Raw genomic sequence first — 69254 nt, forward strand, 5'->3', positions numbered from 1 at the left:
CAAATGACCACCAAGAAGTATTGGATTCAGCCCACCATTTTCCCAGGTACAAGTGTCCACCATATAACATGATTTTCTAGCATAAGGTTTTTCACTTGAACTGATTATTTTGATAACTGGGGTGTCTAAGCCATTTTACGCATAGGTCACTAATCCCAGAGCCTTAAGTTGAGGACCAAGAATCAAAATATTATGAACTGTTGAAAGCCATCAGGCAAATGATTCGAGAGTATCGATCAAATTAACATAGAAGCACGTGTTTTTTCAACGCGTGTCTTTTGTATGTAATGCAGCATGTGAAACTACTTTCACATACAATGACTCACTCTGACTTCATCCGAAGCAGATTATATTGTACCTCCAAATGATTACCAGAATGTGTTTCTTAACAAAAGTGATAAGTGACAGACGACCAGATTTTGTACAAAGATTGCAAAAGATTTTAACAGTTTGGAATTGGAAAGGCCCATATCAAATCAAACACCATTTGGACAATTGCAGAAGAAGATAATAGCAACACAGATTTGCAAATTTTATACACTGAAAGCAACCTAAAAACTACAAGTAGGATCTCTGCACCAAGTTAAGCAGCAACATATACAATAGAGTAGAAGTTAAACGCTATTTCCGAATGGCTTTGAAATCAAAATCCGTGTCCTTGCTCACATTATCAAAGCTTACGTTTCCCCATCTGAATGGTAGCAGAATCATCACTTTCAGGAGTCTTCCACAACTGACTGCTCCTGCACAACCAGGCCACGGTTTCGGGACAGTTTCCTTATAGGAGAAGTAGGTCCCGTAGCTTGAGATTTTTCCAGGATTTTATCTGTTCGAGAATAATAGTCTCTGGTGTTGCCTTGATTCCTGTGTGGCATCAGCTCCTCTCCAATTCCAACAGAATCCATCATCAACTGTGAAGTCAATTTGGAACAAATTTTGATAATATATGATGCAATGATAAAACCAACAGCCAACAATGAGCTAGATCTTATTTTGGACAGACTCAGGAAATTGCATCAAATCCATAATCTCACTAGTGTCTTGTGTAGATGTGAGTAACAACGCAACATATTATCAGGATGGGTTCTTCTCCCTTTAAAATCCAGACCTACAAATTGGGTCCACCCTTCGTAAATCTGTATTACGTTGGTGTGGCACCTAACATTTTATTCGGGAAGGTAAAGTTTCATATGCCAAAGTTTATAAGATTTGTTAGTTTCTGTACCAGTTGCCTATATGTAAAGAACACATACAGTAATTCCTTTAGTGGCTCAGTACCATATAATTTTGGGCCAGTAACTACTAGGAAAACAAGGACATTGCGGTCATCTATAACATTGTTTCCTTTTGTATGCAGCATTCAAAAAGGACCTAGCTACTTCTCATATGGCACAGGCACAGCATAGGATTAGAGTGTCAGAGAAAGCTTTCTAGATGTGGTTTAGAATCCAGACACAATAGTTTTGCAGCACGATGCAGATCCCATGAACCAAATTGTATTACTACAGAACCCAAGATATAAGCCTGAAACTTATATGCAGAATGCTCACAGTTAAAAGTTTCATTTGAGGAACGTCAAAAACAAAAATACTTGAGAAAAGACTTGTAAAAAAACTAGAACTAATCACGTTAAGGTTTTTACACTCAGATACCTTCCAATCCCTGAAGTCAAATCTGAAGACAAAGTGGCAGTAAGAAACCTCCCCAGAGGCAACTGCATTTGCTGCAGGAGCATTCCTTGGTGCTGAAATAGAATAAAAGGAAGTGCTTCATTTATCCCAAACATATGCAGAAGCAACTGGAAAAAATGAAGATAACATAAAAATGGTTTTGCACAAGAACTTACATATGATGTGCCAGCCTTTCTCATTCACAGTTATTTCTACCCGCCCATCTTTTACTAGAAAGGATAGAGTGAATACATTCTCAATTGTCTGTGCAAAGGATTTTCTGTTCAACACTACATTTTCAAGCCTGGCCCTTCTATTCTTCCTCAACATAGCAAACATGGTTGCCATATTCTTATCAGTGTCTGTTTTCTCTTCTGTAACAGCATCATCAAGCTGCACATGCCCACAACATAAGTGTTTATATAAAAAAACACAATAAGCAAAAATAATTATTCAAACCCTATTGCACAGGCAACATTTGTCCCAAAATATGGATTCAAGAATTTCACGTCATCTTTTTAAGTGGAACCTGATAACACCAACTTGAACAACCTAAAACAGCTAATACTACTAACTACTCATTTAGTGTCTTGTCTCCCTTTTTGAAATTCCTTTTAGAACAATACCAATTATCAACTGCCGTTTTTCCTTTAACATTTCATACCACCATATTTTGTGGTCCGTCATCATATTGTTAATATCAAACCAACTAGAGTCCAAGTATGCATTACTGAAATATGGTCTCAGCAAAATGTCACTTTTACACGTTTTACGATATAAAGTCACTAGAATGAAAATAAAATGACCATATCCATTGACTAGTATTTTTTGGTTGCAACTCCAATCATTCATTGCCAGAAATTGCATACTTCAGATTTAGCCAGTAGTCACCCCCTTTGTTTCCTACAGTTGCAGTGAAGTAACAAGTCCTCTCACATACGATCCACCACCTCACAAATTCTTAATTTACAAGGACAAGTTGCTTTATATAGCATCTTGTACAAAATACATCTTCCTCTTCAAGAGAATGAAATACAAATTGAAGCTTGATTGGAGCCCGCTTACCTGTTCTGGCTGTCTGGCACTTTCCGTTGGTCTCGCACGTTTTCTACGTACAACAGCCTTCTGCTGCTTTGGTTCAGTATTCATAGGTCCCAGCCTGCATAAAACATGGGGAGCAAAACAGCGACATTCAAGTTTATGAGTCACCATGAAGATCAACGGAAACTACAATGAAGTCACTGTATACCTACATGGTGCAGCATCCAGGAACAGTCCTAATAACATGAGAAACTGCTCTACCAATATCTTTCCAAGATATAGAGTTCCTGCCATGATCAGATCTACTACTTGGATGCCCTTGCTGCCCAAAATTTCTAAGCAGACAGTTTACAAAGTCTGATGGAGTTATTCCTTCATTACTGTGTGCTTTAACGAATGTCATCAATGTGTTTGTGATGTCCAACAAAGCCTCGGCATCTGCAACTTGTTCTCTAGGTTTCTGCACTGTAAACCAAGTTTCGGAAAACAAGATTTAGATCAAACATTTCCACACCTCTGTAACCGGTAAATGGCTTGAGTATAGATATAGGGATTGGGATGACCCAATGAGAATCGACCTCATTGAAGGACAATGCAACTAGCATTCCTCTACAATCCCATGTAACAAGGTTTTGACACCCGTAAAATTTCTAATTACCTTCTCCCAACTAATAGGTAAACAAACTTGTATCTTCACCACAAGAAACTAAAACAGAAAATGCTCAGCTTAGTGGCTTTAGAAAATGCAGGAAGCGAGCACATCCAATTGTTTAATTTTTCAGTTAGTTTAGTCCCCGGTTTACAAAAATCACTAATAAGAACAAACGAATTTGCATTCAATCTTGCATTTTTATTTCCTAATTTTCAGTTTTTGCAGTAACGAACAGATGGAACCAAACACAACTTGCTCAACTAAACATCCTAATTAGGATTAGCATGTTCAACCTGGTTGAAGAACAACACAACTAGCATTCCTCTCATCAATGCCACAGAAAAACTTATACATTGCCACAAATTGTATACTAACTTTTCTCAAATGATACGTAAACAAACTGGTATCTCCATTGGAAAAATCTTACTCTAATTTTGGTGGCCCTAGACAAAGTACGACACAAACACATCAAAAGGTTTGGTAGAACTATCCATTTAAGAAAATATAGTTGAGTTTTACTTTCTGAAAGCAACCAATAAAAAGTATACAATCCATATTCACTTATCCAACTATTTTTTCCCTCAGTAACCAAAAAGATGGAATCGAACCCAACTGACTGAATAACTACAAACAAAAGATCTATTACTTCAATGCATATCTAAAGTGATTTTATCGTAGATGTGGCAGTTAATAATGTAAACTAAGCAGAATTCTCATAAATACCTAGCTGATGCAAACTTTCCACTTCATTGATGATTGCATTGAACTTGTCAGATTCCACCTTTGATAAATCATCTCTCTCATCTGCAACAACCAACTCACAGAACAAACTAATCAATGATCTCTATTTCATCATTCACACCTATACATACATATGTATGCATGCATGGATTTATGGATGTAAATTATACATGCACTTATATACGTACGTAATGGGTGTGTGTTTTGTGGAGCCTGGTTAGCAAGCAGACCACCAGAAAATTTTGGGAGCAAATATTTGGGTTACCAGAAAATACATAACTAATCAAAAACTGTGTAACTACTTCAGAGTTTACCATGAACCCTAATCCATAATTTCACCCAAAAACAATGTGTAACTCGTACCATGAGAATATGCAACTATTGAGCCAAACAACACGTGTACCATACACTAAAAAGTATGTGCACCATTTTCCAAAACTATGTATACCATATACTTTCAAGGTACGCTCAGTGGCGTAGCCAAAAACCTGTACCAATGGGGGCACAATCCATACACACAACTTCAATGCGAAAAAAATTTACCCATCTCTTTTTTAATAATAATCCCTGGGAGTATAATAATTCAATTTTAGTTCTAAACGAGTCATCTTCGACACAAAAGAGTAGGAGTTGTTGATAGATTTAACTAGAGAGAGAGAGAGAGAAATAAGGGAGAAGATGAAAGGAGTCACACTTGACTTGCATTTTTTGATAAGATAGTAAACACATTGTGATAGTTTTCTTTAAGATAGTTTTTTTTTTTTTTTTTTGGAGGCAAAAGTTAAGTGAATGGCAGTTTGCTTGTGAATAATTATTTATTAAGTGGTCGTGGGCATTTTAGACAATACCCCGAACACCCTTCTCCACCATATATATTCATGTTAAACAAATATCACCTATTGAGTCCTATCATGTGACTGAGAAATGCGTTGGAACATCAAATGGTGACGCCCCAAGAGCATTCAATAATTTTACTTGTTTGAATAACTTTTTTACAAAAAAAAATAAAAATGGAGTCCCGTGCCCCCATTGGTCGTTGCGTACCATGCAAAAATACTGAGTGACATTTCTATGATGCCAATGTGCCATAGCTTTCTCCATTTACACATGTATTACACTTTTTAATGTTTGCATGTTAGCTTTGGAGCCCAATTAGCAATAGAACTCTAGAAACCTCACAGAAAAAAGTAACCAAAATCAATGAAAAAACATATTCTCAACGAGTAAAACAGGGCAAGTTACCGCAAATTAGAGACTTCACAGCGAGATACCGAGACCGAAGAGCTCTGCGATCAGTCGTAGGTTTAGGTGAGGAATCATTCGCAACTGCTTCGACGATGTTCTCTCCTCCGTTCATTCTTCTTCTTCTTTTGCTTCTGCCACTGTAACTACCTGGCTCGCCTTTCACTAGTGTTGTAGCCATCGTGTTGTGTTGTTTCGACAGGAGAAATCAAATTCCCAAACCCTAGAATTTCAAAACTACGAATAGATGGGGGAAGACAAAAAGATGGCGAGAGATGGCGATAGAAGAATTCGAAGGGAGATTTAATTTAAATACCCCTCGAAATCGAAAAGAAATTGGAGCCAAAATCGTACGAACTGCTGAAAATTTGAAAAGAACGAAAATCCAATTTGAGCGCGCTCCGCTGTCCTCTTTTTGAATTTTCTACCATTCGAATTCTCTCCTTCTTCTTTTTTTTTAGTGAATTGGAAAAGAAATTGATTTTCGCACTCCATCTTTAATTATTGGCATTTTATTTTTTATTTTTTTCTTATTTAGAATTACGACAGTATCTTTTAAAGTGGATGGACACTAATAAAATAAAGGATAATTTGGCAAAGAATAAAGACAAAAAGTGGAGTACCAATAGTTAAATATGGAGTGCCGAAATCACTTTCCAATTAGAAATTGTCTCCAAAGTAAGGAAAATGATTTTCACACCTTTTTTTTTTATTATGGCACTTCTTTTCTTGTTTTTTAGTAGTAACAAAAATGCACACAAAAAAGTTCACTTAAATACGACAAATGGAGTGTCATAATAAAAAATAGAGTGTGAAAATCACTTTCTTAAAAGAAACCATTTACTAAATCAATTGTAATGGTTGTAACTTGTTTGTCCTACTTTGGAAGATATAGTAAGGGTGGTTTTGGATTAAAAAGTTAAGAGTGACTTTTTTATTTTTGTCTTTATTTGATTTTTTTTGTATTTATTAATTTTGCCTCAATTTTTTTGTGGCTTGTTGATTCTTCTCAACGAGAGAAATTGAAAAAGTATAATTTTTTTATCAAAATTCACAATTTTTAAAAAATTACAAAAAAAAGAGTCATTTTTTACTCTCTTTTTCTGTTTTCTTTAAAAAATTATGAGTTTCGATAAAAGATTTTTTAGTTTTTCGATATGTCTCAGCAAGATGAATCCATAAGTTACAAAAAAATCTACGTAAAACTTTAAAATGCAGAAAAAATTTAATAAATAAATAAATAAAAACACTAAACTTTTTTATCTGAAACTGCCCTAAATTTTTTCAAAAATTCTAATAGCAGAGACGATTTGCAAAGAACCACGCAGAGAAAAACGCGTTTGGCCCCATTTCGGCTCCCGAAAAAATCTAGAAAAATATCCATAAATTTCTTCGCCCCTACGAATCCAAAAGTAATACTTACCGATATTCGCTGGAGCTGATTTTTTACAGGGCCACATAAAATAATATTCAAAAATTTATAGATATTTTCCTAAATTTTTTCGGGACCCGAAATGAGGGCCAAACGCGTGATTCTCTGCGAATAGCAGGGCTGAAATTTTGTAGTGGTTGGGAACGTTGGATTTACCATGCGTGCCGTTGCACCGAACCGCGCTTGGCGTGGCAGTTGATTCATGAGATTTGGAAACTATTGTTTTATGGAAAAGAATATAATTAGTTAATTTTTTTATCTCGTGATAATATTAGTAATTAGTAATAATGTTTATGCACCAATCCGAAGGGTCACCACAATGGCTGTTTAAACAACCCCTCAACATTACTCCAACTACACTTCGGAAAATTCCTATCCGCTTTCATATTGCTCTGCATTAATTTTCCTTTCAAGAGAGAATCCAATACGCAATTTGGTTCGACAGATTTGTAGATTGTAATGCTGCTTCTGCAAGGCGTGATCGTTGGATCATGGAAGATAGGCGTTGTTAAAACTCGTAGCACCGTAGCTAGGATGTATTTTGTCATAAGGAAATTGTGTCCAACATAAGTCTCGATTAGATTCTTCCAACTTTTAGTTTCGAGTATCAATTTCGTTCATTCAACTAACTTTTTAGTTTCAAGTTTCAATTTCGTTCATTCAACTTTAGAAAACGTCAGTAGCGTGGATTCTCCAACCTGTGAGTTTAATTAACTTTTTCGTTTAATTATTTTGGGCATAGTTCTATACGGATTGGCTGACAATAGGTTCAGTTACAAAACAAACCAAGTTACAAGTAAAACTCCAGCTTAGCTCGTTTACTAAACTAGATTAAAACTTGAGCATGGACCCTACTTATTTACTTTAGTAGCATAATGAGTAGAGTCGAGCCCATAACAAGTTAAGCTGTGTAGGGCCCTAAGCTCGGTAATAGTAATTGGGAAATTTCTTGTCGTTCCTATTTTTTTGATTGGATTCCATGCAAACCCCCTTTTGGATTGGGTTCCATGGAGACCCTATTTTGTAAATGCTATCCAATCCAAACTCTTTTTAAAGGTGCTTTTACAGTTTTGACCTTTTACAAACTTTTTATGGAATTCTTCGAGGTGTGAATTATTGGGATTTAGGGAGCATGCTGCACAGCTACGTACTGTGCAGCGTGCTGCGCGGCCTCCGGAGCCGTCTTGCCGGCATCGACCTGATGATCAGAGATGTCCACTGCATAGAGCTCGTCAAGTACTACAAGCATATCAAAAATCAACCCGATCAAATATCGTTAACTACTTCATCGGAATATATATAATTTGGAAAAAAATGAATCCTAATGGATACGAAACACTGGATCAAAACCATTGAATCCATTCTTTTCGAATTATATGTGTTCCGATGAGGCACTTAACGATATTTGATCGGGTTGATTTTTGGTACACTTGTAGTACTCGACGAGCTCTACGCAGTGGACTTCTCCGATCGTCGAGCCGATGCCGGCAAGGCGGCTCCGGAGGCCGCGCAGCACACTGCACAGCACGTAGCTGTGCAGCACGCTCCCTGAATCCGAATTATTGGGATGTAAATTCTTGAATTCTGAAGTTCACACTCTTTTCCAGAATTCACACCCCTTTTCATAATTCACTTTTTTAAAATTTTGATCATGTACTTAATGATATCCAATTAAGTTGATTTTTTGCATAGTTGTTCTACTCGACGAGCTCTACAAAGTGAACGATTCAGATCATCGGAGCGAGATCGGAGTTGGCCCCAAAATTGGGACGGCAGCCCCCCGCGTCCCTCTTTCTGGGAGTATAAAGGTGGGGTATTTTGGGTTCTTCACTCAAAACGGGACTTAGGTGGGTAGGATTTGACAAGGGTGGGCCTACACGGGTAAAGGGAAACAAAATTGGGGCGGCTTGTAAGATGCCCAATAGTAATACTCCAGTGGAAAATCGTTTGCACAGCCTTAAATGAGAAGGATAAGGAGTGGAAATAGCCGAGGCTTGTCTCCAAAAAGGGTTGGCACTTGGCAGTACAAGCTTTCATTTCTAGGCTTCTAGCCCGACAGCGAGCGAGAGGGAGAGACATGGAGGATTTAAAGAAGAGGAAGCTGGACGAAGCTGGGAATGCTCAATTTTCTTCGTCAGAAGAACAGTTGCGCCCGTTGCTTGAACCCCTCGCCAAAACCCAGTTGGTCGATCTCCTAGCAAAGTTGTACGTTTCCATTATTTCTTCCTTTTCTTCTTTTCAATCCTTTGTTCTTTCGTTTTCGCTTCTGTTATGGTTCTAGCCTTCTAGGGTTGGTTTCAATTGTCCACGTAACATCATATATGTTGTAAGTACTTACAAACATACGTCGATGTGCGAAATTTCTCGTTGTTATTTCGTCGAACAGATGGTAGTCACTAGTTGAAACTTCGCTTATTCAATCTGCTGATCACTTATTGGGTTGCTTAGAAGATTCGTTACGAACTTTTTCGTAACCAAAATAAAAAATAGAATGAGATGATAGAAGAGTCCCGCTTCGAGGGGAAGACCTCCGATTGGCTATTGAGGAGAACCGGATCTCTGCCTTTCACAAGTGAAGACTTTTAATAACATTCAACTCCCTTTCGTTGATACCCAAATGCAATATTTATATACAACCAAGATAACATTCCACTAACCCACTACCCTATAAAGTAAGCAAACCTATAACTCCTACCACTACTTTATTTCTAATTTCTAATAAACTAGATACAAAATGATTTAAAGAAAATAGGTACGTAACAATTTGCTACTTTGTGTGTGTAGATTCTGCTACGGTAGTTGGACCATTTTAATTAGTCAGACCATTTTTTTCCAATTCTTTGATAAGTGAATTTCAAATCACCACAATTATAAGCAAGAAGATGAAATATCTTGCCTTACTTCCATGTATGTGATAGCTTGCCCCAACGAAAGTCAGCATTCTAAAAGTCGGTCTAGGCGGCCGACTAGGCTTAGGCGATTGGCAGGGGTCCAACGCCTAGATTAAAATTGGCCTAGGCGCTATGTGCCCCTCTTCTGCTCAACTAGCGCCTAGGGTTTTTAGAACACTGATGAAATTTATGCTTCTATCAATCAATGTTGTTGGTGATATATATTTATTCAGGCTGCTATCCCGAAGGCAAAGAATCCTTCGGTTTCGTAATTTCAGTAGTTTAAAAACTCTGCAAACTCATTTTTGGAATCACCCTTGCTGGATGCTCAATACAATGGCTATTTAAGAATTTAATGAAATTCAGTTGATAACAGAAGGTGATACAGTTGATTAGGGACTGATTTGGTAGGGTTTTGGCATTGAAATTGGGGCTGCACTTAGGCTCTATATGATGTCGGATTACAGGTTTAACGTTGTTGTTTGAAGTTCAATTGATAGCTGAAGGATATAGAGTCTGGGCCTAACATGCGACAGCATTTAGTTTGTGAACAATAGCTTCAGTATTTTTGCTAAGACGAAGACAAGAATAAATTTCCCACAAAGGACTCCACATTGAGAAGATACACTACCCATCAAATGCATGGTTAAATGTTTCCATTATAGTGCATGTTCAAATAAATGCTACTTCTGTTACTACTTCTTTAATACTTGAATCAACTGATTGGAGGATGAATCAATTGATTTTAGAATTTGGATTGGCAGCCTACGCAAAGTTGAAAATCAAGTGATTTCACTCCACATTGGTGGCTTTGGTATTTAGATTATGATGTAAACAAACTTGAGTCCATATTGGTTTTTTTCCCTGTCTACTGTATGTGAAATAAAGAAGCCTAGATGCTTTTAGGTTCCATTACATGACCTATTGTTGGAGGTCGCACTTTGGGGTAACGGTGTTTATAACAAGAAGTTTATAATTCTCTTGGGTGAAGTGTTGTCTCAGACAATAAGCTTCAAAACATTAGTCTTATGACTTGTCTGCAGGTTCTGCATATAGCAAGCTTCAGGCTTGTGGAGTATGAAGAATTCAAATTGCAAGTCAGGGGACCTGTTATGGTTCTGTAACTTTGTTTTCCTTTAGCCTTTTTTCAAGATATAAGTCTCATGCATTTCTAAATACTCAAAGTGATGTATAGTATCTTCCGGTGGGTACGTGCAGCATGAATGTCTCTATGGATGTGCTTTTGCTTCACTGTGTGTTTGCCTGAAATATTAATATTTAGGGTTTTTACTAGCATGTGTACATATTTGTCTGTATGCATATTTACATGTCTACACTACACTTGTGTTTGTGGGTCAAAATGGATTTGGTCTATATTACATAGCACACTTTTGTGCATGGTCAAGTGAAAGGGCGCCATATGCTGTTGCTCCCTACATGTATGCTGTGTGAATTGATGTTGTGCATGTGTGCTTGTTTGCATGTTGTGGCATAAAGTGGGTCTCAATATTCTTCTATTGCTGAAGAAATTAGAAGTGTCGCAAGCTCTGACCCTGTCCACCGAAAGCTTTTTGTTCGTGGTTTGGCCTGGAATACAACATCAGAAACCTTGTGTGCTGTGAGTGTTCTGCTGACTGCTGATTGTGGTTTGTGGTTTGTATGGTATCGATCGATGATTAGCCTGTATAGTATGTGTTTTGGCCATTTTAACTCACAGGAGTAACATTGTTTTCACGTGTTCCCTTTTGATGCTATATTGTCTACAAATCTAGACTCATATACTCACAGAGAAGAGCATTATATACTGAACTATGCACTCGATTTTTTCATCTAGGAATTTCAAGTGCATGGAGAAATCGAAGAAGGGGCTGTGATTGTTGACAAAGCAACAGGAACGTCACGTGGTTATGGTTTCATAACGTACAGAGATATGGAGTCAGCTCAGGCTGCATTGAAAGCACCTAGCAAATTGATTGATGTAAGCTTCTTTATTGAGTAAGTGTTGTGCATAAGGTTGCCTGCACAATTCTATGGTCTTTCCCTCTTTACTTTTGATGGAAGTGTTCAATTTAAAAGGGAAAACAAAGAGTATAAGAAAATGAAAGAAGATTAATTATGAAGTGTAAGCAATAACACCTTGGAAGTTGAACGTTACATTACAATGATTAGAGGTGAAGTGTTCTGATCTTCTAACTATAATTACTGGTTTTTTCAGGATTTTTTTATTTTTGTCAAAGGATCTTTTCTACAACTTTTAATGTAGTTCTTTCCTCTTGCTGACACGTGTTGCTTCAGGGTCGCCTGGCAGTTTGTAATCTGGCTTGTGAAGGCTTAAGCAGCTTAAGTGTTCCACCTGATCAAGCCCAGAGGAAGCTTTATATTGGTGGCTTGTCGCCCGAGACAACCACTGAGATGATGCTCTTTTTCTTTGGAAGGCATGGTGAGATAGAAGAAGGTTCAGTTGCCTATGACAAAGACTCCAACAAATCACGGTGCGGAGTTATTCACTTAGTTTCTTAAGGAAGTGGTATAATATCATGATTACTGCAATTGTTTGTTGCGACTGCTGTTTCTGCAACAGCTGCTACTGCTTTTATTACACTATGGTTTATTTGATTGTACTACCACATCTAAAAATTTGGTGTCTTTTGCATAATTAATTTGCAGTTGTTTCGGCTTTGTCACATACAAGACAGTAGAGGCAGCAAAGAAGGCTATAGATGATCCGCAAAAGACTCTTGGGGTAAGGAAATGAAATGTCTTGTGTTCCCTATAAGCACATGAACTTTTATCTAGTTAATTGTGTATTTATATTTTGGGTGGAGGGAGGAGACTCAGAGGGAGTGAGTTGAGCTTCTATTTTGGAGTGTATGGTATGTGTCATTTGCTTGGTTTTTCCATTGGCAAAACCAGATTCCTATCTGTTATTGAGTTGAAGATATATACTTGTTGAGTCAACAGTATTGAACTCAAATTTGTTATTATTGCTATTCCCATTGTTCTAGAAGACATTTACCACAGTTAGATTAATTGATATGCATAATGGCCATAAAATAAACTACAAATGGATGCATAATCATGTCACATTGTCGTTTGACGGAAATGTTATTTTTTTGTTTGGCTGATGGGGAGGTTTGTAGTATTCATAGAACGTAGACGTGAAATTCTGTGTATGTTAGTTGAATAGGTAATGGAATATTTGGTAATATATAGAATGAAACAGCAGAAAATATATCGTTATGGATATAATGGAGCTTGTCGAATAAAATCACTCTTTCCATCCACGAGGGTGTGTTGCAGTTAAAGTAGAATTAACCTCTGTTTAGTGAAGTATGAAGTCATTTTAAGTGATGTGACAGAAAATCTTCAAACTTGGATTTATATCATGCTTAGGGGATCAAGTCATTATGCTGAATTTGGCATGCAATTTTAGCGGTGGGTTCAATTAATTGCATGCAATGCGATATACTCACTCACTTGTTTTTCTTCATTGCATATGCGCTTTACTTGTAGTTTGGTTTATGGGTGAGATGACCCGAACTCCCGAATGGCCTTACTGTAGTTTTAAATGTTGGACCAGTTTGATTTTGTCCATTTGAAAAAGACCTCCAGCACAGACTACATATAGGAGTTCAGATGACTCACTTCTTCCAAAATGTACAAGTAAATACCTAACCCGGAAGTAAATATAGTAGACAATGTTTCGATCATAGATTTTTTAGGGCTTACCAAGGAAATACATTTAGCCTTTTCATTTCCTTATCTTGAATATTTTCCTTTTATCTTCTCTTTTCCTTCCAAAAATCCATCACCCAAACACAGCCCAAGGGAGGAATAAATGCAAATTAAGCATCGATGATGAGTTGATGAGTTCATTTGTTTTCAGGGGAGAAACATCACTGTGAAACTTGCCGATAATCACAAGAGCAGAACTGTGCAACCACAGCTACAGGCAGCTATGGCTCCAGTACAAATTCCTTCGGCATCTGGATATCTGCAATCAGGAAAAACCTGTTCTAGCACTGCCCCATTTGGCTACACGTACCCTCATCCTGTGGCAGCATATGATAGTACTGCTTATCCGAGTCCTTCAGCAGCAACAGCTCCATATCCAACCCAATCTCAGGTTTTATATTCTCAGTTTGCTATTCCAAAAGACCCGCATGGACTTCCTACACCATCACCTTCAGGAATGAGCGGATACCCATATTACATTGCCAAGCAATGAGCAGAGAGCTCGATCAACGCATAGTGGTAATCGAGTTCATTTTTCTTTTTTGTATCACAAGAAAACCCACCTCGACTATCTGTTATCATACATCTGTTTTGATTTCTAATTTATGTTATTGGGATATACTTTTGCAGGAACGTATTATTTGGAAATGGAGGAGCTAAATCATTGTGGGAACAACTGAAAGCTAACTGCAGTGATAGTGTTAAGAGTTTCTTGCAAAGGCAGAGGCATAGTTTTGGTAGTTGGATACATATTTCAGGGTTTCTGTTGCCTCGCCCGAACGACAACCGATGTCTTGTTCGTGTGTGAAATTAGTTTCCTCATTTTCATTTTTCCTTACGAATTTCGGACGTATTCCTCCTTGATTGTCTAAATTTTGAAGATAAAGGAAGACATCTATTTATGTTAATTGGCAACTGATATTTTTGTTCCAGTATCATTTCCTCCAGGGCCTGTTTGCACATGCCTGATTAGATATGCAATTCTATCGTTAAATGCACCAATTGGTGAAGAGATCTCATGTCTGTGAAACAGTTAATTAATACTCAGAAAATTGTGGAATGAACAATACTTTCTTTGAAGAGATGTGACATTATTGGTAGCATCCTCCTTATTAGTGTGCGGGATCACTCACCATATGGGATTGTTTATTCTCGCATTAGTATATGATCAATCGAGCATAACTATTATTTACCGCCGATCTGTCACTGGAGCTTTGTCGGAGCAACCCAAACCTTTTTCGAACTGCCGTCCGAGTTTGCCGGAGCTGCTGAGCTTCATCGGAGTTCATTGGGGCTGATCGTCTCCTCTCTCTTATTTACCTATATGCCATTGGATATTTTAAAAATAATAAATTTAGGTGAAAATAGTATTTTGCCATTGGAGATACTCCTATCCAAAATGAGTTTTTTTTCAAAATTTGAAATTTGACCAAATTTGGGGAAGAGAAAGAGTAAAGACGGAAGATGCTCTCTTAATCATGGATTTGGAGCTCTGGTCTTTTAGCCCTTGGATTGCCCTGATGCCGTTCTGCTCCAAGATCGTCGCCGACGCCGTTCTCTATTGAGGACCCCTATTTTTATAAAAAATGAGAGAGAGCGCGAGAAAGAGAGGGATCTAACAGTTGTGAGAAATTAGGTTATATAGGAAAATGTGGTTTGTTTAAATAAGGGTACTGTTGGGTTTTTATAACTTTCAGGATGAGCAGCATAAATATTCAAACTACTATGAGTGGACTTTGCTACGCTGTTCCTATTTAAGTTATCCAAAAAAAAGACAGAATTGAACAAGGTACATTTAATGGGATTTTTTTTTTTGGAGAAACAGATAGAAATTCATTGATGAATATGATGATTATAACTTATCGTGTTCAATTAATACAATTGTTATAAAGATCTGTCACATACAACATGACAAATAACACACCTAATTCAAATAAATTCAAATAAATGATTCGAGTCCAGAGATAAGTTGATCAGATGGAGTCCAAGCTACGCATGGTTTCTGTCACGGTAGTTACACAATTGACGATGTTTTCAACAGAAACCGACCGATGCCAACCTAGTGCGATTGATTTCAACATAGTGATGATAAAAAAAAAAAAAAAAATGTCAACATAGTGTTTTTTTTTTTTTTTTTACATTTAACGGGATTAATTTGAATCTTCCATAAAAAATAAAAACAAAAAACGTGAGTGATTTGAGACAAGAACCTCCGCAAGGATCAAATTCTAGGTTTTTTTTTTGTAGTCTGTCGCCACAAATAGATCTCCACATTACTACCCGATTAGGTAGAACCAGCCCGAAAATCGAGCAGGTACCCTTCTCTCTCTTTCTCTCTCTCGCTCGCTCGCTCGCTCGCCGTCTACATCTCTGTTTGCTTCATATGCTTAAACACATCATGTTTTGGTTCCTAGTAAATAATCACTTCTTGAATGAGTATTAGGATCTCTGATTTACGATTTAACGCAGCTGCAGTTGTAACCATTCTTTTTGGTGGCCTGAAGCATTTTCTCTCTAGGCTTCGACCCAGGGCCGGCCCCGATACTGTGTCCATTTCCAAAATGGTCACGACCCATTTACATAGAGTTAGAATACAGTCTGTTCTCAAATGGGTTTCTTTGGGTTTCCCTGAAAGCAACGTTAGATCATCAAGAACCAGTTTTTGGCCAACAGGGTACCACATTGTTCACTGCCTTAGGTCTTATGGAAGGAAAAAATTGTCTCCACCTGAAAAAGGTCCAGAATTTGGTGGATGTGAGAGGGAAAATGCTGCTCAACTTTCCCCCTCTGCGTGGAAAGAAGCCCAGGCTGCTTTACAAGAATACTTGCATTCCACCAGGAGCTTGCAGTTTGTTGAGGCGGAGTACATCAGTTGTAATTCACCGTGTTTTCTTGAGAAGTTGTTGAAAAAGGTCAAGAATGAGGCGGAAATTGGACGGTCTGTGACCAGGTTTTTGCGGTATCACCCCATCAATGAGTTTGAACCTTTCTTTGAGAGCATTGGTTTGAAACCCGCTGAATACGCTCCGCTTCTTCCTCGCGAATTGATGTATCTGACTGACGATGCCATGCTGTTAGAGAATTACCAAGTCTTGTGTAGCTACGGTATAGGTAGGAATAATTTAGGAAGGATATACAAGGAAGCACCTGAAGCTTTCAAATTGGATAATGGAGTCTTATACTCAAAGCTTCGAGCCTTGGAGGAAATTGGGTTGAGCCAGTCTACTGTAATCAAGTTTGTTTCTTCAAGTCCGAGTCTTTTGATTGGAGACAGAAGTAGGGAACTCCGTAAGGTGTTAGATAGATTCAAGAGCTTTGGGATTGAACATGGTTGGATTCAGAAGCATTTATTAGAGGGGAATTCTTATGAATTTACTCATATGCTTCAGCTATTGTGCTTATTGGGCAACATGGGTTGCAGTGAAGAGAAACTTCAAAAAATAATTTTTCAGCATCCGGGGCTTCTATTTGAGGATTCGGGAAAGACAGCGATTTCATTAATTGGCTTCTTGTTAAAATTTGGATCCACCAAAAAAGAGATTTATTCTGTGTTAAAGAGATTTCCTCGAGTCAAGGTCGGAAATTTTGTTTCCAATTTGAGGAAATGCTACAATTTTCTTGTTGAGATTGAGATTGAGGTACAAGATATTGGGAGGATTGTACATTCACACCCCTTGCTGCTTGGTTTGTGTTGTTTAAAGAAACTTGACATCTTACTTGCAGATCTGAATACTGAGAAGGAGCAGCTTTGTGATGCTGTCCTGGAGGACCCACGCGTGTTGAAGGGTTGGGTTATTGAATCAAGGGTCAAACAGGTATCAAATCTAGGGGTCAAACAGGTATCAAATCTAGGGGCAGAGGAGCTAAGATCAAGGATGATGAAGATGAAGTTCCTTATGGACTTAGGTTTTGTTGAAAACTCAAATGAAATGACGAAAGCTCTTAAGGTGTTTAGAGGCAAAAGAGAAGAACTTCAGGAAAGATTTGATTGTTTCGTGAAGGCCGGTTTGGATAGGAAAGATGTCTCAGAGATGATCAAAGTAGCTCCTCAAGTTCTTAACCAATCAGAGGAGGTGATTAAAAGGAAGATGGATTTTCTTGTTAATGGTTTGGGCTATCCTGTTTCATCTCTAGTGGCCTTCCCAGCTTTTGTTTCGTACACTATTCAGAGGGTTAAGCTTAGGTTATCAATGTATGATTGGCTTAAAGAGCAAAAGATAGTGCGGCCCAACTTGTCGTTTAGCACTATCGTTGGATGCTCTGATGAACTATTCATAAAGCAGTATGTAAATAAACACCCTAGAGGCCCCAAAATTTGGGAGAAGCTCAAGAAAAAGATTTATCCCAATTGAAAACTGCCTAGTACTTTTGACTTGTACCATCTATTTAGTGCAAATCAAGTGAAGGGTTTGCATGGAGAGGCTTTTCTAGCAGAAATCTGTGACCGTGAAAATTCTTCAGCATGATTCAGACATACTATAATGTACGTTTGAAGGGAATCCCCTCAATCCAACCTGCATTACACCAAACAAACTTGATCTAGGCACAGGTAATTGTGTTTTGAGTTTTAGTGGGCTATTTTCCGTAAGTTTTTTTTTGCAGAGGATAGGTTTTCTATGAGAAACTTCATTCAGTCAACTGAAACGTGTTCACTTGTGTTTTGATGGCATTTGGACATGTTTACGTATTAACTTTTCTTTGTATCCTTTTCTTTTCCATACCATTGTTGTTGTTTAGAAAAAAGAGGAGCATGCCGTAGGTTTGAGTAGTTAATGACTAACTTATGATGCTGATTAAGGCAGCGAGTCCATTGCAAAACTGTAACTGATGTCTGCAAAGGCTACGAGCCTATGAGAATTGAGAAGTGACCACATCACAGGTTGATGATTTCTATGTGACATATCAGTACCCCAACACCGGTTCATTGATTATATTTTGGTTAAACTAGGTTTGTTCTCTTCTTATGTGTTGCCTTACTTTTTGGGGCGACTTCTCCAGTTAAAACCGAATAGCGACAATAACCTAAAATTTTTATGACCGGTGATTGTGATTTGCCAGGATATCTTGGTCCTGTCTTTCTTTTATGGTTGGGGATTGAGATTATATCTCTTGGTGCCTTTGTTTTTGCCTGTGGGATTTCTGTCTCTAATTTACTGCAATAGGACTTGCAAGAAGGTAATCTGATATGGTTTAATGGTGAAGTAAAAAAAAAGACAAACATTTTATAACAGAAAATAAATTGTGTTAGAGAAAATCTCTACATAAGCTCTGGAGCTGACTGATTCTTTTTTCCCTCCCTAATATGGTTTAGAGATACCTTACAGTATATCAACCCAACCTAGATATTTAGCTTTGCCATAACATTTGTCCTATGGTTTGAGGTTTTTTTCACGTTGAAAAATTTCTGTTACTTTGTGAAGCCAGCTAAATAGCTAAAACCCTAAGCTCTGTAGTTTTAGCTTTCCCTGCTTGGACCATTGGTCTACGACTATATGTCCGAAGCATGAAGTTTTGGAAATGTATTTTGCGAATCTGGTGCTCGGTGTATTATGTTTGACCTCTCCAAAATTCTCCATATACAAAGTGTCGTGTGGTTTATGCTTGTTGGAGAACTCTCGATGCTAATTATTCGTAGGACATGCCCTATTTAAGCAGCGATTGACCGGTAATTTTACTGGTGCTTCAGTGATTTTTCATAAAGCTTATATTCAAAGCTTCAGCCCCTTTGGATGGAGACGTTTCATGAGAAGAGAAAGGAAAAGGATATGGTTTCTTGTGAAATCACTCATTTGGATTCAGCATTTTGGTGAGAAAAGGAGAAAAAGTACAAAAAAGAAATTTTTTGGTTTGCCCTTCCCCTTTCTCGCCCAATCTCACCAAAAATGGTGAGATTTGGTGAGAAAGGGTTCGGTTTATTTTTTATCTCATCGTTACATGTACTGCTGTGTTTCTGGTGTGACATTTCCAATGCAGAACTGTGCATTTCTAACCTTCTCCATTCAATAAGGAAACTTTATTACTTAAAGCAATCAAGTTGCATCGAGGAATGTTCAGTGCAGTAGAGACCAATGCACCTGAAGAGTGTGTTATAAGTTTTCCTACCAGATTGGTAGTAAATCTTCCTGGTATGAGTTCATTTTTTATGTCTTACCATTTTGAGGAATTTTTTTCCTACGATATCATGGTAATGTGCACATAAATTGATTTGGGTCTCTAGGCCTGTTCTCTCTGATGTCAGTTGGCTTTGATTTGAGGGCATGGTTTTACAACAAAACGTCCTTGTAGCTCCTCGGTTTTTGGAGGTTGAGGGGGGCCACTGTTTTAGTGGTATTTTGAGAGCAGCCACTTTGTGCATATATTGCCAAAGGTTAGTGTAGGGGTTCGATTTAGGAGGGACCTTGACCTGAGTTAGTATTCCTCTTCCGCTGCTCTGTTCCTCCGCCTCTGAACCTGCAACAAGTCACTAAGGCTGGAATAGCCTAGTGACCCTCCGACGATCAAGTTAGATGTAAGGAGAGATGTTTTAGGTCTAGGGCTAGGGAAAGATGGCATACCTCTCAAAGATGAATATCCCTTTGTATTTATAGACCTAGGTTTACTTGGCCTCCAAGCTAGCGCGTGGAGGTCACGCTTAGGTAACTGCCTCGGATGACATCATAGATGACGCACTGGATAAGACGGTTACGAAGCACATGGCCAGACCTGGCCCTCATGATCCTTTCCGCCACGCGTCGCTCTTGGTCCCCTCTTGCTATGCAACATTCTTCCAAGAGGTTTTAACGGAATGCACACTTCGGTGTTTAACCGAAGCGTAAACAGGAGACTTGATACCAACCGAGTAATGAAGAAAGATATACACAGGCCCGTGCTGATATGAGGCCTCGGTTAATGATGGTCCGGTTAGATTACCGAGGCCATGACCGAAGCCTCCACAATTAGGTTTGTCTCCAATCATTCCCGCCCATACCCCCAGTGATTGGGGACTAGATGGGTTATGTTATGTTGTTGTTGTTGTATTCATGATATCATAGGAATTGTTGATGGATTTATTTTTAAGAGCACAGTTCGTCACTTCATAATCGTGGACTAGGATTAATCTTCCAGCATCGACTAGTGATTCGTGAATGTATAATGTTTCTTTATCGTTTGATAAAATTAAGAGATCGTAGTATAGGACTAGGTGGGAAGATTTCCCTAGTTGAAATGCACTCTCCAGTTTATGTCGTTCTTTTCTTTTTCTTTTGACGTTTATAGAAGACTTTCATAGTTCTAATGTTCTCTCCTGTTTCGTTTTTTCTTTTCTTCATATTTAGGTTCGTTAGCCCTGTCAAGTAAAATTGATTTGGTCGCCAAACGAAGTTACTTTTGTAACAAAACCAGACTAATCACACCTTCTTCCAGATCAAAAGAAAAGATTAGACACCGGCTTCTTATGTTTGCCAGATGATTTTCATATTTCAGTCCTGCGCTTAGATGAACCAATAATTGATGTATGATTATAGTTGAGCCCATAGACATAATTCCTCTTGCTCTTAGGTACCAATTGCTTTGACATCATTTGTTGATCATTCCCCCTGCCTTTATGGCTACATGGGTGCAAAGGGAGATGAGCTCCTTATGAAGTTACCTTCAGTCTCTTGTTTCGTTGAGCATGGAACGAGGATATTGTTCCCACGTTTATCGATGCACACATCGTAACAGCCGTTCGAGATTCGAATCATCAACATCCACCTAACTCTCTATTTTAATGGAGACTGAATCACAGGCGGCCGGCTCAACCCATTGGCCGCTTAGTCCATCAAGACCGTTTTTCCTACCAAAGACCCGAATTGTCCGATGACATAATATTGTATTAATAGCTAGGTCCCGATTTGATGTTCATCTTGCGGCTTAGGAAAAACTTGGAAATTCTACTCCCAGGAGTCTATAACTAGATTAGAGTACTTGAAATCCAGAAAAGCTATGAGTACCGACCATGGGGAGGGAAACCGTACAGACGGCCGTCGGCGGGCCGTCTCCGGCCATCGGATACACGAAAAATGGGTGATTGGATCAAGCACCCTACACACCTCGGATGCCGTTGATTCCCGCGCAAGCCCCATCGGTTTTTTTTTTTAGAATTTTTGGACGGCTCGAATCTGCCGTCCGGTGGCCGGAGACGGCCCGCCGACGGCCGTCGGTACGGTTTCCCTCCCCATGGTCGGTACATATAGCAACTCTCCTTGAAATCTAAGCATTCGACTTCGAGTAGTTTATGATGATGAGTTAAGCGCGAAAATGGGGACAGTTGTTTTGTGCTCTTGTTTTTGAATGGACTACTAACCTACTAGTCAAAGTAAGGGACTAAGAGAGTGTTCATGATTGGAAGTGGTTGGACCTAAATAGAATTTAAACCAAGAAGTTACTACAAAGTGAGTTAAGTTCATCTTGTTATCTTGAATGTTTGGATTATTAGGTTTCCACTAAATTAGTTCTCTTCTGGACCTCTTTTTGTTTTTTGAACATAGGTCGAGATTTGGGGGGCGGAAAACTTTAATTAGGCACTTGCTGACTAGAGAAGTTCGCCCTTGGCCTTTTATATTCATACACATACACTCAAACTTTTTGATGTGTGAAGTAGTCAGCCCCGCGTCGCAAGCCCAAGAGCCTCACTGACCAGAAGAGGATGGGCATCATGATGTGTCATTGGAAGGCCCTCGTATGGCGCTTCGAGCTTATTGGTCTTTTTTGAACACAAGATAGGATCCATAAGAAAATTACATTCAGGCAATGGCTGACTAGAGAGGTTCTTTATGACCAGAAAGCCCATCTGGACCTCGTTTGGCAACGGCTTTTGAGCTATTTTTCTTTAAAAAAAATTAAGCACATTTTTTTAATGTCTTTACCTATGTTGTTCCGGACAATCAATTTTTGTCTAACTTTTTTATGTGATTGGGAAAATGCAGATGAAGTAAAACTGATCGGAAGATGAGGATAATGGCACCAATGCCTGAAGGCTTTAGGTTTAGTTATGGGCTCGTTCCGCTAAGAAAAATATAAGTACTCTTATATTTCAAATAAGTACTTTTTATTTGTATTAAAGATGTTGTATTGTGAGATAATGATATGTCTTGTAAAGCTAGAAATAAGTATTTAAAAAATAAAAATCTTAGCGAAACGGACCTGAGTAGACCATGATTCCAGTCTAGGCCGCCATGCCATTTGCTATGGAAATTTTTTTTTTTTGAGCCTATTACTCTCAGATTTTATAAATAAAAAAAAACACACAATTCCTATTACTCGGGAAAATTTCAGTGGGAGACTCCAATATTCGAGAAACCCAACGAAAACTAGAAATATATTTTCTGGCTCTACTTTTATGTGAAAACTACTTTACTTCTATCTATCTTATGTAAAATTGCCAAATAAATCTTTCATTTAGAGCATCCACACCGGACTCTATATTTTTTGGACCAATTTACACCTCAAAGAGCTACTTTATTACTTTAGTTATCCATTTTTAAAATATCTACTGCATCAGACTCTTTACTCCCATTATCTTTTCAATTAAAATATTAAAACTCACGCCAAATGTCTACTAGAAGGCCACCTGGAAGGCCAAATGTCTACTGGAATTGGAAGGCCACCCGGAAGGCCAAATGTCTACTGGAATTAGAAGGCCACCCAAACACGGCAGCGATCGTGATGCTAGCCGAAGACTTGTGATCATTCCAAGGACAGATCGTGTTCGCCGGCGATGACGGAATTCCTCGATTTTGCAAGCCTGCGGCTTCAACTTGAGGTTGCCTGGCCTTCTCTGCTCCCACAGGAAATGCAAGGACCTCCTCGTAGGGCTCCGAATTCGGCCCCCTCGCTGATAGAAAGAAGAGGAAGAACGTCAGCTTTCACCCACGTGAGTGAACAGTTGCTCGTGTATTTCAACGAGGAACTGTTCATCCCGTTACTCTAGGGGGCGATTTCCACGAGGCTGGTAACGCTAATTTTTTTTTTTTTTTTGGGGGGGGTGGGGTTTCGGGTTTGGCTCGTTACTATAATTTTCAAGGTCATGTGGCGACCTTGATGCGGATGCTTAGTAGCTATTCTATAACTTTTCAACAACAAAGAAAAAAAGGCTATTTTATGTAAAAATCTACAGTAATGAAAAAGAAAAAGTTCGGTTTCATAAGTGGATAGTGAGAATCACTCTCCCGCTAAAAATCTTAGCCGTCCATCTACCTTGGAGGACAATAAGCATGTTGGCCCCATCCGGATCGTCCATGCTCGGCTCAGATTTTCATCTTGACAATGAACGAATAGATGATTGAGATTTGTTCAGCCAAGATAAAATGTAAACTATACATTACCGAGCATAAACGATCCGAATGGAGCCAACACGCATATTATCCCCTCCCGGGATCCCTCCCGCTAGTCTTGTAGGTTATTTTGCTGCTACTGCTGCAACTACTACTATTACTTATTTTTAGGTTATTTTACGAGGGACGGTGAAAATAAACTGCAATTGGAAACTTGTTAGGCTTCTTTTTTTTCAAAAAATTTGTTAGGCTCTCTGTCAACAAGGGTTAGTCCGGTTGGTTGGTGAGTTTGCTCCTCATGTATGGTTCAATTCTTGGGGTCACGTCGTAATAAAGTAATTTATGTGAACTCCCTAATCCCGGCATGGAGGCAGTCGTTGACTAGACTGAAGAAGAGATTAGTTGAAGTGCGTGTAAGCTGTCTCGGGCACCCCTACCAGAAAAAAAAAAAAAAGAAAAGAAAAGAACGCGCTTTCCCCTTTTTGTCAGCACAACGAGAGCTGCTTTTCTCACCCCCTCTGACACAGCCCCCTCCCGACCCCACCCCCTCCTTCCTGTTTTACCCCCTCCCCCCGCGCTCCTTCTTTTTCTTCTTCTTCTTCTTTTTTTTTTTGCTTTCTAATTTTCAATTTTTCCTTTATTTGCTTTCTTTTTCATTTTTCCTCCTCTTTTTTTTTTGGTTAACTAAAATTTTATTTTCAATTAACCACCACAATACCATATTTAAGATCAACGCTCTGCGCCCAAGCTAATATATTTCTATGCTTTCAAAAATCTATATAAAAAAACGAATATATATATAAGTACAACATTAACCAGTTCAACGAGCACCTTAAAACTCCTTATTTAGTTTAGAGCTCTTAGGGTGCCCATTGAAAGGTTTTAGAGCCAAAAATTTATTAGAACCATTTAGGATGAAATGATTAGAAAAATAACATCTTTGTACTAATTCAAACGGATTGAAAATTAAAACACTTATTTTTTAAACCGTTTATATATTAAAAAATATAGTTAAAAATTAATCTAACTATTTTTTTCCTTTTTTTCCTATATATATTAAAAAATATAGTTAAAAAAAGTATTTCAATTTTCAATCTGTTTAAACCGGTGCAAAGATGTTATTTTTCTAAACATTTCATCCTAAATGGTCGTAGTAAATTTTAGAATACACTTATTTTTTTAACTATTTTTTAATATATAAACGGTGTAAAAAAATAAGTGTTTCAATTTTCAATCCGTTTGAATCGGTTCAAAGATGTTATTTTTCTGATCATTTCATCCTAAATGGTCGTAGTAAATTTTTGGCTCTAAGGCCATTCAACGAGCATCCTAAAACTCCTTATTTAGTTTAGAGCTCTTAGGATGCCCATTGAAAGATCTTAGAGCCAAAATTTTATTACGACCATTTAGGATGAAATAATTAGAAAAATAACATTTTGAACCGATTCAAACGGATTGAAAATTGAAACACTTATTTTTTTACACCGTTTATATATTAAAAAAATAGTTTAAAAAATAAGTGTAAAAAAATAAATGTTTTAATTTTCAATCCGTTTGAACCGGTACAAAGATGTTATTTTTCTGATCATTTCATCTTAAATGGTTGTAATAAATTTTTGGCTTCAAGATCTTTCAATGGACACCCTAAGAGAATCCTGAAACTAAATAATGAATCATAGGGTGCTCGTTGAAAGACCTTAGAGCAAAAAATTTATTATGACCATTTAGAATAAAATGATCAAAAAAATACGATCTTCACCCAATCAAATTAAATTGAAAATTGAAGCACTTAATTCTTGAATTATATTTTTTAATATAAAAATAGTGTATTTATAGAAATTAAATAAATAAGATAAAAGTAATTAAATAAAGAAAGAAATTAAAAACTGTGAGGGGGTAGAGCAGGAAAATGGAGGTGGGGCCGGGAGGGGGGAATAGCAATTTACCAGCACAACTAGGTTATACTGTAGTAAAGGTACAACCTTTTTTAATTTGTTTGGGACCACAAAAGATAATTTAGCTTGGGAATCACCCTTCCCCTCTCTCTCTCTCTCTCTCTCTCTCTCTCTCCCTCTCTCTCCTTCCTTCCTTTTATGGTGCATATTTCTCACCTCCCAAGCAAACTTGTGTTCTGGATAATTCGAGATACAACTAGTTGTTTATTAAAGTATAGGACAAGCAACTTCATTTCTGAAGATCACGTATTGTGTTTTTATTTCTACAAGTAGACTTAAGTAGTACATTTCTAACTTTTATAATTTAAGACTTATTTTGTTTAAATTAATATGCAAATAGGAGTTTTTTTTTTTTAGAAGCGTGACCAATATAATTCTGTTTAAGCAACTAGTAGCAGTTGGCTTAAAATAACAACAATTGATTTTGGTTCAATTTCACAATTTCAGTATTTTATTTTTGGGTTTTTAATTCTTAAAATCGATGGGACCAGTTTTGTTCATAATTTTGCATTAAAAAAAAATTGCATCAATTCAAACCGTGAGCAACTTTACGACATGTTGTTACTTTATAAATGAAACAGATACTCGTATCATATGTTAAACAGGGAGACAAAATTCCCGACTTTATCTATATTCTCTCAATGTTTTTCATTACACAAATTGTTTATACATATGTAAGATAAAAATACGAGTAGGTATGCATTATGCATTACAACAAACAATGAAAATAAACGATAGCATTAGCTGATTGTGTTTGATTGGGAGTTTAGTTTAGTTTTGGTAGTGGGTGGAGAGAGAAATAAAGTAATGATTAAAGATAGGGGTAATGATTGGAGAGAGATATGATAAAGTAATAATTGAAAAAATAAAGTAATAATTGGAGAAAGAAATAGAGTAATGATTGAAAACAAAAATAAAACTAAAACAAAACGGTTAACCGAACAAGTATTTTTTGAGTCTTGCTATAGGAACCGACTAAACCCCCACCGAAATTGTACCAACGGCCACGCCGGGCCGTCTCCGGCTACCGGACGGCCGATCTGAGCAGTCCAAAAATTTTATAAAAAAAAATGAGGGGGATTTCATGGGAATCAACGACATCCGATGTGTGTAGGGTGCTTGATCCAAATACCATATTTTTCATGTATATATGTATATATATATACACAAAAAAATAGGATGTTTGGATCAAACACTTTACACACATCGGATGTCTTTGATTCCTGCGTGATCCCCTTTTTTTTTATATATAGAATTTTAGGACAGCTCGGATCAGCCGTCTGGTGGCCAGAGACGGCCCGACACGACTATCGGTACGCTTTCGGTGGGGGGTTTGGTCTGTCCCAATAGGTATTCTGGTATTTTCTCTACCTCCCGAGTGCTTCCAAATGAGCCATACTTATACGTTATAGAAGAATATTAAGGGCCCGTTCCAGAACCGAAATAAGAACTTATTTTTTGTCTAATAAGAAGCCTTGTTCCAGAAAATAAGAAGGTTGGTACTTATTTTGGAAGAATTTATATAGGTACCGATCGACCGGGGAGGGAAATCGTACGGACGGCGGCGCCGGGTCGTCTCCGGCCACCGGACGGCCGATCCGAGCCGTCCAAAAATTCTATAAAAAAAATTGAGGAGGCTAGCGCGGGAATTAACAGCATCTGAGGTGTGTACGGTGCTTGATCCGAGCACCCCTTTTTCGTGTGAAATCATATATACGAAAAAGGGGTGCTCGGATCAAGTACCTTACACACCTCGGATGCTGTTAATTCCCGCCAAGGCGCCCCCTCGGTTTTTTTTTATAGAATTTTTGGACGGCTCGGATCGGCCGTCCGGTAGCCAGAGACGGCCCGGCGCGGCCGTCAGTACGATTTCCCTCCGCCGGCGCCCATTCTCACAGCAACAGTCTTATTTTTTGTATAAGGCAACTTTAAGCTCAAAAATCATGTGTTTACGCAAATAATTTTCTTATCATTATGGATCTTGTTTGATAAATCTCATTGAGATCTTTAATACGGTGCAAAAAAATTTGAATTTTTTTTTTCATTTACATTATTTTTGAGTTTGAAAATGTGAAAGGAACTTTTTATTTGGATTTTGTGGAATGACCCTTCTTATTTTTGAATGAGAAGTTCCAAAATAAGTACGTATTTTTTAAGAAAGTTTCCGGAACGGAGCCTAAGTCAACACTATCTTCGTTCGAAGACTTTATGAATAAACTTTATACAAACAATCAGTCGCGAACCAAACTTCAAGTTAGTGTTGTGCAGAGAGGTGCACAGCATTGTGCTGCGCACATTTCAACCGTCGGATCGTGCATTTTCTGATGGCTCGAATCTCATCTCGGCAACCAACGATCAAGAGCGTTCATTGCCATGATGAGATCCGAACCGTCGGATGTATGATCCGACTGCTAAAAGGTGCGCAACATGGTGCTATGTATACCATTGCACAATATCATCCCCAATTCTTCACAAACCATATGTTCCCATCAAACCCGAGTATAACGCACTGAGGATTGAAAATTTTCTTTATTAAAAACATGTGTACACTGAAACATGATGTTGTTGGGCTCGGAGTGTTCTTATGAATTTGGTTACACAATATTATTACCTGCGACTGCTCTAAAAATAGACTTGCAGGTACGATGTCCAATGCCAGTCTTGGACTCATGAACTTGGTTACATAATGTTACTCCCTGCAACAGCTCTAAAAACAGACTTGCAGGTGTAATGTCGAATGTCATAAAAGACTTAATTGAAACTCTCTCTAACACCAATTGATTTTAGGAGAGAGAGTGAAAAAAGAGTTCGACAGATGCAGTAGATCTTGTGACCCCCTTGCATACAACTTCTTCACATCTATGGGCTAAAGTCTAAACTACCAAGATGGTCAAAGCTGAAAAATGAAAGGGGTCCAAAAGAATTTCGATTTTGTGTACTATTTTCTTATTTTCCAAACAGCCCTTCAATTAAAATACGTAGGAGTATAATCTTTTCACGACTACCTGTCTGCCTCCCATAGCATTTCTTTTTGCTTCTCTCACACTTCTCTACTCGTCCTCTCTCCCTATCTTTGCCCCTTCTCCTCGGCTAAGCTCTTCATCCTATTCAATGGAATGGACTAATCTCTTCAAATCCCAATTCATTTCTTAAATCTGTTGTCAATCTTTATTGTTTTACTGATCTGGGTCATCATGAGTTCATGCTTAGATCATAGTTTTTTATAGCTTGTATCCACTTGTTCACAGTCTTTGCTTCTCTATTGCTGTAACCTCTGAAGCTACTGATACAAGGGGGAAAACCCCATCTGATTAATGGGTTTCCAATAGTTTCTCGATTGGTGTAATCAGATTTCTTGGAATGGGCTTTGTCTTTGAGATGCAAACGGCGGCTGATTCCTACGAGGTCCATTTCATTTCTCTAGTCTCTCTATATTACTACTATATGGGATGTCTCTTTCATTTGATGTATTGGTTTCTATAAAAAGCTGCTCCCTTTATAGCTTTATTACAGGTCCCTTTTCAGTTCTCAAATCCTTGCATGATATGGGGTTTAAGTTTCATTTGGTCCTTTTTTTGTTGATAGAGAGGTTTGATGTTCTCTGACAAGCTTGAATTTCTTCTTTGTACTGGTGTTTTGTGGTAAAACCGTAAAAGGGATTGACTTTGAGTTGTGATTGCTCCTTTCATCAACCTGGTTTTGGGGCTCTTGGCGCCGGGATGGGCGCCAACCTCGTTCGGATGTATCCTTGGCGTTGTCATGCCGTTTTGCTTGCTTGCTCTCTTTGTACTTCCTTTTCTCCTCTTAATAAAATTTCTTCTTCGCTGTTCAAAAAAAAAAAAAAATTCCTATTATTGAAATGAACTTCATCATCTCTTGGTCATAATTAGTTGCAGAAATCTAAATTGATTTGATGATATATAACATGGTTTGTGTCTATCTTATGCAAAGGTTTCCATTTCTAATGGTTGCATGAGTGCTTCTATGGGTTAGATTAACAAGGCATGGATTTGTAGGTTGTTTGAATTCAATTTTTCCCTTTTGGTGAGTTTCTGAATATTGTCCACTCTTTAAAGCTGTTGTCAATTAATGGTTATGATCCTTGTCCCCATCTCACTTACATCTCCTTTCTCTTCAATTTGATTTTGTCATGTTTGAACGCTGATGCTTTAATTTTTGGTTTCGGAAAATGGTACATGGGTTTCTTTTGTTTTGAGGTAATATTCTATTGATTTCTTGTTTTTGGATTTTATGCAGTAGCTCAAATATGATTCTATATTTCTCTTTCTGCAGATATCTTTCTCAGTTGTTTCAAAAGGTTAGATGTGTTTCAGTTGCGTTATCAACTTATCGTGAAAGTTTCTGTTAATTTCTTTGTTTTTGGATTTTGTGGAGTAGCTCAGTATGCTCTTTTTTTTACCTTTGCAGACACCTTTCTCTGACGTTTGAAATTGATTTAACGACGCGTTTGGATGATGGGTAGAGGTAGGGGAAAAGTGAAGAAGCAGGCCACTATTGTTGCTCATGAGGTTAAGGAAGAAAAGATTCCGCAATACAAAAGGAGAGGAAGGCCACAAAAGCAAGTGAAGAGTGACATTAAGGAAGAAAAAGGCGAGAAACTAGAAGGAGAAGAAGCAAATGGGGAGAATATGACAAGCAATATCTCTAACAAAGAAGCAAAAAATGAGCCTGCTGTGGAGAATGGGAGGAAAAGGAAGAGGTATTCACAGGGTAAGGGAAATGCAGATTCTGTCAAAGAGGAAAATAGCACTGGGAAAGAAACTAGCACAGATGGTTCACTCAAGTGTGTTGGGTTCAGACAGAATGGGAGCAGGCGAAAAAATAAGCCTCGGAGAGCCGCTGAAGTTGGCGTGGAGTGCTAATGAGATTGCTTTTTCTACCTTCCATTTGTGTTTGATAAACCAGACCAAGTTTTTATCGGTTCATGTTTGTTGAAGTACAACTGACTAATTATATATTCTTTTGGTAATATCTAAATGCAATTTTCTTGCTAATGGGCTGTTTTTATTCAGAGCATTAAAGTAGATTGTGCTTCTATGGTCGTCCATGAAGCTACGAGCATATAATATATCAGTTAATTTCTTGTGTCATGTGTTTATTATCAGTAATCAGAAGCTTATTTCTGAAGGGTGGCCCATGGGCAATTGTAACTTGTAAGGTTTCCCCAATGTGACTTGGTGGTCACAGGTTCGTTTATGGAAACATCCTCTCCGCTTTTGTGGGTAAGGCTTCGTGACCCTAGCAATAGCAGGAGCCTTGTGCACTAGGCAGTCCTTTCTTAGCAAGAAGATTATTTTTGGATTGCCGACGAAAATTTATTGCATGTGTTGCAAACACTAGCAAATTTCTTTTGTCCTAGTTTAATTTTTCCCCTGGCAACCAATCTCGGTTAATTTGCATTGTCCTTTAACTTTGCTTCCGTTTTCTTGCAGCTTCCCTTGAGATGAGTTTTTGAACATTAAAGACCATATTAAGTGTTCAATTCCTTGCTCAAAGGTAAGAGACATCATACCACTAATCTTTCTGTATTGATATGATTCATTTCTTTTCCTGTGAATCTGTTGTGATCTCCTCAACTTGAACTTTGAAAGATAGAATACAAAGAAATTGAATTGCATTCCTTGATCGTGACCGTTTAAAATGGAAGGCACATATATATGTTCAGTCTGTACCGTTGCATAAATTACAAGAGCATAGTTATGTGTTATCAACACACACGTGATCTGTAGAAGGATCATGCTTGATATGCGCTGCATGTATATATCTTTCTAACGCTTGCATCCCACATTGTTCTGCTATTTTGCTCCTCTATTATCATCTCCTAGTCTAGTCTGTTCCTCATCGCATCAGATCGACGACACTGCATACAATTGTCATCCATCCATCTTGAACAAGTCGCACATCTTGTTGGCTTTGAAACTTTACCATGTTAGAGAAATTCAGAATCTAGTTTGCAGTAAAAAAAACCCATGAGCTTCTGGCTACTTTATGATTTTTTTTCCCCCATAATGTACTATTATGCATTAGCTTTGCAAATGGGGATTCCTTCTCTTTGGCTGTTTAAATTGATCTGAGGTGGCTGAAAAATGGTTTTCTTTGGCAAATTTAGATTTTTCCAATTCAGGTTGGCAAGTAATATTCAACGGGTAATAGAAGCCGATATCACATCATTTGAAATTAAGCCATTTTTATAATTCATAGTTGAAAAATAATGCTGATGTCGTTGCTATCTTGTTTCCATTCTTCTCATGTAAGTAGCAGTTGCTCTCTTCCTATCCTTTTCTCGAGCTCATTCATTTAGTACGCACACCTCTTTTTATCTTTTGGTACATAGTAGTAGGCAATCATGCATATTTGGTATCGGCTTTTGGTACATAGTAGTAGGCAATCATGCATATTTGGTATCGGTTGCGCACTTCAGCCGAAGAGTTCACTTCTTCATCTGGATCTCTTGGTGATGGCATCTCATATTTCCTTCGGTACCATATTTTGGATTACTTACACCTGGTGCACTTTCACATTCTCAGATGTACAAGTTATTAGGGCACTCCCAGTATCGTTTGATGGGCCACGCCCAGCACACGTGATTGGTACACGTAACTTCTTGTATCAAATTTCTCATATTAAAATATTGTTGCGGAACATGTTCACGCGAGGCAAGTTACATGTCACTTTAGGGCCAGCCTAGGTGTCACTTTTGTTGGCTCTGTCGTAAAAGCTAGTATAGTTGGCCACTTGGCCACTCTTGTATATTCTTTTGTTCGTTAATGGATACATTGTGTTGGACGCGCTTACAATCATCCACTTCGAAAATGTCGGTTTAATCGTACTCATAATCTTAGGCTGAAATGGGAAGTATTGATTCAAAGAGCTTCACTCCCCAGTTTCTGTGAATCAAATGGTGTTGAGAAGGAGATAGCGAATCTTGTAGAAACAACTTTTGGCTTCTTTTTTGGATGATGGGAGGAATCTCAAATTCCTTTTCCATGTAGAAGTTAAAAGGGTTCAATCTCACACTTTCTCCCCTCCCCTAAGTTGGGCTAATTTAGATGTGGCTCTCAGCTTATTTGGTTGTACTCCTCGGCTTCCAAGTGGGAGGTTTGGGGTTTGAATTTTTAGAGGGACGTCGAACTCCCTTTGGTGGTTAACCATTAATTTCCCACTAACCCCGACATCAACATGTAAAATTGGGAAAAAAAAAGAAGTTAGGCTAACTTGGATTAAATTTAGTTTTATATGCTATGTGATGTTTTTACATGTACTCAGTGAAAGAAAGATGATTGCATATTACGTTGGTATGCATTGAAATTGACTTCTTTTGAGCCAATTAAGTACTCTGATAATTTGTGACGGGGACCACTGAAACTCTCATGTGAAAATGAACAAGATAGCGAAGATTTTGGGACCCATTTGCTTTCTAGGAAAAATAAGAAAGTTTTATTTTAGTGTCAAGATCACAAGGTTAATGGCTCCCGCAGGTAGATGGTGGGTTTGGTTCTTCAAAAATAGTCGAGGTGTGTGCAAATTGATCCGAACATGAATTATAGAATGAACATAAGGTTAACTAACTTAGTCGTCTTAGGGCCAGCATTTAGAGCATCTCCGCTCCTTGCCTTTTCTGTTTTTTTTTATTCAAACTCAAAATCTGAATAAAACTCCTAAAAAACCCATTCCACCCATTTATTTATTTATTTTTGACTAAACTAGACCATCCCAATATTATTAGCAAACCCAACCAAAGCAAACATAGTACAACAAGAGGGGACACTACCGGTCCCAAAATACAGAAGCTAACAAAATAAAATACAACAAAACCAAAAAAGAAAAGCTGTCTGAAACCACGACGCTAGAGCCGGACCCATCGAACACACTCGTGAAGAGAGGTTGGAGAGGCCGAAGTTGAGAGGCCAGGTATGAACATAGAGCAAACCCTCCTAGATGACCTGCCGTACCAACTAGATCTCGTCCCGCCGCAGACTAGAGGTAGAAGCTGCTGCAGACGTCGTCTTCGTCGCCGATGAACTGATTCCAAGAACCAAAGTCTAGAACCCCAAACCAAGCTCCAGAGTCTAAAACTGAAAGGGGGGAGTGGGAAATATTAACTCCTTAAGAAGAGAGTCTCAACCACTTCACAACTTTGGCCCAACAAAAAGAGAGAAGGAAAGGAGAGAGGCTGGAAGTGGGGGATTGAGAAGGGGGGGGGGGGGGGGGGGGGGGGGGGGGGGACCCTCCCAGACACTCTCTCTCTCTCTCTACACTGCTTTCTTTCTACGCTAGAAGTTTACGAACCATTAGTTGATTCGGTTCTTTTGTTCAATTTATTCAAATCTATACCAAATTGAGTTTTACTCTGATTTTCACTCAAATCAAGGGAGACACAAATTTTCTCAATTTTTGAGGCTATTTACCCCTCCCAAATTTATAACAATGTGATAAATAAAGTTTTTACTAGAATTTATGCTTAGATTTGGGTTTGTTCATTGAATTGTTTCATACCAAATGAAGATTTGAGTAAAATTATCAACGGGTTGGAGATGCTCTAATGAAAGACCACTTGGGAGATAATGGTCTGAAATATCAATGGGTGAACAATAGTTATATCTGATTTCTGAATTAATGAGGCAAAACCTTGGACTCCCCAATGATGAAATCTGGCTAAATTGAAAAGATACAAATACTAGTAAGAGATTTGGTATTAGAAGGGATTGCTGGTTTGGAGATCAACGAAGGCAAAAAAAACATTGGAAGTCGGCTTTGTTCGTTTGAGGGATTTAAAACTCCTGAGTACGGTCTTTAAGAAGGGCAATGCTAGGTACAAAAGAAAAAATATCCAGAAATTACCCGAAACAAGGTATTTATGATCGGTAATAAATGTTAATTACCAGTCATAAATACCTCTACAAGTGTATTCAGGGTAATTTCTGGATACTTTTTTTTTATTCATAGCACTTTTGATAAATTTTCTCTATTTATCTCTCTCAACTCATTGCTTTCAAAAATTTTCCTTAAATTAAACCCAAAATGAACAGGGTTTTCCAATGGGGAACAGATTATTTGGCTGGCTGCCCTCTGTTCGGATGACAAAAATCTTCTTGATGATGTAATCATAGCTCTGTTTGGACAGCTGTTTTGTGGATACTGGCAGAGACAGCCTTAAATGTGGTAGGGCCAAACACCTTTTAGCCGGCCATTCACACTCTTGCAGCGAGTGTTGTGATAAAGGAACATGGCTCCAACTTCCATACAACTTAAAAAGGCAATCTTGTCTCTCCCATGGACTGGGGTGGGGAAAAAATCCGATTAAACCGAACCGAAAATCAACATAAAAAAATAAAAAATAAAAAACGAAACCGAGACTGAAAATTTGATGAAAGCATTGATTTTGTTTGAATTTTTGAAGTAAACGATCCGGTCCGATTTGTCACCATGTATTCCGGAGTAAACCGGAACGAACCGTTTGTGTTCATATATAGGTTTAATGTATGTTTACTTAGGAGATGTTTGGGAGGCAACTTTTTGGCTTTTCATTTTTCATTTTTTGCCTTTTTGGCTTTTGAGATTATAATCAGAATGTATTTTATATTTGGTAGAGTATGTACAGAATGCATTTTACAGTAGGAGTAGTGTTTGGAAGATATGGAATGAAAATGAATTATGGATTGGTTTTTTTTTATGTTGCCCCCGGTTATTAATAATGCTGTATAATGTATATAAATAATGTTTGGGCTCAATTTATTTAAAATTTAATTCCGAAATTCTGCTACGTACATGAAACTGGTGTCCCCCGTTTTTTTTAAAATTATATTTTTATTATTTCAATTATTGTTTGTTGTTACTTTTCCATCAAAAATGTTTTTGAATTATAAATTAAATTAACAATGAAGTTTAAACCAAAGTAATGGGAAAACCAAACAGTACAAGAAGCGAACGATTTCCCCACTTTCGTCGAACCTCCAGTCGTCTGCTCCGGATCCGTCTTCTCTCTTCTCGTGTCTGCTCTCTGGTAATGTCCGTATGTGAGAATTGTGAGGAATTCCAATTGACAGAGATAAACGTTCAAAACCATGGCATTTGTGGGAATTATCTGAAAAGAGAGAGGGTAGCCTTGTCCTATTGGCATAACTGGATTCGAAAATGGAAAAATGGGAATTCAAAAAGCTCCTTTTACCTCTTTTTCCGTTTTGTTTTAGAAACAACAAATTAGAAAATCTATTTTACCCAAAATCCATTTTCCCTCTTCCTACCAAACACCCAAAATCCGAAAATGACAATTGAAAAATGTAAAACCAGGCCTTCCAAACACCCCCTTATAAAAAAAACCACCATTTACTATTGCCTAACTTTAATGTTTCCTCCTACATTTACTCGGCTAATATCATTTTTTTCCTCACTATTGTATAGTCTATATGCTGCTGAAGTCACTTGTGTTATTGCTTCATATCGGAAAACATGAATAAACCAATCATACTGAACCAAGCCGAACCAAACCAAACTACTAAATATTTGGCTTAGTTTGATTTGCAAAATGTTCAAAGCGAAATGCCTGATTTGGTGTGAAAAAATTGTCTAAACCGTACCAATTCGACTTGTTTACATCCCTGACTACGAAGTTAATGGACCCCATATATACAACTTTTCCTAATTCCATCTACAGGGAACATAGGTTTTGTTATTGAATGCAGGACTAATAAAACAAACCTAACTCTTCAAGTTCGGGTTTATGTTCACACGTTAAAAGCTCGCTCCGATCGATTTATTACCTAGACGAATTCTGCTTGAACATTTTTTTAAACCCTGTTAAGTTTTCAAATCAAATTCAAAGAAGTTACTATTCAATTCGTCCAACAAAATGATGTTTGAAGAGTTCAAGGTGGTCAATATCCTCTTAATTAAAGCTTGTTTGACATCAGCTTACCTCATAAACAAACCAAGTTTGAAAAGACCGATTCTAGAGACACAACCTTCAACATAATTTTTGACACAAAATCTCAGCCATTGAAATAAATGGCTAAGATTATAGGAATAACTTAAAATGGTACACTCCTTCTCTCCTTTCTCCATCTTGTTTGCTTGAAAAGACCGGTTCTAGAGACAACGTTCAACATAATTTTTGACACAAAATCTCAGCCATCGAAATAAATAGCTAAGATTATAGGAGTAACTTAAAATGGTACACTCTCTCTCTCCTTTCTCCATCTCACCTGATCTCCTTCCCCCTCCCATCTCACCCTCTGTTTCTCTCTCTCTCTCTCTCTCTCTCATTTTTCCATGAAAGGGAATTATGTGTAGTTTCAACAACTCCTCCATCACCCAATTTTCTTTCCAATTCTTCTCTCTATAACCCTAATTTCCTCCAATGTTCTTTGCCAGATCGATGCTTCAGAGTCTGTTGACTTCTCCAACAATCACTTGAGCTCAATCCCAAGTGGGTTCATTACTGGTTCTGGAAATCTTAGTGGGTTGAGAGGATTGGATTTCAGTAGGAACATATTGTCTTATTCTTTACCTAATTTTGATGGGTTCTTGAAATTAGAATTCTTGGACTTGTGTCATAATACATTGAGTGGAACGATTAGTTCACATATGGATGGGTTGGTTATTCTGAAAATTTTGTGTCTTGGATACAACGAATTCACTGGTTTTGTTCCTACCCACTTGGGGAAATCTATGGTTTTGGGACAACTTGGGCTTCCTTGCAATTAATTTGTAGGTAAAATCCCGGAAGAAATCACGAATTATTTGAATTTGATTATGATTGTGATTGATCTTGGGCTCTTTGGGTCTATCCCTAATAGATTGAAAGAGCTTCTCAATCTGCAAGTCTTGATTCTATCTTCAAATTATTCTCTCTTTCAAGTCTTGATTCAAACAGTTGTTGAAACTGCACGTAAGAATTCTTCTTCTTCTTTTTTTATTAGGAACTTGAAGTTGTATTCTCTTTTTTTCATTTTTTTCCTTCGTACACTGATTAAGAGCCCGTTCCGCAAATGAAAAAAGTTATTATTTTTGAAGAAGGCAATTTCAAGCTCAAAAATTATAGTTTTATTAAATCTAAAAATATGCAATATGGATCTTATTTGAAAGATCTCGATGAAATCTTTTATATGATGCAAAAAAAATTGAAAAATTATTTTTCATTTACATTATTTTTTAGTTTAAAAATGTGAAATAAGCTGTTTATTTTTTAAAAAGGTTTCTGGAACGGAGCCTAAGAGAGGGAGAGAGAGAGATGGGAGGGGGGAGGGAGATCAGGTGAGACGGAGAAAAAAGAGAGGAAGTGTACCATTTTAAGTTCTAATCTCTATCGTTCGATGGCTGAAATTTTGGGTCAAAAGTTGTGTTAAAGGTCGTGTCTCTAGAACCGACCTCAAGTTTGAATAAGTCCGACTCATTTATCAGCCTTAAATGATTTGAGTCTAGCCATGGTGTTTGGACCATTATTTTACCTACTTCATGTACCTATTACTATTTTTTTTAGCGGCTTCTTTTACCAATTTTAATTACACTCCCTTCCAAAGTTTTGGTTCCTCCCGGAGAATCCAACTTTTTAAAGGAACACAACCATTACTCTTCAAAATATATAAATTTTCAGAGCTAACCCTTTTTTTAAAAAACACAACTAGTATTACTTTTTGGTTTCTAATTCATTTCCCCCTGCATACTTTTGTGTTTGAATTTAAAATATGAGGATGAAGAAAAAATTAGAAAATGGTTGAATTTTTTCTCCTCGACTTGTTAAAATGGACAAGAATTTTGGGACATTCAAAAAACAGAAAGGTGGACCAAAATTTTGGGAGAAAATGGACTAAGGGAGTAAAAATATATGATGTAATATGGGAGAAATTTGTTCATTTTTGTCAATTGGTAACACTGTAATTTGGTCCCTGCAACATTTATGAATCCTGCCCCTAGTTGCCTTGAAATGATATCGATAGTTTTGGAGATCCTGGTGGCCAGTGCCTCGACGTGGTCACGCGGGTTCGCTGTTTCGCCGGCAGCAGCGTGCCAGGGTCTGAAGTGTCAGCAAAACTCGCACCGGTGTCGAGTCATGTGCCCGTGTTGGAGGGGTTTTGCCCATCGGCGGTGTTGTGCCTACTGATAGGAGTGTGCCGGCATTGGGCTTTATGGACAACATTTCCGCAAGGATTTCATCTTGTGCGTATTCCGGATGTGAGCTGGGTGTCCTTGGATGCTCTACTACCGTTGTTGTGACTGGCTCTTATGTTCCATCGTTTTTGCCAGCCTGCTCTACTACCTTTGCTGCGACTAGCTCTTATGTTCTATCCTTTTCGCCAACCTGCTCTACTACCTTTGCTGCGACTGGCACTTATGTTCCATCGTTTTCTACAGTAAGTGTAATTGAATCTGTAAATGATACAGGTGCTCGCGTCTAGATTTTGGTTGTTTTGGTTTACTCTTGTATTTTGTGATGAAACCTATATTGCCTCCGGGCTTTCCATGTTAATGGATTGAATCGTTTCAAAAAAGACAAAAAATACTCTACTATGGAACCTGAGGTGTAAATTGTCGGGTCTTCGTTGTTTTGTTTGGTCTCTGTCAAGTTTGTAGTTTGTCCTTGTTGTGATTTGGTTGTTGCCTTGTTGGATGGCATCCCTATGATTGTACCATCTTTTTATCAATGAAGTGTCCATTTCCTAAAGCAAAAAAACCTGGGCCACAAACGTCAGGCTACTAATTACTAAATGGTCCAGTGCAGTAATGGGTGGATTTGATTTGTTGTAGAGGGCAAAGCCATTGAAACTGATGGAGCCTGTCACTAGTTTTCTTTTCACCAGAATGGAGAAAGGGGAATTGGAAATCCCGCAGTGCACTTTCAATAGTGCACCTTATAGGGCAGATTCGGATCGTCCGACTCAGCACTTAATGGTTTAGATACATTTGTTATTTTTTATCGGTCAAATATGATTACCGAAATGGACGATTCAGATCTGTCTTGCAGGGTGCACTATAGAGAGTGCCATGTAGGATCCCTGATCCGCTTTCCACTACGGCAGAGGGGAAAAGAGTGAAATTTCACCTAACTAGAGTATTACTCTGTTGGCTAAGCGTCCAAAAAAATAGGTGCTGCTATTCGCAGCCCTTTATTTTCTCCTATAGTCCGTTAAAAATTTTCAATTATACTCGACATTTAATTACCGAAATTGAAATATATTTTCAGCATCCAATTACCGAAATATAATATTTTTGTCACCAGCTATTTACCGAAAATATATGTTCGACAGTTGTTTACCGAAAGTTGAACATATTTTCGACATGTAGTTACCGAAATATAATCTAAATTTCAACAGCTATTTACCGAAATGTTATGTATGATTTTCAACAACTATTTACCGAAATGTAGTGGATTATGGGAGAAAATAAAGGGCTGCGAATAGCAGTGCCCAAAAAAAATTAGAACTATATGCCGGTTACCAAACCAAACTAACAAAGTGCCAAACCAACCCCACTTTTAGGTGCCTACAGCCTACCCACACTGAAAATTTATTCGAAGTTCTTGGGGCACGGTCACGAAGCACCCCAATGACTCTACATGTGAATTGTGGAGGAAAAGAGTGTTAGGACACCACGTGTCAGAGCCGCAAGACTAGTGAATAATTACTCACTCACACTGGACATAACTAATTTGAGGTATGATTGACAATTGAAAAGTGAAGCAACTAGACTCTCAGACGAACTTGCAGATTTAAGTTTCGTCCTGCACAAATTTATCGCAAGGTATCGCAAAACAGTCCCCATGGTTCTCGAATTTTGGAAAATAAATGTAGCTAAACAATGAGTGTCACACCCAATTCTAGGAGCATGACTGCGCGTGAACCATGTAACAATTAATGGAACACGAAGCCGGAACAAAATTATTTTGCGAACTCAAAACAAATAAAACAAAAAAGGAAGCTGAATTAAATTAAAATATGAGAACCTAAACCAACTTTTCTTTCTAGGAAGTTAGGACCCACAATTTGGATCTCTAGGGCATTTATATTTGTATTACTATCTCAAGGGCATTTACATTTGTACTTCTTTTAGTCGTGTCAAATAATTTTCACCCTTTTGTATTGTTACTGCCCCATGTAGACCCCTGGTCCAATAACTTGTTGGAGTCTAATCAAGTGACCTAAAATGCTTAAGCCTTAGTTGTGAGTAGCAATACATAATTCCTTATATCCACATGGTGACAATGCGTGCCCCGAGTCCCTAAGATGTAGCTAATCAATGTGTTGGTTAGTTGGTGTAGTGCGCATGTAAAGACTGAAGAAGGGTATTTCTGACAGCGAATTATCAAAATTGTGCCAGTTGACTCGAAAATACTGGATCTTCTCACATACCCCTAGCAAAAGGGCTATATGTGCCACACATTGAAAGTTGGCGGGGTTTCTCAAAGGATTTTATAGATGAAGGAGGTTAAGTGATAAAAAGATGATAGATGAGAAGGTCTTCATGTAATTTGCCCTATATCCAAACCTAACACTTTCCTTTCCTCTTCCATTTACAAAATTTATTACAGTACCTCCTTGTTACTGTTAATAGCATTTTTAGTTACAGATTGATGAGTATTGTTAAAGGTTGGATTATCCGCAATGTAATAATCAAAAGTGAATAATCAAAATTTGCTACGTCAGCTTTTGATTATTCATTTAGAAGGTTGCTAAAGTTAGTAATGTGAAATCCCACATTGTTACATTTGATTATTCAAATGCCTAAATTTGATTATTGGTTAGGAGGTTGCTAACTTTGATTATTACAGTGTGAGCATTTTTTTTAAGCACACATTGCTAACTTTAACAATTTTTTGATTTTAATTATTACATTGTGGATACTCTTAGTGTTGTTAAAAACTTCTAAATTACTCTCTCTCTCTGTCTCTTCTTGTTTTTTGAAGGTCACACAACTCCTTGTTACAAGGAATATTTTATGTATCATCTCCGACCAATGATGTTAAATCTGACATGACATGCCAAGAGGGAAAATTGGCATGTGAAGTAATTTCACCAAATGTCAAATTCTTACATATCATTTGACATCCCCTCTCTCGTGTTAATTTTGACATGTGATGTGAAAAAATTTCTTCAATTACTTTACTCAAAAAAAATTTAAATAATAAATTTGACATGTTTGTTGGCAGTGGATATCTTGAAGATGTCAAATTCTAATATGTCAAATTGGCATGTAGCCTTCGAAAAAATTTGACATTCTCAAATTTGAAGCCAAAGTTAGAAATGCTCGAGAATATATCCCCACCTCTCACAACTCACAATGCAAGTATCCCCACTGCATCGTGAGAGAAGGAAATATACTTTCCTTGCGCACAAAACTTTCACCATTGTTGCTCCATTATTTTGACAGGAGCTCTTCTGTTACCACGAACAAAATACACAAACACATTCACGACACACTTATGAGTTGTTTGTTTTTTGTTTTTATTCAATTTTTTTTAGCATTTGTTGGTTTTTCATGATTATTTGGTGGATTATTATTTTGTCTTAACAGAGAACTCTAAAAAGTAAAAAATTACGATCAAAATCTATTTTTTTAAAAATAAAGACGAAATAAATGACTTTTATTAGCTTATTTTTGTCTTTATTCAAAAAAAAATTGAGTTGTGATTGTAATTTTTTACTTTTTATATTTCTCTCATCAAGACCAAAAAATAATTCTAAAAAAATTAACGAAAATTTAATAAATATAAAAAAATTAAATAGAGACAAAAAATTAGCCATTCCGCTTTAGGCCAAACAACTTCCATAAAATGTGAGCGTTTTTGTGGTTAGAATTTTTGATTTTGACAGTCTCTTGGAAGGGGATGAAACAAGTACAGTAGGACTCCACTTCCCCAAAAGAACTCTCACCATCTACTAATTAAAGCCCATTAAACTCTACCCATAGCGATTCTCACACACAGGCCACAACTTTATCATCAGTCTCCTTCCCCTCTTTTTTCTATCCCATGATTTGACCCTGAGCAACAACTGCAAATGAATGGGCTCTACACACATCCACCAGAAATGGAGATGGGTTCAAGCTCTTCCACCTCTTCCAACTCCTCTGATTCACTCAAAGGCTTGAAATTTGGCCGTAAAATCTACTTTGAAGATGTGGGCTTTGCACCGCCGCCCAAATCCGGTGGTGGGTCGCCGTCATCCTCCGGGAGCGGCGGGCAGCCGCCCAAGAAGGGGAGGAGCGGGGGCGTTCAAGGTGGACAGCCACCCAGGTGTCAGGTTGAAGGGTGTAGAGTAGATCTGAGTGATGCCAAGGCTTACTATTCGAGGCACAAAGTGTGTGGTATGCACTCGAAGTCACCTAAGGTCATTGTTGGAGGCCTTGAGCAGAGGTTTTGCCAGCAGTGTAGCAGGTCAGCTAGGTTTTTCCCTTTTAGCTATGTTTATAGTTATATGAATATCATATATGCATATGTTGTTGTTGATCATCCACTTCTGCTTTGATTTGTGTGGTTGTTTGGGGGTTTTTTGAGCATGACTTGGGTGGTGAATAATTTGTTGCAGTGATTTTCTTGTTTTGGTTTTAGTACTTCTGTTAGATTGGTGGGTTTTGTTGTTGCTTATTGTTGATGTTTTGGTGTTTTTTTTCTATTGTGTTTGGATGACCCTGCTGGACTTGATTCTTGGTGTACAGTGAGGAGATTTTGGGTTTTTTAATTTTATTTTTTGTGCGTGTTTGTCCGTGGGAATAGGTTTTGATAATTGTTTCTCTTTGGGACTTGTCAATGTAATTTTCTTTTTTTGGGGGTTATGGTTATTGCTCAAAAATCACAAGATAGAAGAGGCACGAAAATCGGTCCCACGAAGATCTCTACATATTTGTCCAGAATTTACAAGATAAACACAGAAGGCACAAAATTTTCATGCTTTGGCAAGTTACCTATGTTCAAAGAAAGAGATGCAGGTTGAACTCCCTGTCAACAATAAATAGGGGCTATAAGAAGCCCAGCTATTACTCTACCTGTTCACTGTTCAGTGGTCCATGGAAACATGTGTTCTATAATGGCATGCCAAACATGCTCCATTGTCATATACGTACGGTAATGATGCACAAATGACACGAGTTTAGAAATTGTCATCAAGCAGGATTTGGGATTCTTGAGGGCTGTTGGACTATGCCCTTTCGTATAAATAGGGGAGAGTTCTCATTTCCTTCCGTTGCTAATGTTATACGTCACACAGTTTCAACCTTTCTACACTGGCAACTCTTGAAACTTCATAAATAAGTTGACAACGCGAACAGGGACACAACTAGAGATATACATTCAACGGGCTCCTATTTTCTCACCCCATCGTTACTTCTTGCTCTATAACTTCTTCATATCATCCTGCTGTTTTCTAATGGGTTTAGGATTCTAGTGGCAAGGCTGCCAAGAAGTGCAGCCTTAGAAAGGTCTTCGGTGTTGCACATTGTATCATGTTGATGAAATTTCGAAGAGTCTATCTGCATCCTCATGGGGAAGTTACAATTGATAAGAAAAGGTCATGGACGTGTCCTGTCTAAACAACTTTTGTAGTTTTGTTATCATCCTTCCAAGGTTTTTGGATCTTCTCTCAACAGTTTCACACAACCATTGGTACCTAGTAAATTAACATGTGAGTCCTCTAGCTCACTAAAATGTGTAAAAGTTAAAGCACTGCCTTGAGCCCACAAATCATGAGTGACGAGACATGTCACAAGAATATCATTGGTGGGAAGTGGTACTGGTTTTTGGTTTATCCAGTATAGAGCTGATTTTTTTTTTTTTGTGTGCATGTAAATCGACTGACTATAGATAGTATTTGTTTTTAGTGGGATTGGAATCCATTTTATGCTACTTATTAAAGATTAGGTCAATGACTCCATTGGTCTATGTTGTCCATTTGTTGCTTGAGTCATGCATTGTCACATGGCTTTGACTGGATACTTGTGTCACTATCTGGTATGCACTCCTCGGGTGTATTTTACATACCGTATTACCGTGTGACACGCACACTGAACATGGCTACATACATGCACGAGGTGCACATGTGATTGTGTTTGTGCATGAACTTATTAGATTGGATAACGGAAAATTCAGTTTTCAGTACAGGCTTGTTTATGAATCAAGATAGGAATTGAGGAAGTCATTGCTATATGTTAGTATAATCTGAGAAGGGATATCATACTTGCAATTGTATGCACATAGGGCTACACATGAAGGTAAAAACCCTCTTAAGAGATAGGAATGAAAGGCCATCTATGTTGTTTCAGGAGTTGCTATTACACGGTTAGTTTTCCTTTTTGCAGTTTCAATAGGTTTTGCTCTTGGGATTGCGCATTTCCTTTCTTGGCTGAATTTTAGATTGGTGCCATTTGCTAGTTCTGTGCTGTACCAGTTGTATATGAAATATCTAGGTCCTCTTCGCATGTCGCAGCTACTCTCCAAAAAAAAGGAGCATACTTATGCTACTTAACTGTAGGCTTAATATCTGATTATGACCACAAATATTGTTCAAAAATTATGTCTTTAAATTGCATGCTTTTTAATGCATGCGTATTGCTAACCTTTGCCTAGTAGGCGGTGAGATTTTCAATACACATCTCACGGATGTTAATACGCTTTCACGGATATCAAAACATTTTTTCTGATATCGATGCGCTTTTACACATTATCCACCGCCCTTAGGGCTATGGTTGGCATTTTCCTTAGTACATACATACTCATAAAAATGGCTTTACGTTTCCCTTTTCTATTTTTTCCTGCACAAAATGTTCTATATCAAAACCCCTTACCATGATAAGTTTATCTTAAACTTCAATTTTTCGCAAACTTTTACAAATGGAATCTTCAAGAATCAATATTGACTTTCAGGTCCGAGAAAGGTACAGTTCAATGCAGAATTATATGTCTTGAGTCACACAATGGTCATCTACTCAATTCCCTACTAGCTGCCTGTTAGGACTTAGAAGGAACCCCAAAACACAAAAATAATGGATTGGATGTGTCAAATACAAATTCTTGACGAATCAACATACGAAAACATTAGATTTCTTCAAAACCAAGGTGTGGTTATAGGGATGGGAAGAATGTTCTTACAGGTCTTCGGCCCCATTACCAGTTAATTTGGTTCTTTGCATGAGCGTAACACGTACCATGGAAGACCTAAATGAATGTGGTTCGTTATTTTCCAAAGGATGAGTCTGAATTAACGATGGCCATGCATGCATTTCTAGGGGTTGTGCTCCGAGTGCTAAGCATCTGTTGGCTAATATAGAAGTTGGTAGAAGTCTACTTTAAAGTTATAGTATCACAATGTAAATACGGATTAAGGGATTTTGATATTTTGGATGTACTTTTATTTTAAACTGGATGATAGCAGAGGGCACTTTTTGTTTTTAGTGGAATGCAGAGGACACTTGTGTTCCTAAAATTCTAGTAGTTTTCACTTCTCAGTGAATCAGTGATCTTGATAAGCACTCTCATTTCCCATGTGGACGTAGACAAATTGGGAAACCACACATCTTGATTTGCTTTTCATGTTCAAGTATCATTCATCAAAACATCCTTTTTAATGGATCATGCATTTTCTTCCCAGAAACTAATATTTGTTCGAATTAATAAAAATTTGGGTGGCTTTTTGCACAGGTTCCATCAACTTCCCGAATTTGACCAAGGAAAAAGAAGTTGCCGTAGACGCCTGGCTGGCCATAATGAGCGTCGAAGGAAGCCACCACCTGGATCTTTATTAGCCTCGCGCTACAGAAGTTTATCTTCATCTTTCTCTGGTCAGATCTCATCCATAAAACATAGAATAGACCAGAGGGCTTGTTATGCATCATTCTTGGACAATTTTCCAATATGTACACAGAAAACTTGTTTGGCAAACTGTATGCAAAGTTTGTTTCAGATTTTTTTTGGTAACCCACTTTTCAGGAAAACATCAAAATATTTTTGAAAACTGGTTCCGCAATAGAATCAAAACAAACCTGAATGTTTTGATCTTTTCTTTGCCCTTTCTTTTGAAAACACTGAGAATGTAAGACAAAGAAAATGAGAAAATTACAAACAGATAAGATTTACTTTTCTGCTTAACTATTGGCGCTCATTAATGACAGAAAACAGCAGAGTCCAAGGCTTTATGATGGACTTCACCACATGCACTGGGCCCAACGGAAGGAATCCATGGCCTACTACCAGAGCAACCGGCCAGGTTTCAGCCAATCAACCGACTGCCACGGGAAAATTTCTTCCGCACCAGTGGCAGACTGAATCTGAAAATCTACCATCCAATCGCTTTCTGCAAGGTTCAGCAAGTGAGGCCCGTTATTCCGGTCCCAGCACTATTCCTTCGGCAGAATGTTTCACCGGAATTTCAGACTCCGGCTGTGCTCTCTCTCTTCTGTCAAATCAACCCTCGGGAGGATCAAGAAACCATCGGTCTTTGAATCCAGGGGCAAATAATAACTTCCTAAATGCCAATGGCGAACCCATCGGTCACTTCTCGAGTACATCATGGGGCTTCAAGGCCAACGAAGCCCATAGTTGTTCGCATGAGATGGCTCCTGATCTAGGCCTGCATCATCTACCACAGTCCACTAACAATCAGTATTCGGGGGGATTTGAGTTGGCCCAACAGAGTGGAAGGCAATACATGGAACTCGAGCATTCTCGGGCTTACGACTCTTCCTCAACTCAGCATATGCACTGGTCGACTTAAGTATCCCCCACCATTTCTCCTTGTTTGTTAGTGGCTATTTTAGTGACTTCTGCACTCTAATAACTGTATTTGGATTAGTCTTGTTTGTGCCTTTTCTTGGGGATGAAACCTAAGATCCATGTGTGTCTGATAAGCTAGGCGCAGGACTTGTTCTGGCTAAATTGGAATAATTTAGATGCTGCTGTTTGCTTTTGAATCTGCTGTCCTTTTTTGGTAGGGAAGAGTTTGGAAATTAGCTACTGTATGTATATAAGCTTAGTGTGCACTGGGATTGATGGCCCAATCCATGATGAGCCTCAGCAGTACATTATCAACAAGGTAAACCAATGTAATGACCAAGCAAGGGCAAAAACAATTTTTTTTTCTTTTTTTGGTACTTCGGAATTTCAATTAACTAAAAAAGCATGGACCACAGCAGAGTCATAACAAAGCTAAATGATAGAATAGTCTGAGATAAGTCCAAAGAGCACTAATCTAAAGCCTACCTAAGAAGAAGGCTATCTTTAATCAAGAACTCCTGTAGGGAGATGGGGGTAGTCACTGCAATAATCAACTCGTCGTTTAGTTTGGCTCCCAAGTGAGCAAGATGGTCGGCACATTGATTGGCATTGCAGTAAGTGTGGGATAACTTGGTGCCCGTGCGGTTTAGCAGCCCATGAGCTTCAGTTATGATAATACTTTGAGCGTGATTACCTGGATTGTCTTCATTGATGAGCTCAACAGCCACAAGAGAATCTGATTCGATAATAACATTTGCCAAACTTTTCTTCAGGATAATAGTAAGCCCTCTATAAATTCTCCAGAGTTCCGCTTCAAGGCTAGAGTTACAGACAGGCTTACCAACCCTAGGATCTAGTCGCCCTTTGAGTCTCGAAACAATCCTCCAAAGCCTCCTTTACCATTAGATTCGTACCAGCAACCATCCGTGTTTAACTTGATTGAACCTGTACAAGGAGCAATCCAATTAGCACATTGTGAATGGGGCAGGCCATGCATGTGGAGTGATTTAAAGGCTTCCTCAATCTCACGCACATAAGAGTATATTAGCTTGGCACTAATGGTAACCACCGAGTCCATATTATCAAAACTTTTTTTATTACGGTCTTTCCAAATTTGCCAAAGAGAAGTGATACATAGAGTAGGCCAATATTCCATTTATGCTCGCAGAATTTTTAAACTTTAGGTTCAAATGTAACCATTCGGATAAAGGTCTATCCCATTCCCTTCACATGCTATGGCCTAAAGTGATTGCATTCCAAAGCTCAACAGCGTTGGGGCAATCTCTGAACAAGTGATCTATGTCTTCGGGGAGATTGTTATCTCGGGCATATATCCGAGGTAACAAATCCTCTTCTGGCACGGAGCTTGTTAGTGGGTAATTTTTGAAGGAGGATAAGCCAGATAAAAGTTTTGAATTTAGCAGGTAATTTTAGTTTCCAAAACCATTTCCACCCCTTTACAACTGCTTCGTCTTCATTAACCATATTATAAGCAGCCGCAACTGAAAAATTCCCACTAGGGGAACCCGCCCAGGTGGGGTGATCAGGCACGTTGGGAGCCAAAGGGAGTTTGATTCTGGAAATGGAATCAATCACTCCTTGGTCCACTAAAGGGAAGCGCATATCCAGATTCCATCTACCATGCTCAATAAGCTTCACAACTTTAGCGTTAGAATTGGTGTGATTACCAGGAAACAAGAGAGCCAAAAGAATTTCCCCACACCACCAATCCTTCCATATATCCACATATTTACCATCCCCAATGACACATTTCAGGCCCTTGGAAAATGACAGATTGGGTATCCACAATGCTTCTCCAAATTGGGTGATAACTACCCTATCTGTATATTTGGTTCACATTACTGGAGCCTATTGGAAGTGGTAGACCCCGGTGTAATAACGAAGTAGAGGGAGAAATGGTCGCCTACCTTAAAGCCCGTGAACAAAACTGGACTACGGTCAATCTGCCTTCTGAGCCTGTCAACTGACTGACTGAAGTAGGGTTTGTGCTCTTTTTCTGTAGTTTTGCTTCTGCCGCCTTGCGAACCCGTCAAAAATGACTTACTGAAGTCATCGTACGAGATCTGTCCTATCAAAGTAGAGTTTGCGCTCTCTTTTTCTGTGTGTTTGTTTTTGCGGTCTAGTTACCTAGTGGCCAAGCAGATGTTTGGCTACCGATATTCGTTGCAGAGCAGCCTATGGGGATTCCGTTTAGCCGTTTGTGCCTGGGAGTTTTGGTCAAATTCTGTGCTGGATCTTAGTGCCAACGAACTAGGACCCAAGAATGTTTTGAATAAGATGGAGGGACATGATGAAGCTAGAGGATTTTAAAAAATTTTCTTTTGGAGCAATCTACCTACACAACTCCAAAGACAACTGCGTCCAGAGCCGTTCGATACACAAGTCAACATACATCGAACAGCTCTGAACACAATTGTGTCCAGAGTTGTGTTTGTAGACTTTTTATTTTGTTTTGTTTATTGTTTTCTTGCGGTCCTTGCTTAAAATATGAGTTCCATTTTCCCAAAAGCTTCAGAATGGGTTATTAAGTTCTGGAATACCTTCTAGTGTGGTGGAATTTTGCAAGTTTGGAGTAGAGTGGACTTATCAAGTTCACCTTAGCATCGCACTTTGTATCAACTCAATTACAAGACTATTTGCATAACTGTCACAGATATGCTTCATTCGATCCCAATTAACATCTCATGGTAGCGGACAATCATTAACTTTACAGGTGGAAAATCCTACCCAAATTTGTTCGCGTTAACATCAATTTTGTGTCAATATACTAGCTGATTCAACATCTACTTTCCTTTTAATTACACAAACTCTGAAATTTGCAAGGGCAGCTCTCCATAAGCAAAATCCAAAGGATGTAGCAGCTATGGTGTTCCGTTCCTCCTTCACAACAACTTGCCATCAATCTCATCAGAAAGCCTGGTTTCCTTTAGCCTCTTGAGTATTCTCAAAAAGAGGTGAAATTGCAGACTAAGAAAAAGCACCCCACACGGTTTAATGTTTTGGCAAGGTATTGACCTCATTGAGAACAATCTCATCCCTCTTGGCATGAAGTTGCATCTTCTTCGGGAAGTTGTGAAGAGTTGCACAAACTGGCGCGGTGTATTTCAATGGTCATCTTCATCTGTTCCTGGGCAGTTGGATAAGAGTGCCTCCATCGACTCATACTGAAACAACAGCCAAACTCTATTCAGTCAAAGAAAACAAAACCAAATCTTTGCGATGCTGAGGAGGTGGAGGGCAATATCGTCAGGTGTCGCTACTTACCCGACATCCACAGAAGAGGCAGTATTGATATTCCTCTCTCAATTTCAACAATATGTCTTGCAAATCCTGCATCAATGGGGTGCAATCAACATAAACAGATTGGCAGGAGAATCAAAAGCAAAACAATAACAAGAAATATTTGTATCGCAGATAGATAGACGTTCTTTGCATAACCAGGGCACCAAAAATAACGCAATATTTAAATTGTAAGCAGTGACAAATTGGTTTGCCAATAAACTAAATTCAAGTATTCAACTGCAGAGGTAGCCCTATGCGGGCTAGAATAAGAAAATGCATAGCTCTGTACAGTAGATTAGATCCTCAAATACATCTTCGTGCTTCAACAGAATATTGGACAGCTCTTCGATAATTTGCTTTCTTTTCAGTAAGAACAATTCACTCCATTTATTTCCACCGGCTATGAGCATCGACTCGGACTATATATCCGAGGGGACCAAATATTCATTGTGTGGTTAAAATTATGACATTTCGGATTGAATATTCATTCAAATCCTCGGATATATAATCATCAAATTGGACTATAAAAATTCTTACAGGACCGCCAGAACTGTTAAGCTGCAGTCATTGGTTTTTGCACCCATTGGCCCATTTTCATCCACTTCCAATTCATAAACTGGGGCATGTGATTTATAAAGAAAGACAGAAAGAGAGTTAACTGCATTCCAAGATCGAAAATTACAAAAAAAATAAACAAAAACCCTTGATGACGGGATAAGAATTTGAATCCAGAAGAAAGTTTGCCGTCAAGAATCAACAGTAACTAGAATCTATACTAGCTTATCAGGTAATCTAGATACGGTCTTAGGATCAAGCCTCGGTCATGCTTTTTTACCAGGTTGAAGGAATCTCAAGCAAGGGGAGCCTACAACTCATCTTGTAGCCCCACTCCCTAAACCCAAAAAGGCAAAAACAAACAGGAAAAAGAGAACGAGTATAGCAACTTATGAGGCAGGCAAACCTCGACTTTTGCTTAGCCAAGGAATGAGATTTATTCGCACACACGAAGAAACATCATCTCCAGAGAAGTACTACCATGAATAGGAATTGAAGTTCAGAATCATAGAATGCAGTTCCAGTTGCATCTGATTTGAAATTCGAGTACAATGTAATTTTGTTGATTGGATGACCACAAAATTAGCGCAAGAAGGGGAAAGGGGTTCCATCACCAAGCTTCTTTCCGAAATATCAATGAAACAACTAATCATACAGTTTGGCAAGACAGATGGTTCACAAACACTTTGAAAGTTGCTAGCTTCCAACTCTTTCAAAGATCTATGGAACTCATAGGATACATGGGAATTATATTTTCCTGTAGCTACAAATTTCCAGAACTGGCCCCAATGCCAAGCTCATTTCCAAGTGGCAACCATGGTGTCGAAATTTTCTGAGGTTAAGAGATCTTGGAACTTCTTTCTAGAGGTTTAAGGACCACTCAGTGACCTGCTAGTAGATTCCAACAATCTTAACCACACGAGGCCAAGTCATATAACATAAGATGCCACTTTCCTTTACCAGATCACCATTGAACCATTGAACTGAACCGAAATAAAATGTTGATCACCCTCACCACTCATCAACAACTTTATCCACTTTATCGAGTTTTAGTGACAGAGAACTCATGTTTTCCCTATTCGTGAGCCAGAGCTAATGTGGAAGGCTATCCAAAACCAATATAGCTACCAAAGCTTCATTGCCATGAACCTTTGATTCTATTCATCGTAACATAACAAAACCAACCCGACATACTGATTGACAACACAGCTGACCATGGCATCTTTTCCTTCGTGGACGGGTTTTCGGAAGAATGATGGTTCAACTTGTCAACAACCTTATTTCATGACATGATGACATCAACTCCCAATGTCAAATCCAATCTTCCAAGACAATAAATTGAAGCACACACACCAACATCATCAAACTAGTAGTCAAATCAACAACATTGTTCCTTCCCATGATCAAAGACTGAGATACAAATCCAAAGCCCAATATTGAAGATTTAATTGATCGAACATTGACAATACAAAGAGCTAAAATTAGCACAAAAAACACATGTACTTTACACTTTTACATACAGAAGTAAATATGCAAGTCAGAAAGGCAAGCACAAGAGCTTAAAAACAATATACAAGAGCACAATTAGGTAAAGCATATACAAAAGAACACATAATTATATACCGAGAACAAACGATGGTTGTGGTTGAATAAGTAACCATACCTCTTCTGTTATCACCTCCTCCTCTTCCTCCTCTTCATCTCCACCATCCTCTTCGTCCTTCTCCTCCGCCTCCTCCACCACCACCTCCTTATTCTCCAACTGCTCGAACGCCGCCTTCGCCTTGTGATAATTCACCACAACTCTCCTACTCCTCCACTGCTCCTTCTGCCGCCACCCGAAATCCGCCATCAACTCCTCCTCCTTCCTCTTATCTCTCTCCATCATTTCCTCCTCCATCCTCCTCTTCTCCTTCCTAGGGTCCTCCCGGCCGATCCCAGCCCGGGTCCGCCTGATCTCCACCCCCACGGGCTCGGCCAGGCCGGAACCCTCCTTCCCCAGCGCGGAACCCGGGGTGTAACCCATTTGTTTCAACAGCTTAAACCCAATGTTGGATTGGGGAATAGCTGATTCTAGGTTTGCTAGGGTTTGTTTGTCCTCTTCCTCTTGCTTTTGCTCTCTCTTGAGCTTGCGTTGTTCTTGCCAGTTTAGGGTTTTGGGTTTCTTGTTTGAAGATTGGGGGACATGGGTTTTGCTGATTGAGTCCTGAAAGTAAAGAGAAATTGGGTTTTTACATGGTTTATTAGAAACATAGTAATTACATGTCAATATATCTAGTTGTATGTAAGTTTGGAACTGACCTTTTTTGAAGATTTTGGTGGATCAGTGGTTTCTGGGGGAAGGAACAGAGAGAGGTCTCCCATGTAATCATCTTCGGCTTCATCGGTCGTCTGGTTATTTGTTGCTTCCGCCATTGGCGGGGGGAGAGAGAGAGGGGAGAGACACCCGGGGGTGGACTGGAATCGTATTCTGAATAGTGAATTCCTTTCTCCAAGGTAACAAATTGGTTCGGTTGCTTATTTGTTCGAACATTTTTTTTCCTTTTTCCTTTGATCTACTAGTTTTTTAATTTCGGTTTTACCCAAAATAGAAGTGCATGTATGGCTGTCATCAATTGCCCCGTCACACCACTTTACAATCTTTAAGAGACCCATCACACTTATTTTAGAGCCGAAATTAAAATTTCATTATGCATGGATGATGTTAAAAGTATATTTAGCCTCCATAAAAAGCTATAAAGACTTGAACCTTCGACCAAATTCAAGTTCATAACTATTTAACCAATTAATTGGAGATCTATTGTTTGTTTATTATTTTCCCCGCATCATTCGTTCTGTCCAATCAAGCTCTGATACTATGGTACCACAATCTCCTTTTGTTTGGGAGGTTTTTTAATCCGTAAAATGAGAACGTAAAGAAAAAATATTTTTATCAAGAAAAATTTAAATTTTTTCCTATAAATTAAAATAATTTATTTTTGTTTCATTGAAATGGAAGGTCAACCAAAGCGAGCCAACCATATGAAGTTCCACAAATTATGTAGGTCATATGTCTTGATATTCATACAGCACCCACCTAACTAGGGCAGACGTGGCATATTTAGCCAACCGACTCTTATTAATAAATTAAAATAACATATTGATATTTAATAACCGCGATAAAAAGTTTAAATTTTTGTCAAAAGATAATAGTAATTATTTTAAGGATTTCGTTTTGCGAAGGCCAAGGTTTTTGGGATGGAAGTAGTACTTACAATTGATTTCCTCTTTCGAGATGAATTCCAAAAACCAAACTTATTTTGTTATTATTACATATAAAATATCACTAAGAAGTTCACAACAAATGGAAAGAAGAAAAAAAAAAGTGTGACAAATTGAACCAAACCAAAACAAGAGGTATATCCTTCAATTAACCATCACATTTTTAGTACTTTCAAAACTTTTCTATGCTTTCTTCACTCGAATTCACTTGCCTAATTTTCCTTTATGAGTTTGATGTGAAGATATAACAGAGGATTAATCAGCTTTTAAATCTATGTTTTCTACGTAAAACTTTCTTTCTGACTAAAAAACAGAAGATGTGACTAGGGATGATAATCTCATCCGAATAATGGATACCCAAACTGATCCATACTGACTGACAGTTTTTACCCCAATTTTTTAATCGTGGTTTTTGGTTTTTCTTTTGAAAAAAAGGAGTTTCGGTTTTCCATTGCTTTATCCATTCTTTCCCAGGGCCACCACCTCCCCTACACCACCACTGCAACAGCAACAGATTATATAGAGAAGCCTTTTCCGGCTGCTTGAATGAACACAAAAGATGGCTTCTGAAATGCTTATCGAGCACTAGAATTTGAGTTCTTTGATCAGTTGCTGAAAAGAGTATATTGCTAATTTGAATCTATAAGATGACGTTACACTAGCTATCTGTTGGCCGACGATTTATGCAGTATTTTTTTTTTTCTTTTTTCTGAACAGAAAGCAAATCTATGCAGTATGACTACTGCTTAACAGAGCATTGATCTCCCCTATTATATTGACAGGTCTTCCTTCAAACATGGTTGACAATGTACTCTCACAAAGCCTTTTCAACTCTCTGGTTTTTGCCACCACTGCTTCCTGCAATTGATAACAAAAAACATTACCTATCAAAACCTTCAACTACTGAAAGACTCAAGGCAGGGACGGATGTGTTGGTAACCGGATAATCCTCAATTTCTATGTGTGTTTGTGTGTGTGTGTGTGTGAGAGAGAGAGAGAGAGAGAGAGAGAGAGAGAGAGAGAGAGAGAGAGAGAGGTGTCAAACGTAAGCATGCACATTCATCATTTCCCACATTAGAAGATCTATTTACCGAAAATTATGGCAATTGTCAGAGAGGAATCGGGAGATGAATTAACATATGAGCTGTATTTTCATGAATGCAAAAGTGCCAGGAACGAGTCAGATATATAGTAGAACCGGCATGTTCCATGTGAATTGTACATCAAGTAGTGCATAACTTATAAGATCCTCCAATTTAAGGTTGTGATTGGATCATGGATCTGTGTGAGGATTTATAGAGGAAAAGGAACATGCAAACAAAAAGATCAATATCACCAAGTCAGATGACTAAATATATTAATTTAGTTTCCTCATTTTCCTTTCTCCTGGTGACTTCGTGATCCAAACAGAGTCCATGATTACTATCCCATGAATACAACAATCTTAAACAATTAGACATCCGTATCTAATTTCACTCTGCAGGCACTGCAGGTGCTCTGGTGTTATTGGCATGATCATTCAATTAAGCAATGATGGAATAGAGAACTCACCTGCTTTGGCCACAATGATGTCAATGAATTCTGAAGCTCCATGCGTTTCACAGCCAAGTCCTTCAAACCCTCCTTTAGCTTCACTTCATGGAGTTTCTTTTCCTCTAGCGTACTCACTAGTCTATCTTGAAATCTGAAATTTCGATCCCATTCAAATACTTGATATTGCCACAACTCATCAGGAAAAGTAATAAGTGTGGCTATACTGAGGTCACAAAACCGGACACCAAAAACAATACTTTGTGTGACTAAGTGGGTAGCGGAAAAAGTCTAGTAGTTATTCAGAACCGTCAGGGTAGGAACAGAAGAACTCCTGAAATGGTCACAACAAACACTAATTTCCTCGCAACAACCCAAACGAAGCTTGCGTCCCTATTAATATGAATAGGCATCATAGATCCTTTTTTGTCATGCAGCTCAGACAAGGGCCTTATAATCCATACAGTTTATCAGATTCATTTGTTTTGTGTGGTGATAGGAATAGGAGAGATAGGATTAGAAATGAAGACAATCGTGAGTTGGTAGCGGTAGTACCATAAATAGGCTCCAATCAACTACAATAGAAGAGTCTTGTAAGCATAATTCAATTGTCATTCGTGTGTTCTCAAGAGGACAAAATTTGAGGGTGAACAAAATGGACTAGGTATAAAGCCTGTTGAAACAAAGTTGTAGCACCTTTTTGAGTTGAGAATCATGATCAGATCCCGAGTTTTTCTATTGGTCAATGAAGAGATGGCCGAAGAGACATCAGATAGCATTTTCTGAATTGTGTCAGAAGCATACTGCTGCAACACCAAAGGAGCAACTGCCTGGACTTGATGTTGTAAGGACAGAGTTTCGTCATTTGTCAACTCCATCAACCGTTGATACAAGAACGCTTTAATCTGGGGATAAAACATCAGAACAAAGTATCAATTCGTGTCAACAAGCTTTGATATGCTTATCAAAAGGCAAGTGAATGAAATTACGTGCACCCAAAAGGTAATAATACACATTCCTGCTCTTTTGCACATGGAATATAAAGACATACCTCAAATAAGTCATCGAGAACCTTATTCCTGTACTCCGTTTCCAAAAGCTGGCTCTTCTGTTGGGGAATTCCCTGGTTTTCAGTCGCTATATCTGGAATAGATGTATGATATTCTGGCACTGTGTTTGACAAGCCGGCATCTTTAATTAAATCAACTTGAGGATGTTCAACACCAATATCCCAAGATATATCCAATACAGAAACGTCTGGCACTAGGCCATCTTCCTCTTTGTTTGTCAATGTCATATCAGATTCCACACCCTCATTTGGTGAAGAATTTGGAAAAATCTCACTGGCATTCACCATCTCATAAGGACCCAATCCATTGCCAGCATCATCTGTTTCTTCCACAGTACCAATATCCCAATCAATCTGAGAGCTGTCGACAGTAATATCCCAATCAATAATATCAGCTGCAACATCCATGTCCCCTGTTGCATTGTTTGATTCATCAACACTGGCTTCAACTTTCATTGTATCAAGAACTTCAGAGCCCAGAGAAACACTCAGAGAAGGGGGATTTTCAAGAATGTTCCTTAGATTTGGTAAAACAGTCCTCACAGCTTTCTGCAACCACAACAAACAATCACAGTTATTGCTGGCACACAACAAAATCGTCCCCATCTCCATTTTTCCTGACTAAAGAAAACTGCATTATGCTTCAGCAGTACATCTCTAGCAACAATGAAGTTACAAAAACTCAACCAAACCATTAGGAGTTGGCACTATTCATTTAGCAAAAAACTTACTAAACCAAAATTTCTAATGTTCTTACATCCTTTTCAGAATGCACATCTCGGATAAAACTTGAATAAAACTCAATGGCCTGCGACACAGAATCACCGCTTAAAACTTCCAGAATCCTCTTAAATGTGTTTGGGAGAGATGTCTTTGCAGTTTCTAACAGTTCCAACCTCACATTTGTTCCCTGCTAAGAAAAACAGTTCTAATGTAAACGGTTTACTTTTGAAAGGAGTAGACATCAAACAATATTGCGGTCTCACACCTGCAATCCTAGCTCTTGACAAGCCTCCAAAAATTTAGCAGCTGAAAGTGCTGCATTTCTTTTAATATCAGCTTCCTTGCGCTCTAGTTCAGAAAGTTGCTGCTGAGTCCTTTGAACCTGCTTCTTCTGATATGGGCTTCAAGCATGAAATAAAATTGATAAATAACATAGATCACAGTAACATTAAGGACATATTATTATGGACTTTCGGTATTAACCGAGCAGACGATCATGAGAGCCCTCACATTTCGTAATTAACATTTTGAACCATTGTCTGTGCAGCCTCCCCAAGGTAAATATGATCTTTCTCGAATGATCGCACAATCGACTCCCAAGTACCCTGCCAAAGGAGAAAAAACAGTTGATCATAATATGTAGAAAAAGTTGCAAGGAGAGAGAGAGAGAGAGAGAGAGAGAGAGAGAGAGAGAGAGAGAGAGAGAGAGAGAGAGAGAGAGAGAGAGAGAGGGTCTTTATAGTTCTTACAGAAGCACCTGAAAGCCGGCCAAAAATATTACGGCTTTCTGGAGCTGACTTCAGAAGAATATCATATATTTGTTTGGCTTCCAAGTAACCAATTCCTGAAAGGATGAAGTACAAAATATCATAGAACAACAGAATAGTGTGTAATAAAGAAGAAAAATTCAGCACTACCAAGCAAGATTTCTTGAACTTCCAATCTAAAATTTCAGTGCGTCACTATGTTGCCACATCTTGACTACTAAGCATCCACAGAACTCAATATATCCATGCAACAAATACATCTCAGCATTCAAAAGTGAACTTCAAAAGTGATGTTTTCGCATTCAGCATTATCCTTTTAGTCTAACCACTCTGATGTGCAGCGTTATTCATCGAGTAAATTTGAGCATCGACATATAAGAATGACCATAACCAATCTGTACAGAACATAACAAGAAAAAAACATAGCCAGTTAATGCATTGACTATATGTGTAGGTATATCTCTATTCAAAGTGTAGAGTGCACCATTCAGGGACACAGGGAGAGCATGGGGAGGGAACCATGGGGCGGCCCTGCCCCCCTCCCCCAACATAATTATAGAACTCATCTTAAAACCTTATCCAAAATACTTTCATTTCATTTTGTACTGGTTCATACATCATATTCTTTTCATCAATAGTCGTACATAATAAAAGTAAGAGCTTTATAGCTAGTGGAGATTTTAGTGTCTAAGAAATCACAATGATCAAATAAAGGATAGAAATTAAAAAATTATGAACATACCAACCTTTTTGGTATTGGATGAACATACCAACATAGATATGCTAAGCTTAAATGTAATAGCACTACATAAAAAAAGCTAGCGTGAAAACTTCAAAATTACTATGCAAAATTCTTTGTCTAATCCCGGGCCCCCAAACCAAATTCCTGACTCTGTCCATGGCACCGTCCCAACAATCAATAAGCTACCATATTTCTTAACATTCTCATTCATCTTCTGTATCAGGCCCGTACATGTTTAAACATCCAACAAATACCCTAATCTAAATTGGTATGATTTGCCCCTTGTTCTTCGTTTCCCATAGAAAAGAAATGAGATGAGGAAACAAAGAGTTTAATTTCCCGAGTGAATCATTCCAAGGTTTAGAACACTACCTCTGACACACACCACAAAAAGAAACACCTAACAAATTGTTGCAAATGAAGTGAAGCGACACAAGAGGCAAACGTGAAAAACGGGAGACAAAGGACAAGGTTAAGAGAAAATAAAAGTAACCTTCGGGGTCTAGGGTTTGGAAGTAAGGATCGATATCCTTGGGGAGCGAAGAAAACGCCGCCGACACCTTAGCTCTCACTGCCGCCAGCCGTTTTCGCCAATCGGACGGTATTCTCTTCCGATCAACCAACCATTCTTCAATCATCATCACGATTCATCAAATCAAATTACACAATTAAAATAAACCAAATCACGCCGAGAGAGAGAGAGAGAGAGAGAGAGAGAGAGAGGATTTACCTCCGAGGCGAGCGAAAGCAATGTCGATGGGGAGATTACGGATGTCGTCCTGATTGGGCATTTTCACGGGAAAATGTTTTCTCGGGAACTTGGGGGAAAATGGTCTGTGTCTGGAATTGAGGTTGAAGACCGGTTACCCAACAGCGGTTCTTGCTCTAGGCTTTGTTTGGAAGTTGCGGAAAGAGAAGGAAAAGGAAGGGAAAATTAAAAATTTCGCCCCTCCCTTGTTTGGATTCCCATGGAAAGATGAAAGGAAAACAACAAAATCAATACAATTTTCCTTCTATTTTCTCTCCAACTTTCTCTTTATTTTCTCTCTTAATTATTTTTCCTTTCTTTCTCTTTTTTTTCACGAGTTCCAAACATAATACTCCGTGCTAATCCTTTTCAAATATATATTTTTTAATACAGTATTTTTTTTACCCCTTTTTGGAAGGAAAATGATGCAAGCAACCATCTTTTTTCTTCCTTTGCGAACCTACGGTCTGATGTTGTGGCGCAACCGACTCGACTGTCAACGTGATCAGGCGTCACACCTTAACATGTCCGTAAACAAGTTCGAGCTCAACTTAAACGTAGGTTAGCGCTCGGCTTGTCCAAATTTCATGGGGCTTGGGCTCAAGCTCACTAAAAAATTTAACAAATAAGTCTGAGCATGCTAAAATTCGGCTCGGCACGACTTTTTTGCAACCCTAGTAAAAATGGGGAAAATCTAGTAGGATTTTTCGAAGTATTATTTTTCCTCACTCTTTCTTTTTATTTCCTCCTATATATTGTTTAGGTTATTGTTGTCTTTCTCTCATTTTCCCACAAAGCCAAACAATAAAAACGTTGTTTTTTTCCTTAGACCAAAAAACTTTTATCCTCGTAGTATCTCTATCACTTGATTTCCTAATATTGGTGGGGTAATACTTGAAAAGTAAAAGAGTTGTGTTGAACTTATACAATAAGGGCTCTGATTAAAAAAAATGAAGTATCCAAAAAAAGAACCCCTCTATGGCCACCGAGAGTGCATAGACCAGCACGCAGGACCCACACGAATGATTCAAGTCATTTCATAATTTTAAAATATTTTTTGACATGTTAAGGACATGTCGGCTAAGGACATGTTTTGATAATTAATACTGGATTGAGCTGATTTTTCACCGAACCACTCAAAAAATAACTATTCAAAATTATTAAACGACTCGAATCATCTGTGCAGGACCTAAAGTGGTCCCCGCGTGCCGGTCTGTGCACCATCAGTGACCTAAGCATTTTCGTAAAAAAAAAGTACGTTTTTACTAGGCAAGTTGTCAACTTGAACAAGAAGAGACATCCACCCACCAAAGACCTTCAAATTGGAGCGACTTCTGTTTAACAAACTTTGTCATTGAAGCCGTTGGAAGTGATATTATGCTCAGGCTAAAATTGGAGCATTTCTATCATGATAGCAGTCCCAAAATCTTCAAGAGATGTACAACACTCCCCAGTTTTCCAGAGGACGAAAATGAGAGGAATATCATCAACCCCAAGTTCCAAATAGTTGTGCTTTACAAGAAATCTACGAAGAACCGGACGGCGGGCGCTATTGTAACACTTAAAAGTAGAGAGCATAGTCTTCCTGCATATGAATCATGAGTACCTTGCCAACAGCCCCATGATTATGGAGTAATTGCATTAGAGCATCATATAACAACATTAACAGTGCCATTGTAATTCTCGATCGATGGGATATGAAGCATATTGTGATGACCGGAGACAGATCCATCGAAAAGTACCATTGAAAAGTTTTGGATACAAAGACTCATACAACTCGCCACAATCCCAACGAACTGATTCTTAGACGCATCATCTCCCTCAAATTAAACAACCCATTGCGTACAAAAACATGAACCACCCTCAATAAAAACGCAGACCAAAAAGGGCCTGTTAGAATTTCATCTGTAAAGAAAAGAAACAAAATGCAGAAAAATAAAAAGAACTACCGAAACCACAGACTTCTGTATAGTAGAGAATTTGAGAGGTAGAGAGAGAGCTACACCTTAAGCAAGAACCATAAAAGTCCAAAAACACCCCGCCACCCCCAAAAAAGAAAAAAAAGAAAAAATGACATACATTAAGTAGACAAAAGAAGAGAGAACAAATTTACCTCATACCAGTTGAAACTCTACCAGTTCTCACTTCTAAGAACTTCAACATAAAATCCAGCAAGTTTTTTAGAAACTGAAAATTCAGGGTCTAAAGCTTCCTTGTCAAGAATAAAACTTTACCCAGGAACTGGGTGTATCTGTTCAGCCATTGAAAGAACCTTACAAGATCTTCAAAAATAGAACTAGTTGCAACTTTCATGACCTAATAACAATAAAAATGACGGCACTTTATTTCTGCCAACGTTTACATCGTATGAACAATGTGAATAAGATTCCCGTTATATTTTGATGTCTTGGCTTCGACACCCTCTGGTGTTTCCAAGCTTAACTGATACTTGTTGTTTGCTCGTGATTGTAGGTATCTGGTGTTGGCTCGGCTCGGCTCTTCGTGGGCTCGTCCAAAGGGCATGGCCTTGTAGAGGTTCTGTCATAAATAAATAGAACACTAGATGCCCTTCTTTGGTATATCATCAGTTCATGACTGCACAAATCAGCTGCAAGGACTTTCTCCCCCATCGTGATATGATCTCTGATATAGGACCAATTATAGTGCTCTCCACTTTGACTGAGAGTAACCTTGCAATACAAGTATCATTTTAGTAATGTATCCAATTCACCCAAATCATTGTCTCAAGACAAAACTTCAGCTATTGCCTTCGGGAAATAACCAACTGGCTTAAGATGCAGACTTAAACCATCAATCACCTCATATATACTATCTGACTTTGGGTGCGATTTATCAAGTACTGTAAATTCATGAACCTGATCATCCAATTCAATTGAACTAGCCCCTGATGGCTTCTGTGTGCCAGTGCTCTTCATGTGCGTCCTTACACTAGCAACACTATTCCAATCGCCTTCTGCTGCATATATACTCGACAATATGGAAAAATGACCAGCATCTGTTGGTTCCAGTTTAATCAGGTGATGAAGCACCTCCTTGGCATATTCCGAAGCGTTATGTATACGGCATGCCACTACAAGGCTGCCCCAAATAATGGCATTTGGTTCCATTGGCATGCTGCGGACAAGCCTAAATGCTTCCTCAAGACGTCCGCCCCGACCTAAAAGGTCAATCACGCAACCATAATGCTCAATTTCTTGAAGTACTCCATATTCTGTCTCCATTGCATTAAAGTAGTGAATACCCTTATCGACAAACCCTGCATGCGTACAAGCACATAAAACACCGATGAAGGTCACTCTATCAGGAGCAAACCCTTCTTGTTTCATTCTATAGAAAAGCTCAAGTGCTTTCTCCCCATATCCATGCATAGCCAACCCTTGAATCATGGAATTCCAAGACACCAAATCTTTGTTTGCCATCCCATTAAAGACGGTCAACGCCCTGTTCAAGCTGCCACATTTTGCATACATATCAACGAGAGCATTACCCACATGAGTGCTGCACTTATATCCAGTCCTCTGAATTGAGGCATGAAGTCTTCTACCCAATCCAAGCAAGCCAGACTCTCCACAAGCAGCTAAAATACTAATGATAACTCCATCATCCAACTTCAATCCCGTCTCCTCCATTTTCTCAAACAAGCTAATTGCATCCTTTGCCAGCCCCTTTTCAGCGTAGCCACATATTATAGTAGTCCAACAAACTGTATTTTTTGCCGGCATATTATCAAACAAAATCCTCGCCATCTCCATCTCTCCAGCTTTGCAATAACCATAAATAACGGTCGTCCAAGACACGACATTCCTTCCGGCCATCTTTTTGAACAACTCAAACGCCGTGTCCATCTCTCCCGCCTTTGAATACCCATCTAACATCGTGTTCCAACTCACCGTATCTCTGTCCGGCATTTCATCAAACAGGCGACGGGCTTCCCTCAACTCATTAGCCTTCACCAACCCGCCAATCATGGTATTCCACGACACAATATCTCGCTCCCCCATCACCGTAAACAACTTCCTCGCCTCACCAACACCTAACAAACCACACTTACAGTAACTATCAATCAGCGAATTGGGCACGACTACATCCGCGAGAAACCCGAGTTTCTCAATCTGGGCATGAATCATTCGCGCGAGTCCCAACTCATTCGTCCCACAACACGCCTTCAACAGAAGAGCGTAAGTGAAGTTGTCCGGCCACAGCCCGCGGTACTGCATGACGAAGAGCGCACAGAACGCCTCTGAGGGCTGAGAGTTGTGAACGTACGCCCTGATCAGAGAATTGTACAAGTGCACGTTGGGTTCCTGGACCTGTTTGAAGACGTTCACCGCCAGCGCCATTTGGCGGCAGAGGGAGAAACCGGTGATGAGCTTGGGGGCGAAGTAAAGGTCGGCCTGGAGGTCGTGTTTGTATATGACTGCTTGGAGCTGTTTCAGTTGTTTCAGGTCTGTGCACTTGAAGATATCTGACAGTTTCTGTTCCAAGAGTCTTCGTGTGGATACCCATGTCGGGGCTCGAACTGGGATGGGTATCTGCATCTTCTCTCAGTTAGTATTAAGGGAGGAGGAGAAGTAGTATTAGGGCACAGAAAGACGCCATTAGAACGTAAGCTTTAAGTACGACATGGGTGTAAGAAAAGGTACACCGTTGTTTCAGTTGGCATTCGCCACAAGATTGAGAAAACCAGTGATAAGGTTTGGATCAAAGCAGAAAATTGATGGGGTATGAAAAATCCTTTCTTTTTTTTTTTTCCCTGTGGAATATATTTCTCACTTAAATTTGCTCAAATAAAAAAAAAGGTTCTATTTTTGTTTTTGTTTTTTCACTTTATTTTTAAAAAATTGAGTTTCGATACTAAGTTTTTACTTTTTGAATTTCTCTTATCGAGACAAACTGATAATCTAGTAGAAAAATTTAGGTTATGTTTGGAATTTAAGGGGAAAAAAATTTGTTTGGTTGGTTGGAAGAGAAAGAAAAAAAAAAAGTTTCAAGTTTTAGAGCATCAGCAGTGGAATAAGCAAATGTGAATAATCAAAGCATGCCACATCAGATTTTAATTATCCATTTAGAGGTTGCTAAAATTAACAATACCAAATACCAAATTGGTTATTTTTTGCCCATAATCAAAACCAATGGGCCCTCCAAATTTTTTCCCTTCATTTCAGGCATATTTTTTGAAAAAACGGTTTTTGAAAGAAAAAAACAGTTTTATATTATAAACAGTTCAAAAAAAAATTCAAAACAAAAAACAATTTTTCAAAAAACACACACTTTGTTCACTTAAAAACTATAAATACAATTTTGAGAAATTTTAAAAGAATTGTATTTACACAAATAATTTTGAAATTTTAAAAACTATAAATACAGTTTTTTAAAAACAGATTTTGTGTAAAAAACAATTTTCTATAAAAGAGTTTTGAAATTTCAAAAACAGTTTTTTGAAAAACACTTTATTTACTTACAGTTTTTAAAATTTTTGAATTTTTTTTTTGTAAAAAAAAAGTTTATGAAAAAAAAAACAGAAAAAAAAATCTGAAAGTTACAGTTTTTTAAAATTATTTTTTGAATACATTATTGAGAGAGAGAAAATATTTTTGTGTAATGTTGGTATACTTGATTGAAAGATAAAATTTTGTTATTGACAAAATATTGCTAATTTTGATTATTGAAGAGCCAAAATTTAATGAGTTGTTAAGAGGTTGCTAGATTTGGTTATTCCAATGTGAGCACTTTTTCTCTCTAACTTCTCTCGCCCCTGGTTTTTTTCTCAGACTACAGTGCCTGGTTTTGGGGAGGGGGGCGCCACCACGCCTCGTCCTCCCCTCGTCCTCCCTCCTCGCCTCTCCTCTCTATCCCGTTCGTTCTCTTTCTGAGATCCCCAATTTGGGGCGGCGGTGTTGTAGCAGCCGGCGATGGGCTATTTTAACGCAGGCCTTGGCGGCGTTTTGGGACTCCCCTGCCCGTCTTCTCAGCCGGAGTTCCCAGATCTGAAGTTCTCGAGGGGTGGCGGTGAGTACTAAGGTGTGCGGTTGGGTTGGAGTGTTTTTTTGTTTCTCTGGCTGTCTTCAGCCCTGTTTCTCTGGTTGTTTTTTCAGTCCGATTTTTGTTTTTCGGTCTGGGTTTTCCCTAGATCCGGAGGGTGCGGTGGTGGACAAATAACTTTGCATCTAGTTTTTCTGTGTCTGGTTTGGTTTGGTTGTTGCCTCTGATCAGTGGTCTGCCCGCCGTGGCTTCGGAGCTGCGTTGGACTATCAACGGTTGCCCTTCCGTGGCCAGAACTCCGCGTGCCAGCAGGAGTTTGCTCTTTGGAGTGGTGTCCTCACCGGTGAAGGAAAAGCACTTTGTGTTTTTGTTTTGCGGTTTCGCCGGCCTTTTGGCTTTGGATTACTGTATTGGGGAAGATGGATTTCTCTGTGCTGCTTTGACTACTGCGATTAGGGTTTTGATTTTCGAAGGGAATTGTTTGTTTTGTTGCATACTCCACGTGTCCCGACCCTGCCTTTGAATATGTGGCGGTGTGAAGATGTCCCTGCTCTCAGACTTCAATTAGTCCTTCCGGTTATTCCTGTAGTACCCTTTCGTGGTTTTGATTGAAATCTGTAGATGCAGTATGGCGTTTTTAATTATGAATGACTTTCGAGCGCATAAAAAAAAATGTGAGCACTTTTTTGATCCAACATTGCTAACTTTAACAATTTTTTATTTTGTTTATTTCACTGTGGATGCTCTTATAAATAGTAAATTTTTCCTCTCATTTTCTTTCTCTTTTCTTTCCCTTTCCTTAAATTCCAAACGGAGCCTTAACGTGAAAGTAATAAATAAAAAATAAAAGAAAGATAATTTTTTTTCGGGTCAACTGATTTATTTAAGCCAAGCAAGTACCGACCCAATTGATTGAGAGACTTATAGCACTGTTTGATATGGGTTAATGCAGCAGATGAGTTTTAGTATGGACATAATTGACTAGACATTTATTCATAGATAGAAAGTATGGGTAAATATAGCATTTGAAATACAATTAATTACCCACTCTCATGCAAAAATTATCCACTAAACAAAAAGGGTGGTAATGTTCCCAAATACTAGTAGTCGTCTGTTTGGCCGGTGCGGCTTCCCACTGAGCTCCACTGTTGGGCGGCTTGGTAATCGCCTAACGGTTTGGTCGAAGCCTCACATCAGATCTAGAATGTTTTAGATTTATCGGATGTTCCTCCGGCGGTGGCCAATGGTGGCGTGTGGTGTTGTTCTTCTGGAGGTGTTGTCTGGTGTGGCGGTGTTGGTCGTTTGATTGATGATGGCGGCAGTGGCATAATCGGTGGCTGTGGGTGGAAGACGCTACAGTCGTTAGGTTTTTGATGCTGGGCCAGTTGTTTGGGCCTTTTTGTGCCTTATAATAATTTGGGTGTGTACACCTTTAGGTGTAAACTTTACTTTTGTATTTGGACTTTTAAGCCTCCAGTGTTTGGCCTTTGCCCTTTAGGTGTATATCCAATTTTTGGTTGAATTCCTCCTTCTCTTTTCCTCTTAATAAAATTTATTTTGCCGATAAAAAAAAAAAAATTGTTCCCAGATACAATTTAAGTCACTGATTTTTATCAATATGAGCTGCGTTTTCTCAAACAAAATATCGAAGTCAGATATCTTGAATTTCACAAATCCTCAAACAAAATATCAAAGTCAGATTATCTCGAATTTCACAAATCTCGACCAACCATTCCGACCCAAGTTTTTTTCACATATATAAGCATCTCCATCAAACACTTCAAATGTAAGCAGGAACTTTAAGAGTCCAAAATTGCTACTACTATGTTGGAGCTATATTAAACTCTTCGAATCTGATCCAAAAAAGAAAAAGTAGGCTCCTCGAAAATCAACTCATCTTTCAAGTACAATAAGGAAATTGGGTACTACTAGTTTTTACCTGTTACCCTTTCTGTTCTACAGCACATTCGACATCTCTTGTAATAACCAAACTCATTGACCCACCAAAGCGACCAATAGCGGAAAAAAGAAGAAGGAGAAGAAAAGGTATAGCCCATGCTATCAATGTATTTTACATTATACATAGTTTCATTTTAGCTCGGTTCCTTGTTGGGAGATGAGTTGAGGTGGAGGGAAAGCACATCACCCTCTCAATAGCCCACTCCCACCGTACCCAATCTGCTAGGGAAACAAAACCTAATCAGTTTGAATACAGTTTTTGAATTTCACAAATGGTGAGAACCAGGGTAAACAAACATGCTACAGATCAAAACAAAAAAGGGGCAAAGAGAAAGCGGAAAACAGAAGCAAAAGAGCGGATACAGGGAGTTAGCAAAGTAAATGGTACTGATTTCCAGCTGCCTGCAGGACCAACATGAAACGGCAGGGAGGAGCTTGTACCGGTTGAAACTAGAAGTAAAGCTCCATATTTCTCTATGCCTAAACTGTGTCACAACATTACCACGAATTTCAATCACCTTGTAGGCAGTAAAGCTGCCGGATATTTCCCGATGCTGTCAAAACATTAAGCAAAAATCAGCAGACGAGGGGGTTAAACCTTGTCATTACTGAATTCTTCAGACAACAAATTCACAAAAATACATGTCACAAACAAAATTAATTTTACCAAATAGGAGAGACTTGTTTTCTTATGCTTGGATCAGTGACATGGTATAAACTTTGAACAAAAAGCGGATTTTGAAATTCACAGTTTTAATCTTCTATGTTGGGATGGGCGGGCAGTTGGTTGGGGGAAGAAGAACGAGGATTTCAATATCACCAACAATTTAAACGAAAGGTTTAAAGGCCGCAAACGCACAAATGAAATATATTCCATACAGACTTCATTTGGGGCAAAGTCCACTTTGACCCCATGTGGTTATCGCCATGTGCGGATACCCTCTCATGGTTCAAAAGTGAGCACACAACCTACCTATGGTTTCAAAAAGGGGGTTCAGTGCATTCAAAAGTGAGCACACAACCTACCTATGGTTTCAAAAAGGGGGGTTCAGTGCTTATGCCGTTAACGGAAACAACAAAATGTCTAAAATGCCCTTGAATATAACTATACACAGGTTTCACTTCATCTTCCTCAAACCCAGAAGCCCACCATCGCCTCATCATCATGGCATCCTTGTTTTCTTTTTCTTGTTTTTTCCAGAAGCAACAGGCATCAAGGAGAAGGAAC

General features: G+C 38.5%; 8 protein-coding genes, 1 long non-coding RNA gene, 2 other non-coding genes and 1 pseudogene across 13 annotated transcripts in view; 6 read left to right on the top strand and 6 right to left on the bottom strand.

The window, feature by feature from the left end:
• Nucleotides 1-449: 449 nt before the first annotated feature.
• Nucleotides 450-5762, bottom strand: LOC131323534 (non-structural maintenance of chromosomes element 4 homolog A-like; annotated as a pseudogene).
• Nucleotides 5763-8660: 2898 nt separating this feature from the next.
• Nucleotides 8661-14336, top strand: LOC131322785 (UBP1-associated protein 2A-like). 2 transcript variants are annotated; one of them, XM_058354248.1, is made up of 6 exons: nucleotides 8661-8983; nucleotides 11167-11287; nucleotides 11504-11647; nucleotides 11965-12161; nucleotides 12337-12412; nucleotides 14035-14336. In XM_058354248.1, exons 1-6 carry the CDS (start codon nucleotides 8856-8858, stop codon nucleotides 14062-14064), a joined length of 696 nt encoding a protein of 231 aa, XP_058210231.1. In that variant the 5' UTR covers nucleotides 8661-8855; the 3' UTR covers nucleotides 14065-14336. The 2 variants fall into 2 exon arrangements, with proteins under 2 accessions (XP_058210231.1, XP_058210230.1); XM_058354247.1 differs by lacking the exon at nucleotides 14035-14336 and adding an exon at nucleotides 13556-13908 and having other exon boundaries at nucleotides 8664-8983.
• A 1251-nt stretch (nucleotides 14337-15587) lies between these two features.
• LOC131323224 (transcription termination factor MTEF18, mitochondrial-like) lies at nucleotides 15588-18299 on the top strand. Its single transcript, XM_058354916.1, has one exon. It carries the CDS (start codon nucleotides 15837-15839, stop codon nucleotides 17754-17756), a length of 1920 nt encoding a protein of 639 aa, XP_058210899.1. The 5' UTR covers nucleotides 15588-15836; the 3' UTR covers nucleotides 17757-18299.
• A 1276-nt stretch (nucleotides 18300-19575) lies between these two features.
• LOC131324964 (small nucleolar RNA snoR100) lies at nucleotides 19576-19680 on the top strand. The gene has a single exon (XR_009199543.1). It is a non-coding gene; the product is annotated as a small nucleolar RNA snoR100 (small nucleolar RNA).
• An 8851-nt stretch (nucleotides 19681-28531) lies between these two features.
• LOC131322525 (uncharacterized) lies at nucleotides 28532-32214 on the top strand. Of its 2 annotated transcripts, XR_009198870.1 has the most exons (5): nucleotides 28532-29056; nucleotides 29909-29969; nucleotides 30080-30894; nucleotides 31105-31168; nucleotides 32200-32214. XR_009198870.1 is itself a non-coding variant. In XM_058353872.1 (2 exons), exon 2 carries the CDS (start codon nucleotides 30124-30126, stop codon nucleotides 30532-30534), a length of 411 nt encoding a protein of 136 aa, XP_058209855.1. In that variant the 5' UTR covers nucleotides 28648-29056; nucleotides 30080-30123; the 3' UTR covers nucleotides 30535-30666. The 2 variants fall into 2 exon arrangements, 1 of the variants encoding a protein (XP_058209855.1); XM_058353872.1 differs by lacking the exons at nucleotides 29909-29969; nucleotides 31105-31168; nucleotides 32200-32214 and having other exon boundaries at nucleotides 28648-29056; nucleotides 30080-30666.
• Nucleotides 32215-42511: 10297 nt separating this feature from the next.
• On the top strand, nucleotides 42512-47563 carry LOC131322526 (squamosa promoter-binding-like protein 9). The gene is made up of 3 exons (XM_058353873.1): nucleotides 42512-43040; nucleotides 46296-46435; nucleotides 46766-47563. Exons 1-3 carry the CDS (start codon nucleotides 42664-42666, stop codon nucleotides 47365-47367), a joined length of 1119 nt encoding a protein of 372 aa, XP_058209856.1. The 5' UTR covers nucleotides 42512-42663; the 3' UTR covers nucleotides 47368-47563.
• A 2459-nt stretch (nucleotides 47564-50022) lies between these two features.
• Nucleotides 50023-53764, bottom strand: LOC131322527 (uncharacterized). The gene is made up of 4 exons (XM_058353874.1): nucleotides 53526-53764; nucleotides 52888-53430; nucleotides 50652-50717; nucleotides 50023-50551 (listed from the first exon to the last, which is right to left on the bottom strand). The coding sequence occupies exons 1-4, from the start codon at nucleotides 53637-53639 to the stop codon at nucleotides 50492-50494; spliced, it is 783 nt and encodes a 260-aa protein (XP_058209857.1). The 5' UTR covers nucleotides 53640-53764; the 3' UTR covers nucleotides 50023-50491.
• A 447-nt stretch (nucleotides 53765-54211) lies between these two features.
• On the bottom strand, nucleotides 54212-54344 carry LOC131324900 (U11 spliceosomal RNA). Its single transcript, XR_009199486.1, has one exon. It is a non-coding gene; the product is annotated as a U11 spliceosomal RNA (small nuclear RNA).
• A 685-nt stretch (nucleotides 54345-55029) lies between these two features.
• Nucleotides 55030-60236, bottom strand: LOC131322528 (CDK5RAP3-like protein). The gene is made up of 10 exons (XM_058353875.1): nucleotides 60047-60236; nucleotides 59810-59944; nucleotides 58557-58651; nucleotides 58318-58412; nucleotides 58073-58208; nucleotides 57842-57994; nucleotides 57067-57633; nucleotides 56712-56920; nucleotides 56037-56169; nucleotides 55030-55343 (listed from the first exon to the last, which is right to left on the bottom strand). The coding sequence occupies exons 1-10, from the start codon at nucleotides 60105-60107 to the stop codon at nucleotides 55212-55214; spliced, it is 1716 nt and encodes a 571-aa protein (XP_058209858.1). The 5' UTR covers nucleotides 60108-60236; the 3' UTR covers nucleotides 55030-55211.
• A 2047-nt stretch (nucleotides 60237-62283) lies between these two features.
• Nucleotides 62284-64848, bottom strand: LOC131322529 (pentatricopeptide repeat-containing protein At3g29230). Its single transcript, XM_058353876.1, has one exon. The coding sequence runs from the start codon at nucleotides 64621-64623 to the stop codon at nucleotides 62809-62811; it is 1815 nt and encodes a 604-aa protein (XP_058209859.1). The 5' UTR covers nucleotides 64624-64848; the 3' UTR covers nucleotides 62284-62808.
• A 2092-nt stretch (nucleotides 64849-66940) lies between these two features.
• LOC131322531 (uncharacterized) lies at nucleotides 66941-68425 on the top strand. Its single transcript, XR_009198871.1, has 2 exons — nucleotides 66941-67176; nucleotides 67668-68425. It is a non-coding gene; the product is annotated as an uncharacterized LOC131322531 (long non-coding RNA).
• The window catches only part of LOC131322530 (uncharacterized), a 9991-nt gene continuing 8839 nt past the window's right edge, over nucleotides 68103-69254 (bottom strand). Inside the window, exon 9 of the mRNA XM_058353877.1 lies at nucleotides 68103-68580. Within this exon, the coding sequence (XP_058209860.1) occupies nucleotides 68537-68580 (44 nt within the window). The 3' untranslated portion in view covers nucleotides 68103-68536. The remainder of the gene's footprint in view (nucleotides 68581-69254) is intronic.

The sequence above is a fragment of the Rhododendron vialii genome, chromosome 4a, assembly GCF_030253575.1.
Source record: "Rhododendron vialii isolate Sample 1 chromosome 4a, ASM3025357v1".
Lineage (NCBI taxonomy): Eukaryota > Viridiplantae > Streptophyta > Magnoliopsida > Ericales > Ericaceae > Rhododendron > Rhododendron vialii.

Coding starts and splice junctions, on each gene's coding strand:
- LOC131322785 (XM_058354247.1), top strand. CDS start 8,856: ATGGAGGATTTAAAGAAGAGGAAGCTGGACGAAGCTGGGAATGCTCAA. Junction 11,288..11,503: donor CATCAGAAACCTTGTGTGCT/GTGAGTGTTCTG, acceptor TTTTTCATCTAG/GAATTTCAAGTGCATGGAGA. Junction 11,648..11,964: donor CACCTAGCAAATTGATTGAT/GTAAGCTTCTTT, acceptor GTGTTGCTTCAG/GGTCGCCTGGCAGTTTGTAA.
- LOC131323224 (XM_058354916.1), top strand. CDS start 15,837: ATGAGTATTAGGATCTCTGATTTACGATTTAACGCAGCTGCAGTTGTA.
- LOC131322525 (XM_058353872.1), top strand. CDS start 30,124: ATGATGGGTAGAGGTAGGGGAAAAGTGAAGAAGCAGGCCACTATTGTT.
- LOC131322526 (XM_058353873.1), top strand. CDS start 42,664: ATGAATGGGCTCTACACACATCCACCAGAAATGGAGATGGGTTCAAGC. Junction 43,041..46,295: donor TTTTGCCAGCAGTGTAGCAG/GTCAGCTAGGTT, acceptor CTTTTTGCACAG/GTTCCATCAACTTCCCGAAT. Junction 46,436..46,765: donor TTTATCTTCATCTTTCTCTG/GTCAGATCTCAT, acceptor CATTAATGACAG/AAAACAGCAGAGTCCAAGGC.
- LOC131322527 (XM_058353874.1), bottom strand. CDS start 53,639: ATGGCGGAAGCAACAAATAACCAGACGACCGATGAAGCCGAAGATGAT. Junction 53,431..53,525: donor CACCAAAATCTTCAAAAAAG/GTCAGTTCCAAA, acceptor CTTTACTTTCAG/GACTCAATCAGCAAAACCCA. Junction 50,718..52,887: donor AGGAGGTGATAACAGAAGAG/GTATGGTTACTT, acceptor CCATTGATGCAG/GATTTGCAAGACATATTGTT.
- LOC131322528 (XM_058353875.1), bottom strand. CDS start 60,107: ATGCCCAATCAGGACGACATCCGTAATCTCCCCATCGACATTGCTTTC. Junction 57,995..58,072: donor GTCAAGAGCTAGGATTGCAG/GTGTGAGACCGC, acceptor TTTTCTTAGCAG/GGAACAAATGTGAGGTTGGA. Junction 56,170..56,711: donor ATGATTCTCAACTCAAAAAG/GTGCTACAACTT, acceptor TCGAAATTTCAG/ATTTCAAGATAGACTAGTGA.
- LOC131322529 (XM_058353876.1), bottom strand. CDS start 64,623: ATGCAGATACCCATCCCAGTTCGAGCCCCGACATGGGTATCCACACGA.